The sequence below is a fragment of the Melitaea cinxia genome, chromosome 14, assembly GCF_905220565.1.
Source record: "Melitaea cinxia chromosome 14, ilMelCinx1.1, whole genome shotgun sequence".
NCBI lineage: Eukaryota > Metazoa > Arthropoda > Insecta > Lepidoptera > Nymphalidae > Melitaea > Melitaea cinxia.
Window position 1 is genome coordinate 12,750,370 of NC_059407.1, and position 63,301 is coordinate 12,813,670.

General features: G+C 33.3%; 6 protein-coding genes across 6 annotated transcripts; 2 read left to right on the top strand and 4 right to left on the bottom strand.

Annotated features, from left to right (window-relative positions):
- Positions 1-14,122: 14,122 nt before the first annotated feature.
- LOC123659975 (sphingosine kinase 2-like) lies at positions 14,123-15,240 on the bottom strand. Its single transcript, XM_045595127.1, has one exon. It carries the CDS (start codon positions 15,237-15,239, stop codon positions 14,361-14,363), a length of 879 nt encoding a protein of 292 aa, XP_045451083.1. The 5' UTR covers position 15,240; the 3' UTR covers positions 14,123-14,360.
- A 2,254-nt stretch (positions 15,241-17,494) lies between these two features.
- On the top strand, positions 17,495-18,851 carry LOC123659974 (tRNA (cytosine(38)-C(5))-methyltransferase). Its single transcript, XM_045595126.1, has 3 exons — positions 17,495-17,728; positions 17,815-18,293; positions 18,368-18,851. Exons 1-3 carry the CDS (start codon positions 17,668-17,670, stop codon positions 18,824-18,826), a joined length of 999 nt encoding a protein of 332 aa, XP_045451082.1. The 5' UTR covers positions 17,495-17,667; the 3' UTR covers positions 18,827-18,851.
- On the bottom strand, positions 18,668-20,838 carry LOC123659978 (protein JTB). Its single transcript, XM_045595131.1, has 4 exons — positions 20,574-20,838; positions 20,218-20,372; positions 19,320-19,413; positions 18,668-19,170 (listed from the first exon to the last, which is right to left on the bottom strand). The coding sequence occupies exons 1-4, from the start codon at positions 20,627-20,629 to the stop codon at positions 19,005-19,007; spliced, it is 471 nt and encodes a 156-aa protein (XP_045451087.1). The 5' UTR covers positions 20,630-20,838; the 3' UTR covers positions 18,668-19,004.
- Positions 20,839-21,057: 219 nt separating this feature from the next.
- Positions 21,058-26,307, bottom strand: LOC123659416. Its single transcript, XM_045594632.1, has 8 exons — positions 26,259-26,307; positions 25,193-25,393; positions 24,640-24,726; positions 24,246-24,413; positions 23,649-23,708; positions 22,598-23,335; positions 21,530-22,199; positions 21,058-21,178 (listed from the first exon to the last, which is right to left on the bottom strand). Exons 1-8 carry the CDS (start codon positions 26,305-26,307, stop codon positions 21,058-21,060), a joined length of 2,094 nt encoding a protein of 697 aa, XP_045450588.1.
- Positions 26,308-29,148: 2,841 nt separating this feature from the next.
- LOC123659417 (maternal protein tudor-like) lies at positions 29,149-46,286 on the top strand. The gene is made up of 12 exons (XM_045594633.1): positions 29,149-31,035; positions 31,576-31,779; positions 32,947-33,116; positions 35,283-35,363; positions 37,630-37,737; positions 38,777-38,926; positions 39,825-40,798; positions 40,875-41,023; positions 41,108-41,269; positions 41,725-41,891; positions 41,972-42,207; positions 42,546-46,286. Exons 1-12 carry the CDS (start codon positions 29,149-29,151, stop codon positions 45,656-45,658), a joined length of 7,401 nt encoding a protein of 2,466 aa, XP_045450589.1. The 3' UTR covers positions 45,659-46,286.
- Positions 46,287-46,842: 556 nt separating this feature from the next.
- LOC123659418 (condensin complex subunit 2) lies at positions 46,843-54,357 on the bottom strand. The gene is made up of 12 exons (XM_045594634.1): positions 54,226-54,357; positions 53,841-54,002; positions 53,340-53,540; positions 52,796-52,955; positions 52,320-52,428; positions 51,860-52,033; positions 51,592-51,716; positions 50,756-50,965; positions 48,459-48,696; positions 48,115-48,289; positions 47,784-47,894; positions 46,843-47,452 (listed from the first exon to the last, which is right to left on the bottom strand). Exons 1-12 carry the CDS (start codon positions 54,355-54,357, stop codon positions 47,147-47,149), a joined length of 2,103 nt encoding a protein of 700 aa, XP_045450590.1. The 3' UTR covers positions 46,843-47,146.
- Positions 54,358-63,301: the final 8,944 nt, after the last annotated feature.

Here is a 63,301-nt window from a genome sequence, read left to right on the forward strand (position 1 = left end):
ATTTTCTTCTGCTTTTTGTCGGAATGAAATGGCATAATAAAGCCGTTATTGGTGGTCTAACGGCTTCAATTCTTGCACAAGCTGAACCTTATACGGGAACATGTACAATGTGGCCAAAATCCTCTGAACGGACCTCCACGATAGCCCCAGTTGTGCTGAACGTTTTTTGTTGATGTTTCTGGACTGTTCCGCACACTAACGACAACACGTTGGATATTTTCTTCCGTGTGGACCGTACATGGTCTTCCGATACATGGAAGGTGGCTTACTGTACCATGTTGTCGAAAATTTTCAACCAGGTGGTTTATGGTTGGTGCTGAAGATCTAGTACGCACGTTAAATAAATCACGATAAGCACAACGCATCAAAACAATTGATCGTTGATTTTAAAAATAAAATTCAACAAGTTTTCTTTCATCATCACAGCCTATATAGTCCACTGCTGGACATAGGCCTCCACAAGTTTACGCCAAAAATAACGTGAACTCATGTGCATGGGCAAAACACATGAGTTCAAGTTTTCTTTACTAAAATAAAAATAAAAAATAGAAATTAATTTAAAAAGTTATTAAACACCCAAACCCTAACGGTAGTTTTGCGTCACCCGGTATAATAATTATCACTTTACAAAATCACATAAAAGTATTTATACGTGAGTTGATTTGAAATTGAACAAATTTACCGACCTTCAATCATGTTGACGTTGTTTCAAAACGTCGTATATATAATTTTAATAACCAATTAATTTACAAAAGCAACAATATTTTTTTTGTTGTGGATACCGGTAGAGCAAGCAATTATCTATAAAATGATATACAATTTATGTGGAGTAATTGTGAGGATTTTTCTCTAAAATGGGTGGCAAACATCTTAACCATAACGTATAGATGATTTTTTTTTTCACCTTTTACTTGTATTGTATTGTGGTTAATTGATAATTCATACAAAATTGGTTAGACTTCTTAAGTTATTAATAGCCTTGAGACTCTGATCCGTAATACCTAAAATTAAACACATTAATTCTCAGTATTAGTATATAATATGTAGAATTATTTTACCGTGGAATGAATAGCGTTCAAACTCAATTATTATAACTGTGTTTATTCTCAAACAAAAAAACAGACTCCAACTAATATGTATTTAAACAATGTCAAGTAAAAATGCATTACGATGAATAACCCAAAAGTACTCGTCAGATTTCGCTCAAAATAATTTAAATTGGTGGTAGAAATAAAACTAGTTATTTGACCCAAATGGCTAAGCAGCAGATTTCGAAAGAAGAAAGAATCATCAAAATCGGTGCATTCAGTAAAAAACATCAGGTAACAAACGTGAAAAAAAGAACCAAAAATACAATCGAATTAGCCAAATGGATAAGCAGCAGATTTCGAAAGAAGAAAGAATCATCAAAATCGCTGCATTCAGTAAAAAACATCAGGTAACAAACGTGAAAAAAGGAACCAAAAATACAATAGAATTAAGAACCTCGTCCTTTTTTGAAGGAGGGAAAAAGAGCTCCACGAGCTACGCGTCCCTCTGAAACCGTGAGCAAACAGGTACTCAACTTCATCGATGCCATGGCATAAAATACACATCACCAAATACAAGTGATGTTTCAATTACTGAAAATTTTATTAGATATATATTTATTTACTATTATTATTCACCTATCATTAATATTATCATTCTTTTTATCATTAATTTTCATATCATATCATTTTTTCATTCATATCATATCATTTTTTTAAATGTGTTTATTGTTTAAAATGTAGTTGTGGTGTACAATAAAGTATAAATAAAAAAAAAAATAAATAATATTGACTATATATCCTAGCTATGAACCTGTTAATAATTCGTAGTGATTTCCTGATAAAAACGTTGATATGATAATCAGTAAAGTGATTCAAACAAACGGACTTTTTATATAATTCAGGTATATAGAGTATTTATATTATCGTGTATTCTAATCATCAAAAGCCCGTTTACAAATAGGAAACAGTTTTACAATATTCGATATCCTTACATATAATCAAATTGTAACAGGTAATCCATCAATTATAACAGGTTTTAAAATATATTTGTCTGTCTGTACATCGTGATATAATACAAATAAGGGCCGATAAAACCGCACTAGTTGCTTATATTAGTTTCATACACGGGTTTTATGATCAAAAGGTCAGTTACACATTCTCTGACTAATCGTAAGAACGAATTCTTGAACATCATTAGATATGAGTTTAAAATTTGGGACGAAGGTAGATTATGAAATGGAGACTGCCTCCATAAAAGGATGGAGTGAGAGGTCAAAGTTTGCAGTTAGTATGTAGTTTGTAGTTATGTATGTGTATACTATATACATATATATATATATATATATATATATATAATTTTAATGAACGCCTCTATGTCCATTTTTTATACTCAATTCAACCGTGTGTGTATATATATATATATATATATATTACTCAAGTTTAAAATTCGCGACTAATTATTTTACCTCTACCCTACAATTTTTATCTAAGCGGGCAGTCTAACTTATTTATGAATTTTTTTTTTCGTTTTCATGAAATTTAAGAAGATAATAAAACAAACAAAAAATCTAAAGATATATCATGCGTAAAAACAATGAAAGCCTAGCTTAATTTATATCACTGACTAGTAATAAGAAAAAAGAAGAAGCAGAAGAAATATACTTCATTGTGCATTAAAGTTAAAGTACATACTTACATAGGTATCTTAAATAATAATTGTGTTTGCTCGCAAACGAAAAAAAAAACCGACTTCAATTACATCGACAAGTAATACAACGTAGATCGACGAAAAAATAGTCAAGTAACTACGCGTTATCAAAGATTACTCAAAAAGTAGTGATCAGATCTCAATAAAATTTAAATGGGACCAAATGCCACACACCACCTTTCGATCAAAAGAAAATTTGTCAAAAACGCTCCACCCAGTCAAAAATTCTGAAGTAACATACATAAAAAAAAAATACAGTCGAATTGAGAACCTCCGCCTTTTTTTGGAAGTCGGTTAGTTATAAAAACTTTCATAGTCGTGTGAATAAAACAACAAAGCAATGTTTTGTGCATGTTGCGGGAGAGAATCATTACATAGTATAAAACAAAGTCGATTCCCGCTGTCTGTATACTTAGGTCTTGAAAACTACGCAACGATTTTGATGCGGTTTTCTTTAGTAAATAGAATGATTCCAGAGGAAGGTTTATATGTATTATACACGCATAATATAGAGGGACACTGATAGTTTTAGAGGTTTCTAATGTGGTGTCGTAAATAAACACATTTTTTTGCACTTACATTGCAAATATTCATTTTATATTTGATATTTAGTGTCAGCATTGCACCTGTGTGGCTACGGCAGTTAAAAAGCCGACTGATGGCGGGATAATCACCCCACTGCTGGCTTTGAAATACACAGATCGAAGACGGGCAGCAGCGTCTTCGGTGCGCCAAAGGCAGCCCTGCAGGCACCAACCCGCCTGCCCAGCGTGGTGACTATGGGCAATGTCCAGCAGTGGACTGCGATAGGCTGAAGTGATGATGATGATAACCTGTGCGAAGCCGGGGCGGGTCGCTAGTGTAACATATTTTTAGTGACAGGAAACATTGAGTAATTAATATATACAAACTAGCTAACCCGGCAAACATTGTCTTACCGCTAACGCTAATTAAAAACAGGGGTAGGTGGTAGAGGGGTGAAATTTTAGGTTCGTATGTATTTTTCAATGCCAAATCATAATAAAATAAATATGAAAAAAATTGTCAAAAAAAATAAAAAAATATGTATTTAGGGGTGGGTTATCATTTAGGAGTAAGAAAAATAGATTTCGGCCGATTCTCAGACATACCCGATATGTACACAAAATTTCATAAAGATCGGTCCATCTGTTTCGGAGGAGTTTGGTAACAAACACCGCGACTCGAGAATTTTCTATATTGAGATGTATTTAACAATGATATAATACTCGTAACCAATCAATACATTACATATAATAAAACAACACATAATAAAAATGTAGCGGGTCGCTGTCTGTACGTGGAAGATATATGAGAAAAAATACTATCGGGACCTTTATTATGCAATGCAATAGCACCCAAAACAATGATTGTTAGAATTTTTGTCTGTGTGTCTGTGCGTTTGTGCACGCTACTCTCAGAAACGGCTTATCCGATTTAAATGTCGTTTTCACAAATATATTGTGGTAAACTTCACTTAACATTTAGTGTTTGTTTCATGTCAATCGGTTCATAAATAAAAAAAATGATTTAGCATTAAGAAAAACACTGTATACTCATTTTAAAAAAATACAAATATGCAAATATCCTTTTTTGTAAAGACACTCCTCGCTATTGATAAAAACTATACATTTCTTGTCTGGAGATCTCCTTAAAATATTTAAGCATTTCATTTTATCATCTAGCCATAGTACCTAATATACAAATACGCGAACGCTTATTATACGAAGATACAGTGGAGGCCACTTAATAGGGTTCTATTAAGACTCTTTAGGTAAGACACTCAAATAAATAATTAGACACAAGCTACCATAATTGTACATCGTATCGGATCGGACTATCATCCATGATTCATGAATAGAAAGAAACATCATCATCATCATCATCATCATTACAGCCTGTACAGTCCACTGCTGGACATAGGCCTCCACAAGTTTACGCCAAAAATAACGTGAACTCATGTGTTTTGCCCATAGTCACCACGCTGGGCAGGCGGGTTGGTGACCGAGAAAGAAACATATGTTCGAATTACACATTTAGAACAAGAAAGAATAAATAAGATACATATTTAAAAATAAAGTAAATATGTACTTAAAAAGAAATAATATAAGATAATAGAAAAAAAATGTGTAAATGTTACTAAATCGTCATGACATATGGAGAAATAATAATAGGAAAAATAAACATTCTACTGTTGAGTAAGAACCCTTAATCTATATTGTATGAAGGTTGCAGGTTAACCCGTCACTCTAATCCACTCCGGATTAATTGATAATTTCCATACTAAAAGTTACAATTGCTATCAGGCGTTTATGATAACAACCGGATACGCCATCTATACGTGCTTTTCGAGATATAGAGCGGAATCCTACGAAAACAAGCACCTAGACTTTCTTTAGTCATACTTTAGTGATTATCTTTACAAACAAATAAAATTGGAGTGTCTGTTTGTAATATTAGAATTACCGCTTTCAGCGTAATGTATGTATACCAAAATATTTTTACACGGTACATATACCAAAATATATTTTTTACAATTTTTGTTTGTCTGTCTGTTTGTTTGTTCTGGCTAAGCTCTGAAACGGCTAGACTGATTTTGACGGGACTTTCACTAGCAGATAGCTGTTATAATAAGGAGTAACTTGGGCTACATTTATTTTAGAAATTTCTTTTTTTTTTATAACGCTACGAAAAATAACTTTTTCTGTTAAATCCCATGCCGACGAAGTCGCGAACGCAGCTAGTTTTATTTATATTTAATTGGGATATAAAACGATATATCTCTCACTAATTAATTATCTCAAAAAGAAAACAATTTTGAACTAAATTCTACATACTGAAATCCAACGATTACCTATGCACCTTCTCTCTTTCTTCTCTCTTCACGCCAACCCTACTTTAACATGAATGACTCTTCCAATGACTGACTGATCAAATGACTCTTTATCAATGCCAATTTAATAATTAGCAAGTCAAAAAGTCTATAAATGTAATAATTGTTTGCTCGCAAACGAAAAAAAAACCGACTTCAATTACATCGACGAGTAATACAACGTAGTTCGACGAAAAAATAGTCAAGTAACCATTACAAAAAAGTGATACATACATAAAAAGATATAAAATTTATAAGTATTTGTGTAACAGTATATTCAAGTAAAACCGGTTAAGTATCAGCAGCAATATCAGCCCGCACAAACTTTCGTACCATGGTTCAATGCCATCATTATCCTGAGTCCTCAACTTTCAAAAAAAGTACAAAAATATAAGCTGAATAGAAATAACACTAACTCAATTATGCTTATACATATATTAATCTACTAGCTATACCCTTGCAAATAATTCGCACTAAATAGGTATATATATGATATAGGAATTGTCACTTCACAAAATTACAAAAAAGTATGGTAGTTGAATTGAAATTCAACAAAAAATTTACTGACCGTCAATCATGTTGACGTTCTTTCAAAATTAAAGCCATCATATATATAATTTTTATAATTTATTAATTTACAAAAAAAATATTATTTTTAGTTGTTGATGCCGGTAGAGCAAGTAATTATCTATATTTATATATAATTTATGTTTAGTAATTGTGAGTTTTTTTTCTTAAAAGGGAGGGAAACATCTTAACTTTAGCGTATTAATATATATGATTTGTTTAAAGATCTTATTATTAGAACAAAGGTAGGCACTTTTACAAAAGTATACGTACTTTTCTTGTGGTAACCACAAAACAAGTTCCACGTTGCGTTGACTTTGAACTCAGAGCAACACGGTAACATTTGTTATACATTTACGCGATACTTATTATTTTTAACCGACTTCCAAAAAAGGTTCTCAATTCGACTGTATTTTTTTTTTTAATGTATGTTACATCAGAACTTTTGACCGGGTAGACCGATTTCGACAAATTTTGTTTTAATCGAAAGGTGGTGTGTGCCAATTGGTCCCATTTAAATTTATTTGAGATCTAAGAACTACTTTTCGAGTTATATCTAATAATGCGTTTTTACTTGACGCTTTTTTCGTCGACCTACGTTGTATTATACCGCATAACTTTCTACTGGATGTACCGATTTTGATAATTCTTTTTTTGTTGGAAAGGGGAAATCCCTAGTTTAGTACCGTGATAAGGAAACCAGGATCTGATGATGGGATCCCAGAGAAATCGAGGGAAACTCTCGAAAATCCGTAATAACTTTTTACTGGGTGTACCGATTTTGATAATTTTTAATTTAATCGAAAGCTGATGTTTATCATGTGGTCGCATATAAATTTTATCGAGATCTATTCACTACTTTTTGAGTAATCTTTGATAACGCGTAGTTGCTTGACTATTTTTTCGTCGATCTACGTTGTATTACTTGTCGATGTAATTGAAGTCGGTTTTTTTTTTCGTTTGCGAGCTAACACAATTATAGTACACGTGTTATACTCGACCCACAAAGCCTACTTATCAAACAATCTCAAATTATTCAAACATGGCGTTAAATTATTTACATTACGAGATGAAATGTTGCAAACATCAAATGAAGACGATTTTTTTTAAACAAGTAGGTATAATTCTATTTTATTTATAAATCGTATCAAATTTCAAGTTTTCCAACTTTTAAAACTCCTTTCATTTTCCCTTTTTAGCGCGTATTATATAGAAATCAATTACATAAATTAAAAACTTAATAAATCGTACTCAATATGTGTAACTTCAAAATGCGTATAACTTTACAAATAATTGTGTTTGCTGGCAAACGAAAAAAAAAACTGACTTCAATTACATCGACAAGTAATACAACGTAGGTAGACAAAAAATAGTCAAGTAAATACGCATTATCAAAGATTACTCCAAAAGTTGTAATCAGATCTCGATGAAATTTAAATGTGACCACATGATAAACATCGGCCTTCGATTAAATTAAAAATCATCAAAATCGATACATTTTATCGACTTCGATACATAAAAGCGGATTTTCGAGGGTTTCCCTCGATTTCTCTGGAATCCCATCATCAGATCCTGGTTTCCTTATCATAGTACCACACTTAGGATTTCTCCTTTCCAACAAAAAAAATCTATCAAAATCGTTTCATAAACGACGAAGTAATCCCCGAACATACATTACATATAGACGGTCGAACACACACAGAGAAAAAAGGAAATTGATAAACGAATAAATATAAAAAAAAAATATTATGATGACAAGTACAGTGCCTTGGTTAACCTCTTGAATGATTCCAATGTTTGAGCTCCTCGTCGACAGTGAAAGATTTAGAGTAAAAGGATGAACAATGATATGGAATCTTTAGGATGAGGTTATTATCAAAGCGGAGAGATCTTTCGTGAATATCACCAAGAAATTCGAACCGATTTTTTTGATAGGAAGGTGTTAGAGGATTAAATAGGATTGAGTATAACAGAGACAGAATATGAGTATTCCTGCGAAGACGGATAGGTAACCTTGAGCTGTTAGCGAATTTCTGAAACATGGTCATATTTACGTCAATCAACAGTATTAAAATCAACAGTATTAAAGGCATTACTGAAGTCTAGTAGTGTTAATACCGTAACAAATTGATTGTCCATATCTGATATCGTTCGTTATTTTTATTAAAGCAGTAGCCGTACTATGACCACGGCGGGAACCAGACTTAAAAGGATTAAGAAGGTTGTGTCTAGAAAGGAGTCATTTGTTATATACATATTAAGACTATTTGTTAAACTATGAATTTAAAATTTTCAAAATTTGTCGACTTTGAAAGGCCCTCCATTAAAAAAAAAATACACTATCAAGTGCCATTAAAAGTTTGCGCATTTAATCAGGATTGTAAAATGGCACAATACTTGTTAATTTCATACTTTAAAAATAACGAGTAAAAAATTAAAAAGATCAAGTAACCCAATTTTTGCTAACCCATTTTACTCAGTTCAAATTCTAAAAACTTGGGGCAGTTGTGTCATTATTTTTGACTTTGGTTCTAGAAATGTTATTTAAGGTTACGGTTCCAAAGTTTAAATGAACAAAAATAATAAAAATTAACCACAATAACCGAAAAATGGTTACAGTTTGACCAAATTTCTAGGTTTCTCTTAAATGCCCATAATTTTCAAACTGCATGGGATAGATTTTTTTTCTGATTTTTCCCATGATGGTTACAATTAAACCTGTCACCCCGTTTCGGCTTGGCGTTGAGTTCTGGGACACCCTGTATATATTTTTTTTAATACCATAAAAACACAAAATGTTCTTATCAACCACAATTTGTAGTTGTTTTACAAAAAGAATATAAAATATGATCAATGTAACACTGACGTTGAGTTCTGGGACACCTGTATATATTTTTTAAAACCATAAAAAAACAAAATGTTCTTATCAACCACAATTTGTAGTTGTTTTACAAAAAGAATATAAAATATGATCAATGTAACACTGACGTTGAGTTCTGGGACACCTGTATATATTTTTTAAAACCATAAAAAAACAAAATGTTCTTATCAACCACAATTTGTACAGTTGTTTTACAAAAAGAATATAAAATATGATCAATGTAACACTGTCTGCTGTCTGTCGCGCTTTCACGCCAAAACTACTGAACTGATTTAAATAAAATTTGGTCCACAGATAGCCTAGAGCCTGAGAAAGGACATAGACTACTTTTTATTTCGAAAAAAGGGGTGCAAGGAGTAGAAAGGTGGGGATGAAAGTTTGTATGGAAATATGTAAAGTTTATGTGAATGTTTTATAAGTTTGTGAGAAGAGACAAAAGATTAGAGCTACTTTGATATCTAAAATAAACCAAAAGATATATCCAAAAAATTCTGTCCAAAGTCACTATTCCACACGGATGATGTCGCGGGCACTGCTAGTTGTCTATAAGTGTAAAAAGCTGAAAACTTGAAAAGTGTAGTAAAAAGTAAGTCTAAACAAACACGTTTGTTTGCTTGGATGTAATCTTCTCAGGATCAACTAGTCCAATTGAAATAATTTTTAAATTAGATTGCCTGTATTTTGAACTTATATGCTACAAAACATATTGCTATGGCACTTACAAATAGACCTGCAGGCTTACTCTTGAAACTCAATCCTATTTGAAATTTAGGATTGGGATCGAGAACTTGTCAATCGGTACTCTTGAACACTACACTAGCGCACGATTTGACTCAATTACTGTGGAATTTTATGTAACTAATAGAAATTGGGATTTCTCGATCTTAAGCATTTTTTGCACTCTTGACAATATTTTGACGTTGACTATCGACTTGGAAATCGTGTTTGGGATCGAATTTACTCGTTTCAATAAAGTTAACTTTTTAGTGTTCGATTGTGTATCTTAAAATTTTTATTTATTAAGATAATGGCGCGACTGGCGCTTATTTATGTATATTTTTATATTATCAACAATATCACAATCACAGTATTTTGTTAAAATAGAACTAAATACTTAACAATTAGCTTTTTATCCTCTTGTAACCTAAGGTAGCAATTTTTAAATATAAATCACAGTATTTATGTTTCTAATATTTAAATAAAAATCACAGTATTTAAATCTCTAATATCTTTTGTTTTAACAATTAATATTGTTACGTTTAATAAACTTTTGTATTCACTAATTTAAGCTTAGCACTGGTAAAATTGCAGAAATTATTACAGAAGTAAATAAAGAAAGAAGATAAGTTAATTATAAATATAAATTAAGAAAATACGTAATCGAGATAATTTGGAATTTAGAAGTCTCAAAATGGCGCCAGTCGTGAGCTTTTTTTTAACAACAACACACATTATGCCAGAATGTATAACATATCTTGCGTTTTTATGCTTAAAAAAATCAGTTTTAGGTTTAATTTAACGAATTACAATATAATAGATAATAATTTATTATTGGAGACAAATTATAATTTAAAAACATAAAATTTTATGAGTTAAATTTTATTTTCTTATTATTTTTTATTATAATGGCTACATCGGAAACCGATCGTCAATTCGATTCCAATTTCAATTCAATTGAAAGCTCGATTTGGTCAAGAGTACCAAAATATTACAGATTGGAACTGGAACTGTATTGAATTCGTGTTTTTGTGAGATTGGGATTGAAGTCAAGAGTAAGCCTACAGAAATGCAATTTTTTTATATGATTTCATATCAGTAAAAAGATGTAGTCTGTGCATATAAAAATCAAAATAGTCACGTGTTTTTGTCATTGAAGTTTGTGAAATTCATGGTTCAAGAGCATGAACTTTTACTAGCACATGGTTTTGTAAGAAAACCTTCCAGACTAATTGTCTAGAGTTCAACATTAAGGATAACAATCAATTGCAAATATTAAATTAAATATTTGACATTTTTAATACTTTATTTATCTTGTTCTTTTTTTAAATTTCTTCTTCATATTTAACCCATATGTGCTCACCGCCCCATTTTTAAAACGGCAGGTTATTTATTTTCTGTGTCAAACTAAAACTGTGGTTTGATTATTGAATGGTACTGTCCGCTTTGTTTACATTTTGACATTATGAAAAAAAAAAACGAAAAGTTGTTGGCGCCATTTTTTCTGTTTTTTGGAAGAATAGTAAGTGCAAGTGTGGTGTTCACGATGACGAGAATAAAAAGTAAGTTTATTTTTTATTTATTTATAAGTAAAACCGTGTAAAGCAGTTTTTTAATATGTATTATTTTATATTTGATTACTTTTGTGATAAAAATCGATTCTTTCGGTTAAGATTTAGTTTTTTAGAGGCATTATTTATAGCGCCCCATTATTGGGGCGCTGGGCACGTACTTGCATGTTGAATTCAAACTTCATGGTATATGTGTTATATTTTATTTACATTGTTTATAGCAACTTCCAGTTATATTGGTACTTTATATGTTATACTTTTATATTTATTATGTTGTTTTAGGTTGAGTTTAGCAGAAATTATCGACTTATTGGAGACGGAAGATGAGGACACTATCTACACATAGCCCAGCAACCAAATGTTGACGAGAGACTGCGATAGTGACGAAGTGCGAATGCGCTTGTAGGTAATATCAATCACCTGACAGGCAATCAACTACGAGCCGAGGCGCTGCTTGTAAGTGTGCGCAAATCGGGTTCACTTTTACAAAGATAAGTTATAGAAGTGGACTCGATTGATGACGACAAGATATCCCTATCGGGAGATACATCCACTTCTGCGCCAAAAAGAGGTAGCACAGGTAACACTAATCCCGATCTAGGTGTTGGAGGATCTGTCATTACGAACTTGGCGGCCAAATTGCCTACAGATTTTCGAGTTCATGTTTACATAGACAATTTCTTTACATCGTTTAGATTGCTTATCGCTTTGAAGAATTTTGGTCACCAGGGGACATGAACAATACGGGCCAAAGGGTCGAAAATGCGCTGCTGGAGTCAATCGACGACATAAAGAAAAAACAGCGTGGGAGCTATGATCAACACGCCTGATGTTTCATCAAATCATTGATGAAACATCAGGCGTGTCCCTAGTACGATACAACGTCAGTAATGTCGTTACCGTAGCTTCGACCTGTGAAGGTGTTTCTCCAGTTGGCGGATCCAAGCGATGGTCAAGTGCTGAAAAAAAAAACCCTCGATTCAACAGCCCTTTTGTGTTCAAATGTATAATCAATATATGGGCGGAGTAGATCGCCTAGATCAAAATATAGGCTGCTACCGCAATAGCATAAATAAAAAAAAATGGTATTATTCTAATGTGTGGATGTATGTAGATGTTCTTAGATGTAATAAAAATTTATTTACAACCTCTATAACCGTTATTTTATTAATATTACCCTTTAAAATAAATGCTATTGAAAAAATTAAGGAGTGGTTATAGACGTGATCTGCCGTGCTCAGCGCCCCAAAATTGGGGCGGTGAAAATGTCCAAAACGGCATATTTTTTTTATTTAATTTTTAGAATACCTTTATTTTTATGCTTATTGGACTTAGAATAAAACGAAAAAATATCAGTTTTTACGAAAAAAAAAAGTTGAGCACATATGGGTTAAGAAACATTATTTTTATCAAAAAAATTGCATCTAAAATGATTTTAAATTACTTACCAGTTATGATACTAGCTCATTAATGTATTAATTGTAATTAAACTTACATTTTGAAACAAATTATTTCATTTGTTGCTATTTATACATTGTTTACCAATATTGTATTCCTTTATTATAAATAAAATGAAAATTATTTCATAAAAGATTCAAAATAACATAACAACATTTTTTTCAAACTTAAAAGCATTTCAATAGTCATTTCGAAACTTTAAAAGTATGTAAAGTAGTAAGTGTATAATTATAACATATATATATATATATGTGTGTTTGTGTGTTTTTTTTTTATGTATGTTTGGGGATAACTTTGTCGTTTATGAACTGATTTTTGATAATTCTTCCTTAGTGTGGTACCATGATAAAGAAACCAGGATCTGATGATGGGATCCCAGAGAAATCGAGGGAAACTCAGAAATCTGCATAACTTTTTACTGGGTGTAAAGATTTTAATAATTTTTAATTTAATCAAAAGCCGATGTTTATGATGCGGTCACATTTAAATTTCATCAAGATCTGATAACAACTTTTGGAGTAATCCTTTTTTTTTATGTCACTAGGTCGGCAAACAGGCTTACGGCTCACCTGATGGTAAGTGATTACCGTAGCTTATAGACACCTGCAACACCAGAAGCATCGCAAGCGTGTTGCCAACCCAATCCCCAATCCCCCCAGGAGCTCTGGTCACCTTACTCACCAACAGGAACACAATACTGCATGAAAACAGTATTATTTTGCTGTGATCTTCTGTAAGGTCAGGGTACTACACCAGTCGGGCTGCTCCATATTTTGAGCAGGAAATTCCTGCTGTGCCCTACCTCAGTTCATCAAATCTTTGATAATGCGTTTTTACTTGACTAATTTTTCGTCTACCTACGTTGTATTACTTGTCGATATAACTAAAGTAAGTTTCGTTTGCCTGCAAAGACAATATTGTATTTTGATTTTTGAATTTAATTCAGTATGATCTATAAAATATTTGTGTGATTATGTGAATAAAGAAATTACTCGTTAAGAAAAAGAACAGATAAATATTTTGTCAACAAATATTGATAACAATGACAAAATATTATAAATTGTTTAAGAATTCAATGTTTTTGTCAATATATTATTATAATTATTTATATAGAATTTTATAATTGTATTGTTCATAAAGTATCATTTCATTTATGTTCATTCATATTTTTTATTAATTCTATATTTTTTTTTAATAATATAAATATTTAATTTTATTGCTTATGTTTTTGTTTTAGTAATTGCGGTCCATTTATTTAAAACATTGTACATTTAAATAAATTTAAAGTATCAATAACCATTAAACTAATTTTTTTTTATTTTTTTTTACATTTTCTATACATGCATTCTTCTAAAGAATTAAGGATAATATTGAATATCAATAACTCAACCGATAATCTATGAGATTAATGATATCTGAGATACATAAAACACAATTAAACGAAAGTATATTTGTACTATTCAACCATTAATCGGATTTGATAAAATTTATCAATTTACCCTACACTAGAAAGTAATTCTTACAAGAATAAAATAACTTACTTGTAATGATGACAGATGGTCCGTGCTAGGCCATTGCCAGAACCACACGGCAGGATAGCCAGAGGAACTTCTGAGAGTGCTTGATGCCAATCTAGGCGTTCGAACATTCCATTCAATATTTCAAATAACACCCCATCTCCTCCCACTGCCACTATCCCTCGCCACGCGTAAACATTTCGCGTGCGAACAAATTCACGAGCATACTGTGCGTATTTCGTAACATGTAGATCGTAAGGTGTATCTGCCTCTTGTAAAATAGGTGCCGCTTTAGTTTGAAAAAGTTCTCTTGCCTTTCCCGGACCGGATTTCGGATTCAATAGTATTAACAATTTCTTATCGTTGTAAGGTAACGTGTAGCTAATCGGCTGATCCGCTAATAAACATTTTATTGTCGTTCGCCACTTTTGCGCCTCTCTGTTATTATCTTCATATTTATCGTAGGATCGAAAACGTAATGTTATTGTTGTTCTCTCTCGTTTCAGACTACGGCGGCTGCGCTTTAAATTGTAAGCGTATATGTAAAGATACGCACTGATATCGTTTTCATCAAGGTCACCACTGTTTTCATCAACTACCTTTAGCTGTTGGTGACCAACAAAAGAACTGCAAATACAAGATCTGGCTCCAACACGACGTCTTTTACTTCTCATACATTTACTGCCGATGATATCCCGCAAAAGTATGGTTTGCTCTTTAGAACTGTCGTCAGTTTCTTTTATTAATGACAGTCCCTTCGATGTGAGTCGGACACGAAACACAGACTTCTTTTTAGAAAGAATGTAAAACGTTTCTTCAAGATAAATATGCTCCTTCGTGTCGGCATTATCATCACTTTTAACGTTATACACGTCTTTACTTAGCTTTGGTTCCGCCATAACTGTCAAAATCAAGGCCATTACACTATTCTTATTTTTCAATTTGAAATGCAACTGACAGTGGAAACAAATGTTTACAAGAATTACAACCATCAACCATATAACTTATAACATGCATATAATTTTGTAAAAAAAACTTTTTTTAAAATTTATTGAGAGCTGGTTCTTCGCTTATTGAAAAAAAGCTTCCCTACAAGATTGTCAGATAAATTTTAATTTGTATATCATAAAGTCATAAACTGTGCAGTTATACACAAAATTAAGGCAATTTGTTCAAATTACACTATAGTAAAAACTTGTATTAACTGAATTATATTATATATATACCTTTAATTTAATACATTTAATTTGTTTGAGCACAAAAAAAAATTAAGAGGTTCATTTAATTAAAATTTTATGTGATCAATATGCTGTGTGGTTACGGCAGTAAATAATATAGCCAACCCCTCTCTTCCCGTGGGTGTCGTAAGAGGTGACTAAGGGATAACACAGTTCCACTACCACCTTGGAACTTAAAAAGCCGACTGAGGGCGGGATAACCATCCGACGCTGATTTTGAAATACGGAGGCTGAAGACGGGCAGCAGCGTCTTCGGTGCGACAAAGTCAGCCCTGCGGTCACTAGCCCGCTTGCCCAGCATGGTGACTATGGGCAACAAACATGAGTTCACACCATTTTTGGCTTGAACTTGTGGAGGCCTATGTTCAGCAGTGGACTACAATAGGCTGAAGTGACTGACTGACTGACTATGATCATTATCACCTGACCTTTAAAATGCACCAAATATATGAAAATACACTATATTTACGTAAAAATATGTAGCGTCACCTATCTCGCGATATACAAAAACTAGAGAAAACTGACGTATCTTACATCGCGCTATCAAAGTTATCAGTGATTGAGTATTGATACAAGAACCCCACAACAACCGTTGGGACGGTAGCCCGCCAAACACAACACCCGTCTGGTCGGAGGATCCTCCCTTTTCAGTGGTGGATGAGGAACTTAACACCCTGTCCATCACACCTACCAAAAATAGGTATTTGTTTGTTAGGTGTAGTAATTGATGTGTTACATAATGCAAAACTTAGAAAGTCTACAAATTAAGATTTGCTAAATGCAGCTTTTACTTAACAAAAATACTGTTTCTTTATCGGAATGGCAATAAAACCTTGATTGGATTTCAATACAGATTTAGAATTACTTTGATTTTTGATTATATCGTCAATTTTAAAATAAGTACATATTTGTTAACACAAAAAGCTTATACATTTAATAGGGTTATACTTAAGAAAGCCGACGACATAATAAAGAGGTGTTATCTAACAAGACTTTTAGCATAAGAATAGTAAATCAACACAATCATTTACATATACGTACGTAATACATATTCGTTAATTATATGACGGCAGAATGACGGCAGATAATTAATCGTTTGGTCTTGTGGTGCGTGTCATCTAGGTACCTAATCACTAACAGTCGCGCTTTTAAGTCCAGCTCGGGAATAGGAATGGATATTTATATTTGTACAAAATACAAATGTTTGCTTACGGTCGTTAATTCCTGATACCGATCATACTCAAAGTAGTTATTCGCAGTTGAGCAGCGAGGTAGATTACCCTCCGACCCACGAAATAGAAAAAACTAGTTTTTCTTATTCCATGTTCTAAGTTCCGACCCTTCCTGTTCATAGAGAAAAGGCCTATGTTGATATATTCAGCAGCGTGATATTATCATTCAATTAGACCGGTGAATTTTCAAGAAAAGACACCATGCATAAGACAAAAATAATTTAGACAAGTGTATATAATTCAGTCTTAATATGCTTCGTAACAGAATTAAGTATTAACCTATATATTATATATATTTTTTTTGTGATCGCAGGGGAACCCATTTACGGGTCATATCGAGGACGCCCGGGTAGGCAGTCCTAGACCGTATGTCGGTTTCAGCACTTGGGGGTACAATACCGACCAAAGCCCTGCGGAAACCTTTAGCCGCTTTAATTGAAGGGTCCCGGATCTGCAGGCGTATATTACATAGGCCTATGTCCAGCATTGGACTGCGATAGGCTGAACTGAAGAAATTATACAAATCTAAAGCTTTAGATTTCTGTTCATCATTAGCGCCATCGATTTTGTCAACGTTGCCGTTTCATCAAAACGTTGCCGTTTCATCCGTAAAAATTTTACCCTCATGAGCCTAGTCTCATTAAAAAAAAAAAGTGTGACGTCTCATGTCACGTCGACAGTCTTGGCATTTTGAAATTTTGTTTGACACTGAATTGATAATCAACAAGTAGATATAACAAAGTTAATTATGAAAAAAGAACTTTTTTCAAATGAATGACAAACAAATGTACTATATCATAATCATAATAAGATAGCTACTTATTATTATTTTAAATTACATTGTCAGTTTTAGTAAAATGTCTCACAGAATCTTAGAACTTTACAGCGGTATTGGTGGCATGCATTGCGCGTGGAATGGTAATGACATGACGATATTACACCTATGAAGTGAATGTAAAACTTACTTATCCCTCTCTAATATAATAGCTTTTTGTCTATTTTAGGGTCTGGATTGAATGGTCAAATCATTTTAGCTGTGGATATAAACAATGTCGCCAATGATGTCTATAAATGTAACTTCCCCAATACTCTTTTATCAAATCGAAATATACAGTCCTTGACACCAGAGTATATCAAAGAACTTAATGTGAATACAATTCTAATGTCGCCACCTTGTCAACCTTTTTCACGAAATGGAAAGTATTTAGATGAAACTGATACAAGAACTAGTTCATTTTTATACTTAATTACATTGTTACAACATTTAGAGAAAATAGAGTATATTTTAATGGAAAATGTAAAAGGTTTTGAATGCTCTACAGTAAGAAATTTGTATATAAATAAATTAAAAGAATGTAATTACAATTATCAAGAATTTCTCTTATGTCCGTCCAGCTTTGGTATGCCTAATTCGAGACTAAGATATTATTGTATAGCAAGACGAAAAACTTCTGAATGGCACTTCAAAAGAAAAGAGGAAGTTGTAAGTTTTCACTTATTTTACTCTTTTTCACTAAAATTATATACTTAATTTAATGTATATTTCTTATTGTTTAGATAACTAGTCTTCCAAATGATTATAGAGATTGTATGGCCTTAGAAGATATTATTGAAAAGAATGTCCCAGAAAAATATTTAGTCAGTGATAAATTGTTGAAGAGAGCAAATATAATGGACATTTGTTATAAGGATTCCACACGATCCTGCTGCTTTACTAAGGCATATACACATTATGTTGAAGGGACTGGCTCTGTTTATACTGATGCTTCACCCCAGGAAGTTGAAGATTGTTTAAGACTAGCAAATACATTTGATTATAAAAGTAATGAATTTGTAGAGAAAATAAAGCAATTAAAATTGAGATTTTTCACTCCAAATGAAGTTCTCTCTTTAATGATGTTCCCAAAAAATTATAAATTTCCTGAAAATATTACAACAAAACAGTGTTACAGGTTATTGGGGAACAGTGTCAATGTTAAAGTTATTACAGAACTATTAAAGATACTCTTTGAATGATTGAAAAATATATTTTTAAAACTGATTTTTTTTTTCATTTTGTCTGATTTGTCTTATCTGTGGCTATTTAATGATTATATCAAAATATTTTATTCATACACCTAATTTTAATAACAAATAAATAACATTTATATAATTACTACATAAAATTCATCTTGATTAGCATTAATATTATTATTTAAATAGATCCATTGCTCAGGACTTGACGAGCTCTTATCTTTGCTCTGTGATTAAGAACCCTTGTCCTAAGCATTACAGCCAATGATGATACCATTCCAATCACAAATGACCAAATAGTAAATTTCCAATATGCTCTTTCTTCTAAATATGCTACTCGATCACAGCTGAAAATAAAATTATGATTAAATTTCACATTAAAATAAAAAAAATATATTAGTAATAATTATTTTAGTTGTATATAAAGTAAAAAAAAAAGCTTTTTCTATATTCAATCTCAAAATAATAAGTACATATATTTTAAATATTAAACCACCTTCTTGTTACGGTTTCGCCATTTTCACATTTTAGAATTTCTTTAAAACTAGTGTGTATGCATACACCTATACTTTTACTTCGTATTTCAAAATCTGCAATAAACAAAAAATAGATTATGAATTGATTACTATTTTTTTTTAATATACATTTTATTATTTTTAGGATAGTTGTGGGAAATAATTTTTCTGTATTCTATGAATTTATCACCTTAAAAATATAGAATCTAATTGCTGCAGTGCTGCCAATGTAATATTGACATAGTACTATTATTACTCTTGAATTATTACATTTCAAGAACAGCCAAGAAAATTGTGAAACCCACATAACTACACATATATATGTTCTGACAAGAAGACTTAAACGGAGTAATCATAACTGCTTTTGAACAAGTTACTCTCTGACAATCAAATAGCAAATAAGAAAAACTGAAAATATCTGACTCACTGGGTCTTCTCATCCACTTATCATAAAATATTTTGACATCGCTTAGTCGCACAGCTTTAGACAACGAATTTAACTTTTACAACCCATTATTCATAATTTACATTTAAAAACAGATGTGTTTTTTTCTAATGTTATACATTATATTTTCAAAATATTTTTTACACTTTATGCATGATATATCTGAATCAACGTAACAATTGACAATACATCTAGAATTTTAATACTCAACTATGTTAACTCAAAATTAAAATTTAATTAGGAGATTGTATTTTTATTTTTTAGCATCAACTCTACTCAATTTATCTGTTTAGATAAATTACATTATTTAATGAAAAGGCTAACCATTTAATGGTAAAATAACTAAATAATTAATTTCATTAGATAAATTTTATCTAAATGACATATTGCATGCAGTTGACTTCATACAGCATACAGTTACAAAAAAAAATTACCTGAACAAGGATGACATTCACTAATAATAGAATAAGGTTGATGCATCCAGCATGTTGAATTATTTTCTGTAGGAAAAGTCTTATTTTTCATTCTTTGGCTGCCTGAGAGAGTGTCTGCCAATTGTGATTCTAATATAAGAACCACAATGGTTAATCTAAAATATTACAATTATTGTTATTTAAAATTTTTATACATTATTTATATTTATAGTGTTTACATTAAGATTCATTCTTCCAATGATTCATAAAATGTAAATTTTTGTATTTTAACTATCCATTTATAGTTTTAGTCAATAGTTAATGTTTTATTGATGTGTGTTATTTGAAATATAATGAAATATAGTTGAAACACATACACTCCTAACAAAACTGTTCCTAACAGCATACATCGTTTTGAACAGGTTTCAATCATTTTCGACTTATTCGTTGTACTATTCCATCATAAATTACAATAGGAAATTATATTTTAATTTAAATGTTTCAAGGAATAAATTTAATTAATATTATTTTTCAATTTACAACATAATTTGTAACTCCAAGTAATAAAGTATTGTAAACAGTTTTGTTTAATTTTTAGATTGTTTTAATCAAAGACTATAGAAGTTTTAATGGACTGATAGTGATCATAGATAATACACTAATATATGGGTATAGATAAGCCACTCTAACAAATCAGTGGGAGTCAAATGAAATTAAGTATTCTGTGCTGCCTAAGAGATGGCGCTATCAAAAGTTACTATAGTTACACTAGAGGGCGCTTACGATTTTGTTGGTACTTTACCTACCAAAATACTATTTATAGGTATTAGTAGGTAACAAAAAAACTACAAGATTAAATAGTTATTGCTTTATTTTTTTTAATTTTTTCAAATAATAACTCCTAGCCTGTGCTTTTACCACATCACTTTCGTCAAAAGTAACAATTTTTCCTTTTATTAATTGGTTTACACCTTTACACCAACTATGAACGACAATATTAATTGCAGTTTTAATTATACACTTAATTAACTGAGACTTATGTGTATCGCAAGAAATCATGTTAAAATCTACATCGATATTTAAAAAGTAAATAATTTTCTCTTCCAATTGTTTCTCGTTTGGAGAGTCTCTTAAGCATAATAATATTACATTATACATTTTTCTAGTTAATGCAATAAAATCATTGTTTGCATATATTAATGATTTTTTCGTGTAATCACGATAATACGTATATGTAGCAGGGTCTCTTTCGGGATTAATGAATATATTTCTGCAAATATTACAAGATTTAAATATCTTTTGGCATTTATTAATTATATACCCTGCAACATACCGTTTTGATTCATTATAAAGAACATTATGCTCATCGTCGCCAACTGTAATTAGAAGAGATAAATTATCTATAAAGCTATCGATATGAAAATTACTGTTTTTCTCTTGCATAGCACTGTCTTTAGGATCATTTAAAAGGTGACATAATGACTGCAAGCATTTATTATCGTCTGCTTCACAGTTCGCGTTAACTGAATGAGGTGAGACTAAGTTATTGACTAATAGTGTTTTATATGCGTTTACAAATTGAGCACAGGTAGGATTTGTATTTCGGACACCGTTACTTCTAATACCACAAAAGAAATTTTCTAAGGGGTCTTGATTAAACTGTCTAGTTATTAAATTACATATTTGGTGTTCCTTTTTTAACAATTCCCACATTTCTAAAAACGTCTCAATGTTGGAAATCCAGTTTATAATAGATGGCACTTTTTCAAATTTGATGGATTCTATGCCATCCCTTTTTTTAATAACATTTTTAAATTGAATACTTTTTAGTAAGGGTATAACTTCCAACCAAAAATTTTTGTGAGGGGAATTGTTTTTAAGACACCCTGCTAGTTCTTTTGAGGTACCTGAATAAGAGTGTCCATTAAAAGAATCAAACAATTTGTCAAATGTCAATAAGAAAAATGAGGTATCTTCACACTCGGAGGGTAATATATTGTGCCCTGGAAAGAAAATAAAAACATTAGTTAAATAACATTAATAACCAGTCAGTCCGTAATCAAAGTATGCAATGAATATTGTAAACGTCTAATTTGTTTGGACATTTGAATTTTTAACTACTTATATGTATAACACCATTGAAATATATATATAACAAAATTGGCGAAAAACACAAAGATATTCGCAAGGCAAAATATTAAAATTCTCTGTATGAAAATACAAGAGACTAAATTGGAATGGACAAATATATTGAAGTCAGCCATGCAACATTAGCTATTACTTATCTGCGTCATTTGAGTAGTGGCATACATAACCTGTGTTGTATTAAAATGACACAGATGGAGTTCTAAGTAACAGTTTTAAATAACCATTGTTTAAAAATTACTTGTTTACTACTCACTTGCCAAAAAACCTATTGCTGATGACACTCTCTGGCTGAATACTTGAGCAGCATACTTTACTTTCATTTTTGGTATTTTTTTTTCAATTACATGGTAATCTGTCAATTTATTGACCAGTCTTATTTCATCTTTACCAACATCCACATTGTATAGCATGACAATATGTGCCCACTTTGCCACTTTTTCGACACCATTTTTTATGTAATAGGCATCCTTTTTTAATAAATTATTTCGCACCCCTTTTAAAAGGTGTGGAGTATCAAAAAGAGGAAAAATTTTTTTACCATCAATCTCAAAGGCAAAAGAGATATAATCATTTCCTTTCCTTAAATATTCTCCCCTTGTATCATCTCTGAGGCTTTTTATTACACTAACATTTGTTTGTGACTGGTCACATATTGTAGCTATTATTTTTAGACCCGTTTTATGAATTTCTCTGATTATAAGCTTTATTAAATATTTCAGATCATCTTTTTTTGTGCAACTTTGGCAAAATGTGAAGCATATTGGCTGTTTAAACTTTGCTTTGATACTTTTTAGCATAAACACTAACGCATGATCTGCGATTTTCGAAGTGTTTTTATAGCCAAAGTCTTCAAACCCAATGATATGACCTTTATTAAAATACAGCCCTGGTTCTATTGCCACCTCATCAAAGATCAGTGTGCACAATCTTTTTTCTTTGGGTAATCTACAGACAGTCTTCTTTAAGTGTTTAAAAATGTCTTCATTTATCCCTGGTTTTAACGGTATTTGGCTTAATAGTTTTTGTAAGCGCCTCTTTGAAGGCAGCACAAACAATTTTTCTAAAAAACTATATGCTTTTGTGCTCTGTTTAAATATGGAGAGTGCCATTATTTTTTCATCGGTAGTATACCTTCTTCCTCTTGGTTTATTTTTATGTTTTAATTGTAGTTTTGTAAAAATCTGCATTGATTTCGGCAACTTATCGATTGTATTTAATAAATATTTTTGAATTTGAAAGATTCTTGGCGCATTCAATTTTTTTTTTCTGTGCATTACACTTCGAACTTAGACTTTTTAGCCTACTTTCGAGTTTATAAACTTTTCTTCTAAGTTTTTTGGTATTGTTAGCACTAATAGTTTTATCTGAAAAAAAAAAAAACGATTTAAGTATTTATAGGCCATAGTAAAGTCCGTGTAGTGATGGAATGAATACAATATGTTAACATACTATACCATCCTGAGGGGGTCGTACAAGGCGACTAAGATATATTTTTATCTCATTGATTTATAAAATAACCGAAGATACACACTCAGCATCTCAAAACTGACCGCAAAAAGAGCGCAAAATTTTAAATTGTGCACTCATTTCAGTCAAATAGTATCGAGTCGCTTGTGTCAAATGCATGCATCAAACACGACACACTTTTGTACACTCCTTTGTAAATACAAATTTAATTTATGCATACAAGGTTGAATATCTCAAAAAATATGTCTATATATCATTAATTTTTCAAACTTCTTATGATTATTTGAAGACAGTTTTGAGTTAACTTTTTTTAGAGACTGTGCATCTTGGGTTTTTTATCAATCAATGCTGTATCTTCTAGTTTTAAAAGCTCCTATACTCTTCTTATGATGAAACTACAACTTGAAAAATAATATTCCTAATAAAAATATAACAGTTTTTCTTACCTGCATCCATAGTATGTTGAGATGTTGATGGAATTTCTAAATTGTCTGGTACATGCGAAGTTACATCCATATCTTGTGATAAAGAAGGCAATGTTTCTTTAATAAAATTTATGAGCAGGTCACTCTGTAGTAATGGTTGAGTAATTTCTTGTGTAGCTAAAATTTAAATAGCAATAATGAGTGTGTTGCCGAGGTTTACACTAGAGGTAATTACAGCACTGAGACATATAATGGCATTGTGCCTTTGTTTTAGGTCCATGAGGATGTGATTTTCTTTAATTAGTCATATGCATCTCACCATTTTTACAACCAAGAAAGTTGCTTAGAAAAATAAAATAAAAAGAAGCAACATAATATATGTATAATAAACATAACTACTAACCGGACGTACGTGGTGTATCAATAATTGAAGATTCTGTTAATAATGAGTCATCTACAAGTAATGGTTGGTTAAACGCCTGGTGTGCAACTGAAATACCAAATAATATAATTTAAATCAAATTAATACGAAAACATAATATGAATATTTAAGTAACAGAAACTAAAGTAATTCTAAGTAACTTATATCCTTCTCAGCATCATCCTTGCTCTAACACACAGAAATCGACCTACTAACTAGGCCCACTAGTTAATAGAACCCATGTAACTGATATAACACATTGAATCTGTTACTAGTACAGCATATTTTTTAGGGTATTTGTATATTACTGTATTGTGTACCCGTTGGTGAGTAAGGTGACCAGCGCTCCTGGGGGGATTGGGGATTGGGTCGGCAACGCGCTTGCGATGCTTCTGGTGTTGCAAGCGTCTATAAGCTACGGTAATCTCTTACCATCAGGTGAGTCGTACGCTTGTTTGTCGACCTAGTGGTATAAAAAAAAAGAGGTTTGCATGTTTGTCGAGTCATTTTGATATAAAAATAAGTTTCCACTTACCTGTGATTAAAGTTGGAAACGCGTTTCGTGTTAATTTCCCACTAGGCGTGTGATAACACCTCTCAAAATGTTTGTTACATAATCTTAAACTATTGTAAATATAGAGTGGATCTCTTTCTTGCATTTCTGGGTCCAAAACACTCGTCCATAATTTAAATCTTTCTTCATTTTGGACAGGATTTGGGAACCGATGCAAAACGTCTGAAATTACAAATAATTATATATAGAATTATCAAACAAATGAAAACATTCGGCTAAGATCTAGATTAGGTAAACCCGAATTAGAAAAACCGAATTATGGGGTTTTTTTGGGTGTGGAGGGTGGAGGGTGTAGGGGAATCTATACAAGGTAACACTGTCATACCTCAAAACCCCATGGTTATGGAGATATCCATGGTTAAAGTTTGAGGTTAGAAGAAGAATTTAAAGCTATTATAATACCTTTGAGCTCGTACTGTTTGCATTGTGTGACAAATCGACACTTTTAAACAAAATAACGCGTCAGACATAATATTCTAATAAAATTAGTAACATTGCGTGCTAGAATATAGGTTTAGAAATTCGAAAAATACCCAAAACCGAAACCGAACCGGAGCACCCCACTGTCCACGTGGTCTTGGTCTGTCCTACCCCTAGTGTTTTTTTTTTGTGCCGCGGAGGCGCGGAGGGAGGGCAGCCCTCGCCCGCCGTGTGAAAGCGCGCGAACGAATGCGTAGAGGAGCGGCTGAGCCTCCGCTGCGGAACGGAGCATGAGTGAGCGTGCTTTCGCACGCAAGGGCGGAAGGGCTGCACTTCCCGCAGCGCCGGAGCCAAGCGTTCCTCTAACTTTCGAAATTCTTCTTCTAACCTCAAAACTTTAACCATGGATATCTCCATAACCATGGGGTTCCGAGGTGTGATAGTGGTACCAAGGGTAGCGTTCCCCACCCTCTCCCCCCCATCCCCCCACGGTCCCGAAATTCGGTTTTACCTAATCTAAAGCTTTACCCATTCTCTGAAAGAACATGAATAAGATTATTGTTTAGACGTTCTGGCTACTGGTTGTTTATATAAATAAATTGCTTACCGTCAGCATCACATCCAAAATAACACTTCCAACGCTTGTTAGACGCCATTCTGTGGTGCAAATAATTTTGTAGTTTCAAAGTCCCGTAAGAAAAAGCCAGGTCACACAAATTAAGAAGATCCAAATCCAGTAAAGAAAAGCCAAGGTCAATTAGAGTAAGTCAAACAAGTCCAGAAAACACGCCGAAGTCACGAAAAATAAAATTAAGCACAATAAACACAACCGGTATCAACACACAAACTTTCGAAAAGGAGTGAAAATCATAGATAATGTGAAAACTAAAAACCAGTTGCAGGGACCCTCGATGCCATAGACAATCTCAAAAGTGGTGCTAGTTAAATAATAAACCGGCTTTTTCTTAAACATTACTGCCAAATTAATTAAAAGTTCCTATTAAAAATATTTATCGATTTATAATAGTTAAAATTATAAAACCTTATAGTTATCACCATATACAGCGCCATCTACAGCATAAAGTGTTCAAAAATCGTGCTGAAAGCTGTAGCTGTCTAATAGATGGCAGTATAGTCAATGAAAATTACGGTACTTGTTACTTTCATACCCCTGGATAGTGATGATGATGAATCCATGGGATTAATCACTTTTGAGTTTGACAAACTAATCAACTATATATAGCACAGAGCATAGTAATACTTTTGATATATACGGACAAGAAAAAAATATCTATACTTTGTGTTATCGAGTACATTACCATTCGATTCCGATATTTTGTACTCGATACTTTTACTAAATGAGTAACTTTTTGGTAGGTATCATATCGAAAATTTTATATGGGTACTATTACCTTTTTTTTGATTGCCTGAAATTTGTATAATAATTTGAAGTGACCTTCCTCAGTGTTTATACGATAATTTGAAACGACGACCTTTTTTTGGAAGTCGATCTCGTGATCACGTGGCCAATAAAGAAAATCTGTGGCAGTGTGGCTTGACTTATTGGGCGTGTAATAAATCGAATAAAAATACTCAAGACTTGGCCTAAAGGTCTAGATACCAGGCCATAAACTCCAAAAAAAACTTATTGGGTGTGTTCCACTAAATACCCGCGCTTGGATTGGAGTAAAACGTTAATTTAATATGGATTCGCGCAGTGGAGCGCACTGATTATACTGACTGACTACTGATATAGGAGATAAAACAAAATTTTCTAAAAATGATTGATTCGGATTTTTACGTCTCCCTCACCCATTATGTTATTTCGGTGATAAATTTTAGACCACCAAACAATAAATAAACGAATCAATGACACTTGAATACCAATCTAATCTAGGTTGTTTTTAGAGTTCATGGTAATACAAATACCTAATAAAAATATTCTCTCCAAATTCTCTCTTTAATTTGTTTTCAACTTTTCAGTAATAAAAATAATATTACTAAATGCGTACTCGTGCAGTATGATATCGCGGCATCGCAATATTCGTAAGAAAACATACTTATACATTACATATTGCGTAAAGCGCATTTTCTTCACTTTTACGTATTTTGAACCAGACTTGTGTTTAAATTATTCTAAATTTAATTTGATTTAATAGGTAAAGTGTAGAACTTCAAGTGAACAGAAAGCCTAGTGCGAGTTTTATTCACAGAAACATGAGAGAAACGCGTTTATAGTGAAAATTATTTTGCATGGGAATTTAAACACTGCAGCCTAGACGATAAAGTAGAAGATAATAGTATACGGTACAATCGATACAGAGTCATCTAGCGGCAAACGCAAGTACTAGGTTGAAATGCCGAATTTCCCATACAAAATTAAAGTTAAAATTTACGCCCGTTATTGCGAGACGGATTAAACAAAACTCGCACTAGGCACTCTGTTGACGGAATCGATTAAATTTGAAATGGATTTACTATTTTGAAAATTTTAACATCGCAATCATTATGCATCGATTAGGTATAATGAAAAGGCAACAAATAGGTGTCGAAAATTATTTATTGACAATAATCTTTAAATAACATTTTAACGATACATAAACACAAAAATAGTTTATGGATTATAATTATTAAACATAAAAAAATATGTAAAACATGTTTAAACAAAATTTAAACAACAACAAATATCTTTTATTTTTAGAATGAAATTCCAAATTAAACTTAATAATCAACGGTATTTGCGTGAACTAGCCATCGTATGAATTAACTGTGTTTTCAAAATTTCGACTCCTCACCTTACTCATTCTCTAACTCGCTGTTCAATAATGAAATAAGTACTTCCACCTCATCCTCAAAGAATCATCCTCATAGAGGTGAGAATTAATCGTCCTCGTCGAGTCTTCGTGAGTCGCGTCAATAATGTCAATGTGAGGACGCGTAAACGAGTGAGGTGGTTCAATATTCAAATTCGAGTAACTCTTTCAATTTACGATCACGAGTACCTCAAATGAGACACCTCATGAGTGAGGAACTCATCTCTATTATGTAGTAATGAACGGTAACTGTTTAGATAAGTAATGTTTAAGTTAGTACCAGATAAAAACCACCAGTATAGTGGCTCCAAAATAACGATATTCAGGATGTATTCAGGGTATCGTCATTCCGCAAACAACGTTATATCAGTCGAAACAAATTAACGTTGCTGAATTTTTAACGATATTCTTAGTCCTAGGTTAGTCTACAGATAAAATCGAGACATCACTAATCGGTAATCGCTGTCATAAGAAATATGTAAAAAATTATAAAAGTACCTATTGCAATTAATGCGCCATGTTTGCTAAAAACGTAAACGGAGTAGAAAGTGAATATTTTTAGAGATATAAGGTCTTATAGTTCGACGTTCTAAACGTGCTTTATTTTCTCACAAGAATTATGTACATAAGTATTTTTTTTTCTTGTAAATTGTAATAAAATTTTATTAAACAAAGGTGAAAGCCATGGCTCTGCCTACAGAAGCTCAAAGATCTTTCCGGCTATATGTGACCCATGTGGATGGTGAGGGTCATTTTCTGAAGATAAGTGGTCAGTTAGATCAACAATCTTCTTTAATGGTCGAAAGTTTATTTGAATCTGCCCGTGAAAATTTAGAAAAGGGCATCGGAGCGGTACCCCCGGCAGCTATTCAAGAAGGTGTTATTTGTGCCGCCAAATATAAAGATGGAACCTATTACAGAGCTAAAATTATAAACATAACGAATCTCGCTAACGGCATAGTAGGGGTACACTTCATTGATTACGGTAATAAAGACATTATTTCATTAAGTACTATACGCTTCTTAGATAGCTATGATCCTATGTTTTTACAACTACGCGGCCAAGCCACGGATTACTACCTATCTCGTATAATGCATCCGTCTGGAAGGTGGGAAGAACCTATGCTTCTAAAACTACAAAGTTTACTCTGCTATGCTGAATATCCTGCGTCTGTTGAAGCTCAAACGAGGACCTTACCTATCATAGCGATTCAGTTTAAAGGAAACGATCTGTCAATACACTTAGCTTCTAATAGATTTGGTGTTGCACTGCCAGTGACTAAGCAAGAGGTTTTACTGTTGCAAATGGCTGACAATCAGCTGGGAACGAGCTGGTCGCCAACTTTGTTGACTGATGCACCACCTTTCACTGAACATGTACCATTTCTAATTAATCAGAACTTTCCTAATCCTGCATCCGCTATGCGTTTCAATCAAAATGTGCCTATACCATTTAACGGTGCTCCTGTTCCTCCTGGAGCTGGCCAAAGACTGCTCATCAACAAAGCATCTAGAAATATGGTTAATCTCCGAGCGCCAGTACGTCAGCCACAACATGCTCCATCCTCGGTACCTTCAGCAGCTCCAATGGCTCCACCATCAGCTATAACAAACAAACCGCCATCTCCTAAGAAGTCTATAACTTACAAAAGTAGATTGCTTGAGGTGAATTCACAGCACAAAGTTTTTGTATCATTTGCTGAGGAGGGTCCTGAATTATTTGCAGTCCAATTAGTGTCAGATGCAACTAAATTACAAGACATGATGGATGATATAAATAGAAGGCCGCATAGTAGCCTTGCAGAGCCACCTATGATTGGAACTGTCTGTCTCGGTAGGATGTCTGGAGACCGCATAATTTGTAGAGCAATTGTCATGAATTTATCTGGATCGCAATGTAAATTGTTCTTTGTAGACTTTGGTGATACAGAAATGGTGTCATACTATGATATATTTGATATTCCTGAAGAGTTTGTGAAGCCTAATGTCTTTGCTATGCGGTTTTGTTTGTCCGGTGTTAAGAAGTTGGAGAAAAGTCCGCATTTGAATGAAGCGTTCAAACAGCTGGTTAGTGGTAAAGTTTTGACCCTAAGAGTAGTATCCCCAGAAGGTCCTCCACTGATACAATATGGAGAACTATTCTTGGATAACAAAAGTGTTTTAGATATTTTAATGGCAAATATGAAAGACAAGTTGCAATTTAAATGGATGGAAATGCTGCCTCTGGGCAGTAGACAGTCAGTGTTAGTTTCATATGTAGATAGTTGTATAAAATTCTATGTGCAATTGTCGGATAACATTGACGATCTAAAGTCTGTAATGGGTGCTGTTAAGACTCATTGTGAAAACACATCATCGCCTGGAGAACTGCCAGTTGGTGCTGTATGCTGCGCCAGATTCCCTGATGATGACAACTGGTACAGGGCAATGGTCATGGTATCTAGAGGGAACAAAGTTGTAGTTGCTTATGTTGATTATGGTAACGAGCAAGAAGTAGATGTTACTGACTTGAGGACAATAACTCCAGACTTGATAAGACTGCCGGCTCAAGCCATGAAATGTGCACTTAAAGTAAGTTTATTTTTACATTAGAAACAAACATTTATGAGTAATAAATAATATAATTATACATTATATTATTTATACATTAGAAACATACATTTATAAGTACTAATAATATAATAGTAAAAGGTACTATAATAAAAGAAAATTGGATAATGTCAATTAAAAATTGTATATCACATATGTTATTTAAAGAAAAATATTAAGCATATATATCGATGGCTCCTAAGTATAGTGAGTCAACTCTACTTTTAATAAACAAACTTTATTTTTTTCTTCCATAGGTAGATAGGAAATCAAGTAAATGTTATTAATATCTTAAAAAATTAAGTTATCAAAAGTTGTTAGTTGACTCAGTATACTTAGGAGCCATCGATATATTGTTGATTGTAATTAGGGTATAATGGGTCTGACACTTTCAGTCTTGGTGAAAAAAAAATCCACAATTTCATTATAAAAATTAAAAAAAAGATTATTTTAGAGTTAATTTTGACATTAAAAAACATAAATAGGTAACTAAAGTGTGTTAATATCGGTCTAATTCAACAGGGGTTTGAAAATAAACCAATAGAGACGAAGACATCAAACCAACTAGAAATGTTAGCATTAGAGAAAACTCTAATGGCACACATAGTTGGTGTATTATCCAGTGATACGATGCTTGTTACCTTGATAGATGACACAGTCACACCCCCCCTTGATGTGGCTAAAAAGATGAATCAACTTTCTCAACCAAGGAGTAATACTATTGAGGTAATATTTATTTTATACAAGTGCTATCCTTTCTTCATCATCCTCATTTTTCATATTTTCTTAACTTTTCATTCCGTAAGATCTTTCTACAAATTATTAGAAAGAATTTTAAAATCAATTTTTAATTCAAAACCATAGAAAACCATTAAACAGATTGAATGAAATTGAAACGGATTGTGATTAATAATATTTCTATTTTAATACATAGTACTTACCTATTAATCATTTGTCCAAGAGATATTGTATTTAAAATGAAATGAATTATCTATATTTTAACAATATTGTTTTAATCTCATAATTTTAAAAAACTAAGATATATTTGTATTTAATAATCTATTTTTTTTTTTTTTGTAAACTATAACACAAATATTAAAAATGCTGACACATTTTTTTGTAAGTAGTATTATGTTTACAGCACAGTATAGTTAAGATAATTTACAAAATCTTGTCAAAAACATATTATATCTAAAGCGTCAAGTACTTTCGTATTTAGATAAAATAAATCTAATCAAACAAAAGTGGCCGTTTCTTGAAAATTTTCAGTGATTTTGTTACATACTAGACATGTCTTGTGATTTATTAAAAGAAACTCGTGTGAGTGATGTTAATGGTTACTAAACTACATTGTAGTATGGTGTTATATTGCCTATATTACGTTTAAATATTAATTGCATTTTAACAGTCAAAGAATGATTGTAATTAGTAAGTCCAGTAGTTTCAGGCTTGTCCGTTACAAACAGGGGAACTTTATATTTTATAACATAAGATTATTAGTATGGGTCATATAGTATGGGTGTGTTTCACCAGATTGTGGATTACGCTATTTGACGGATGATAGTATAATAAACAAACCCTAAAGTTGCAGTTTATAAATTTTAGAGAAACGGGTCCTACTGGCCTATTGTACCTCCCGCTTTCAAAGTCTATTTGTATCGTCATCTGTCAAATAGGGTTGTCCACAACGGGTGAAACAGGTCTGAAATGCGAATGTTTGTTTGTTTAATTCACTCACAAAAAAAAACATAGGCCAAACGGCATTATGACATACATATATATAATGATATATTAAACAGGATTTTTATGGCATTTATTTCTATCTATTGAGGATTAATTTTTCTATAATCAATTTTAAAATCATGCATTGTTGTATGAAAATGTGTCAATCAGGCCAAAGTAACAACACCGCTGCGTAAAGACGCGCCGGAAACTATAAGTTCACCTGAAGGAAGCATTCAAGACGATAAGAAAAAGAACTTCAGGCGTGAAAAGAGTTTCAAAGAAGAGAAAAGAAAAGACGGAGAGGATTTCGGACCTAGAGGGGGCAGCTTCCGCGGCCGGTAAGTCATTATTTTTGTACGTCATTGTAATCTCTTTAGCCCGATAAAATAACGAAATTATTCAAGTAGGACTCAGAAAGAAATATCTGACTCAAAATTTGGAGCAGTCCAATTGGGGAAGTACCTCGACCTTACAGGAGATCACAGCTAAATAATACTGCTTTTATGTAGTGTTGTGCCGTTGAGGAGTAAGGTGACCAGAGCTCCTGTGGATAGGAGGTAGGGTTGGCAACGCGCTTGCGATGCTTTTGGTGTTGCAGGCATATATAAGGTCCAGTAACTACCAGGTGGACCGGACACTTCTTTTTCGACCTAAGTATATAAAAAAGTTGTGCCTTCAAGAATTTAAATGACTAATGACGCATGTTTCTGTACTGTACAGTAGAAAGTGTTCAGGATTTCAAGTACAATTAATTATAATATCTTAAACTTTTATATAAAATTTTTATATTTGATTTTTTTTTTTTTTTTACGTAAGCAAACATAAAAATGTGAAAGTAATCTTATATTTCAAGTAAATAATTACTTATGGATCTCATTGGTTTAAATTTTAATTCCAAAAAAAAGAACAATTTTCTCTTACTCTAGTTTTGGTCATAATTAATGGCCTTATAGTTTCTGGAAATACGGTCGATGATGGGTTTTTTAATTTTTTCAGACGAATATCGACTATTTTCGTGTTCGTATTTATTGATTCCTAAGTTATTATTCTTATAGAAAACGTTTTATGTCTTAAAGTTTGGTTCCTATATACAGAAAACGATATGTTTTACTCATAAACTGTTCGATTTCGAGCAAGAAATGAAAAAATTGATTGAGACTGAAATGTATAAATTTAAATTATATTCGTGTCTGAAAAATAATTGCTATGCATTCTTTTCACTTAAATCGTACATATTAATCAAACACTATTTGTTGTAAACAAACTAATTTTATACATGCCTTTGCGTATTTTGAAATTCTTCCGTGTTATGAAATTGATCATATATTATGCCTATGTAAAATAAATTATAACTTAAATGTTTGTTATATATGAACAAATCGATATTTGCTTATGTAAAAAAAAAATAATCAAAACAACTTTACGTTTTTACGGCTACGGCATAGCTAAAAGGAGGGTTATAATTTTAGCAGTCTACGTATATGTTCATCTGTTCCCTCATATTTCCCAAACTACTTTTGTCATATTTAGACAAATAAGGTATCATTAGAAGCGTGTTAATTGTCCGCTGGTTATAAGCTATATGATGTCAATATTATATTGAATGTGGTGACCCTAGAGGAGATTAAGTTACGTACTATTTTTTTTTATCGTAGTCGAGTTTCAATTTATAACTTTCTTTATCTTTGTATAGTCTTCGTTTACAAATCTAAATTTAACTATAACTATGTAAATTATCGATATACTTAAAACATATTTTGATGTTAATGCAAAGTGTTTGTAAACAACTTTGTTCTGTTGTCTCCATGTTCCTATAAGAAGCGGCGAAAAATAACATAAAAACAGGGTAGGTTTAACACGATGTGTATTTGTTTATTGTAATAAAAATGCGACGCATGGTATTTAGTCGCACTTAAACCCCAAGCGTGGATCTGCGTAACTTTAGAGAGTCGTGATTATTTAAAAGTAATCTTCAGATAAAAATACAATTGAAGCTGACTGTAATTAATCAAAAGAAGAAAGTCACTGAAAAAATATTATGATATTTTCGTATTATTTGTAAGTAATTTGAATAGATAATAATTTTGTGAATTTTTATAAAATGAAACATTATGCTTTCACATTAAAAAATTAAACTGTTTCGCATAGCGGTATACGCTAATTAGCATTAAAAATTAATGACGTAACACATATTAAATCGTTAAAAGGAGTTATTCGTTCCGAATTTTAACTGAGTTTCGGTTAACTTTTTGTTAAATTGTAACAAAAAAAAAAAAATTATAATGGATTCTCGAGTCATGGTAACTGTGGCCTTCGTATGCGGTCTTTGAACTTGGTGCAAGAAATATTTAGTTTGAGCGAGATTTCGTACAAACAACATGTACAGATATTGGTATAGGTAAATTATCGTTATATATATGTACTATTTGTATTACATATTATATTATAATTAGTAAGTGTTTATGTAATATATTACGTGTTTGAAGTGATTATTTCTATGTTAGAGATCAAAAGGAGGGCTTCGAACGATCGGGTCCGGGACGACATAGTGAAAAGTATGGGACGAAAACCGATAGAGGGGATCGGTAAGAAATTAAATGTTTCTGTTATTTTTATTATTTTATTTTTAGAATAAGTTATTTATTTATTTTTTATTGAGGTTATCTTAAGTGATTGTATTGTATTTGAGTAATAATCATATTCGTAGTTATCGTAAAGTGTAGTTTTAATTAATGTATTGCGTGCTAAATATATTTTGTAGAAAAATACTCGTTAGTTCCAAGATTTGTTACTAAATTACATATACAAAAATTACATATATTTATAAAAATGAAGATATCACGCGGCTTTACCAATCAAATAAGTACAATGAACGAAATGAAATCATATATTTTGTGTGTCAAAATAATTCAATAAGTTTGGATAATAAGCTCATTAGTATACAAGACTGTACTCCTTACTTTGTACCGTTAATAATACTTTTTAATTTTATTATGATTCCAACAGTCATGTCTAAGCAATAAAGATATGATACGTTAATATGAACGACTTTCCTAGTCTTGGTTTTATTAGAAAATAGACTTGTCTCGTAGTTTTACTTCTGTTGAAATTTACCCCTTGTTCGTCTACTATAAACCCTTTTACAGAGATTGCTGATAAAAACTATCTAGCACATAACTGTGATGTATTGTTTTTTCGCCGTCAATCTCCGTTATCAGATATTTCATTTCACATTCTGAGTCCAAAAAAAATGAATAATCCCGATGGTAAATCGTATCAGAACCTTATGTGCAAGATAAACTTAAGCAACGTATGAACCAGGTCGTATTAGCATTGGCATTGTGTTGAAAAACCAATATTTTCGGATGATGTAATTTCTAAGACTATAATTATTATCAAATATATTCAGTACTTTTCTAAATTGTCAATTACATATAAATAAATAAATACTGCTTATTATAATCCAGTGCGGACAAAACATACTTTAACTCGCTTTAAAGATAAATGATAAAATTTGCTAATATATGTATGTATTGTTTTGTTTTTAATGTATGTGAAACATATATAGTTTTTACCACGCAATAAAATTTGAAACAATAGTATATATACTTATAGTAATACATATAATTATTTAATGGAATTATAAAAATATTACCTAAAATCTGTAGTCTTGAATCTAAAGCAACGTTAATTAACGGCCAATAACAAATAACACAGACGTATGTTGAATTATTGTGTTTGATCGCAAACGAAAACAAAAATCGATTTGAATTACATCGACAAGTAATACAACGTAGTTAGAAACAATAGTCAAGTAATTATTAGACAAGTGGTCGCCCAGTGGTTAAAATTCGACCATAATTAATTTAAATTATAATTTTGAACATTATTAAGGTTCTGTTATCAAACACTACTATAATAATGTATTTTTTATCCATAATTTTAAAAGCATTCTGCACTCCTCTATATAAACTATAAGTGTGCGAAATTTCATACCCCTCCGTCCGCGCAATTTTTGTGAAAAGGGGTACAGAGTTGTTGCTTTACGTATTTATTATTACGTATTTATTTAGATAACTCTAAAAGTACCAGTCAGACCACGGTCGAATTTAAGTAGAACTCAGAGCAAATCATACCTATAGATTCTAAAGCTTACCTAGAGCTAAAGATTTGAAGTTTTTAGCATTAACATGTTCGTCGCCTATTGCAATTCGCTTGTATTTTTCATGGGTCATACACATAATTGTGTTCGCCGGCAAACGAAACAAAAACTGACTTCAATTCCATCGACAGGTACAACGTAGGTAGACGAAAAAATAGTTAAGTAAATACGCATTATCAAATATTACTCCAAAAGTTATAATCAGATCTCGATGAAATTTAAGTGTGACCACATGATAAATATCAATAATCAATAATTTAAAAAAAGGGCTAGGGTTTTATTTCGCGTAGGACGTGGTAACACCTACAGAACCCCCCATTTGTAGGAACGAGTAGTAGTCTTAAAGTTCTATATATTCTTTACAACGCTGCACACCAGTGTGTTTCCTGAAATACGCTTTAATTCAGGGGTGTAGGATATTTTATTATAGAACATTTTTTCAGTCGCGGTTTCGTCCATGCAGATTATGTTTCTGGCAATTCCGAAATATAACCTCGGTGATAACGATGCATTCTCCTGGTGAAAGAATTTTTAAAATCGGTCTAGTAGTTTTTTAGTTTATCCGATACAAACTTTCAAAAATGCAAATCTTTCGAGTTTATTATAATAGTGTAGATATATAATTATATTATTATTAAATAATATAGCTGTAGCACGTTAGCATATATATAAAAATCGTGTTAACTTAGACGCGGTCCGCCTAGACCTCGCGATAACAACCCTACGACTACCAATGATGACGAAAGGGAGGAGATCTCGCCTCCGCAACGACCAAATAGAGAAAATCCTAGAGAAAGGTAAGAAAATATAGATTCAATTTAATTTACATAGGAAAATAGTTTTAAATCGTATAATCGTAAAGCAAATTTTGTATATTTAAGACATTAAACAATACGCGTAAGAGTAAATAGAGTTTATTTAGAAAAGTCAGTTGAACACATTTTATAAATAATTGAATTCATCGTAATAATTTTTCGTATGTATATTTCCCTTGATTATTTTATGAAATTATGAAACAGCTGATCTAAAAAAAATCAGCCAAAAGTTTTTATTCTTTTTTCCCTCATTTCATGGGCGGCAGCGGCTGAATCTGGCCCTGAGTACGACAGTCATTTTGTTGTCATGTGTCATAGATACAACATACTTTAAACCCGTATGAAATACAAGTCTTTAAATAAAAAGTCATTGAAATAACATGTTTCAACAATACGAACTAGCTAGATTTATAAATATCAGTTCGGTTTCGAAACGGCGTAGTAATTTACTTTTCCTTTTAATTTTCCAACTGAACGCATCGCTGTTTATGAGTTAGCAAAAAATATATTATAGAGAATATCGGCTAAATTCATTTGATTGCACTTTTATACAAGCATGAATATTATTAAAACTATTATTAGTCAAAAAAAAAAAAAAAAACGAATAGGGTTGTGCTTTATGACTCGTGTCGTTTCTTTAACGTTTACGGTAAATTATCTCATCTATCTAAATATTTTTATTTTCTATATTCTTACTAACTTTTAAATATATCACAATTGTGAATATTTACAAAATTAAAAATGTTATGTATTTTTACAACTAAGATTACGGTTAGACGTTAAAATTTGTTTGACAATTTGTGATAAAATACTTTGTACAAAAGTATAAACATTAATTATTTCTTATTAGTTTAGCACTAAATAATGTTGTTTTAAAGTTCAAAACAAGGGATTAACGTTTTCATACTACATTTATCTAGTTAAATAAGCTCATTTATCGAAAATGTACAGCAAAATTTATCTATATATGAATAAAACGATATATCGATATAAGATTATTGTACAAGTAATATATCAACAGAAGAAAACCTAGGACGGATCAAGATAAAAGAGGCGCTTGGAAGAAGGAAGGAAGTGGAGTCGGGAAACGATTGAGGCAAGCGGCCGAAGCTGCGTCTTTAGATGCGCAAGCGCATGCTCAAAGAGGATCAATACAGGATCGATTGAAACGGTATTGAGTGTGTCGCTTTGATCCACACAAATAACGCTTCGTAATGTGTACAGCACTGCGACACATATTACACATCGTAAATATTTCAATCTAATGCGTTGAAGAAATTTACTGAAAATCGAAAATCGCTTTGTCATGTCTTACATTGCACTCGAATTAACTCCTATTGATGTCAATTAATAAATGTCTATATAGATTGAATTGTTTTTTGTAACGAATGTTACGAGAACGGAGAAATAACAGTTTGAATTAATCACGTTTCCTCGCCCCATTTGCTTGCCGTCACGCTTGATCACGCGACTGTTTGTTACGTTTGGTTATTTTTCATTGTATGCTCCAACATATCTTTAACTATATACAAAGCGTTTTTTATTAAATAATTATTTAAAATTTCGTTTTAAATGTATTAAATTTCTACTTTCATTGAATCGGTGTTGTGACGCAATAGTTTTTTTTTAATTTTTGTTTAAATTAGATTTCTAGCTTCAATTTAAAAACATGCTTTGTATGTAGTTGGCTTACGTTTAATAGCGCCGATATTGCTAGTTTTTTTTTCGTTTCAGCACGATATTCATTATAATTCGTTTTCACTTATCAGCCGTGTAAAGGCTTGGTGTGGTATTTGTTGTTTGTCTTCTAGTTTATAATCGATTTCTAGCTCTCTTTTGTTAAGTATTTTATCTACTTTATGCATAAAATATTAAAGAAATAATTTATAGTAATAGCAGCACATAACTATATATATTGCACTGATATAATATGCACTGAATAGCTATTTCAAGAAAATAAAAAATAATACCGCAACGAGCTATCTCTTTTTAATACAATACACTTTCTCTGTACAATTTTATCTTGGCATAATTTTTAAAAATATTTATGAGAACCGTTTGTCTTACAGGGATAACAGATATACACAAGATGAGGACAGCAGGGGTGATGATCGCGGTAATAGAGGCTTTAGACCAGACAGGAGGGACAACCGCGGTGATAGACGTGACAATTGGGGTGACAAGAAAGACAATTGGAATCAAAAGCGAGAGTTTAGAGATAATAGAGCAGATAGGGGTGACAGACAGGACAAAGGCAGAAGTAACTTCAGCCCTCGCGATAGAGCCGAAAGATCAGACCGTTCTTTCGCATCTGATAGCGATAAGAGATCAGAGAGAAGTTACAGATCTCAAGAAAGCGGATTTAACCGCAACAGTAGAACACCCCCACAAAAGTCTCGAGGCAAATTCACACAAGTTCAATGCAAAGAACTGTCAGACCCTCTACCTCCAGAGACACCATTCACTGAGCCGTCAGTGGAAATAGGATCGCAGCAAGAAGTATCCGTTACTTGGATAATATCCCCAGAAAATTTCTACACTCAAATATTATCACTGCAACCTAAATTTTTAGAAATGATGCATAAAATTCCGGAATTGTATAAAGGGGTCCGGTCGTACTCTGGAAACGTACCGATCGGTGCGTCAGTTTTAGCACGCTATCCAGCGGATGGCGTTCTCTACCGAGCTACTATAGTTTCCGTCCAACCTTTCTCTAAATTCATAGTTCGCTACGTAGATTTCGGTAATAAGCAACTCGTGGACGCAAAAGATATTTGGCAAATGGAAAGAGAGTTGATGGAACTTCCAAAAATGGCTGTACATTGTTCCTTGTCCGGTGTTGTGCCGAAAACTGGCGAGTGGAAGGCTGACCCAGAAATAGATCTTTGCTTCAATGCGCCTCGGTATCAATGTGTGTTCCAAGAATGTGTGGAAGATCAATATAAAGTGTCTTTATGGAACAATGGAGTAAGTGTAGCGGATCTGCTGGTTGAAAAGGAATTAGCTGTTATGTCCGAAAGTCAAACGGCTGTCACCTTGAAAGGTTAAATTGTTACATTTTAGTAAAATTTTCTTGTTTGTTATGTTAAATTATATAACATCATTAAATTCGGTTTCAGATGAAGCAATCGATCTAACAATAATAGTTGGACAGCAAATAATGTGCAGGGTAACACACGTGGAATCGTTTGAGAAGTTCTTTGTCCAGCTGGATTTGGATAAAGCTGATTTAGTTGAGAATGCTATCAACAGTTACGATGTGGAAAAGGTAATGCAAGTAATGACTCATAGTATTTAATTTTGGTAAAGTTTATCCTTTTAATTATTGTTAATTTCATCTCTTTATATGCAGTTAACACCTCTACCTGCCGATAGTCTAATGGAAGGAATTCACTGTACAGTGAAACACAACGACAAAGTATATCGCACAATACTCAACGACGTTTCTGATACTAATAACATTGAAGCAGTTTTACCAGACTATGGAAACACTATCACTACAACATTAGATAAGGTATCAGAATCAATAAAATATACTTAAAAATAGGGGGCGTTCAAGTATTACGTAACGTAATTTTGGGGGTGGAGGGGGGGGGGTCTTATAAGACGTTACGATGCGTTACATGGGCGGGAGGGGGTTACGAACAATGTGTTACGTAACATTTTTATTTATTCCAATTACAAAACTAGGGTATTAAAATCTCCCCAGTGGCAACTCTTTTCGTTTATACCCCTTTTTGTATATATATTTATATTTACCGCAAACGCGATTTTTTTTAACGACTATGGAAAATGGTCAGGTGGGTGTTACGTAACGTTTACGTGGAGGGCAGTAAAACGTTACGGCGCGTTACATGGGGGGAGGGAGGGGTCAAAATCTTCAAAATTTGCGTTACGTAATGCGCCCCCATATTAATATAATTGAGAAAGTATTAACAGATCTGCTAAATTTTCTGATATTTCTTTCAGTTAATGATTTTGCCGACAGAATTGAGCGTCTACTATTATCAATCGTTGCAATGTTCTTTCAACAATTATACGGAAGAATCGAAGACTCTACTGTCCCTAGATGACTTAAAGAAAAGACTGACTGGAAATAAATTTATAATATATGTGAATTATGTTGAAGGAATTACGTGAGTAATATTATAGAAGTGGTGTCCTTATGAATAAAAGTTATGAAACATAAAAATAATAATTAACTCTTATTTTTTAGATTGGTTTCAACATTGTATGAAGGAGTAACTGGTCAAAAGATAGCGATATTTGAGCCAGATGAAGGATCTTATGATGAAGTAGTACCGCTTTGTACAAGAGCTGTATTTAATTACAACTTCGGCAACGCTTATATTTCGCATATAGAAAATCTGAATGAATTCTACTTGCAAAAGTCATCCGATGGTGATAAGATCGCACAGCTCTTAGAACATTTATACCAGTTCTATGAAGAGGGTAATTAAATTGTATTAAACGGAAAATTAATAGCTAGAGCTTAGTATTCAGTGCTGGATGATATAATTTTGTGAACTTAGTGACGCTTTATTTCATGAAAAATATTATCAATTTTATATTATTATTAAAATACAGTTTATAATTTTGATTCTTCTCTGCAGAATCTATATTCCGAATCGGTAGTAGCTTCACTTTCAAAAATAATAATCACTTAAATTTAATATTGTAAAATGACGATTCGAAAGTGTTTTTCAAGCCTATTTCAATAAAGCTATTTTAGATTTTTGTACTTTTATGTTTAGTTTTTGCAGATATTTATATTTTTCTTTCTTTAATAGGAACTCCAGAAGCTCTAACAGAATTTGAGGCTGACGGATTGTGCGTGGCTAAATCATCGGATGGTAATTGGTACAGAGCTACAATACTCAGCTCAACTGAAAATAGTGTTAAAGTGCAGTTTCCCGACTATGGCAACTCTGAAATCGTACCTAAAGAAGCACTTAAAAAGCTTGATCCTAAATTCTATGAACCGTGCTATTTAGCATTAGTCGCCAGTTTGGGACTTGTATCCCTACAAAAAGATACTGTAAGCAAACTAATGGAATGGACTACTGAAAAAGAGCTTCAAGTTACCTTGGCGTTCGGAAATGATGGCTGGCTTGCTAACTTACACTTAGATGGTGTAGATCTTTCTATGAAATTGATAAATGAGAAACTAGCTACTACTCAAATAATTTCTGAAGTAATTTCCGAAGAACCAAAATCCGACGCTCCTATAGAAGAACCTATTTCTTTGCCAGAAGGTTGTACGCAAGTATACATCAGTCACATAGACACTCCTGGACATTTTTGGTTACAAATGTTAGATAAAGTCCAAAAAATAGACGATATCCAAGCAGAATTACAGAGTAATGCTGACAGTTACACAGATATTGAAAATCGTGAAATGGGAACGTTATGTGTCGCTAAATATTTAGCAGACGACCAGTGGTATCGGGCAGAGATTCTGGATTCAGATTCTGACATAACAACTATTCGTTTTATTGACTACGGAAACACTGACGTTTTAGATAATCAACCCGGATTGCTAAAAGTAATGCCAGATCACCTAAAAGAAATCGAGCGATATGCAATTAAGTCTAGTGTAAATGCAATCCCGACTGGAACGGGACAGTGGTCTGAACCGGCCTCTGACTACTTTACACAACTTGTTGGTGATTTATCATCGCCAGTAGATGCATTAATCGTTCTAAAGGATGTAACAACTTACGTAGATATTTTCGTGAATGGTCAAAATGTAACCGACAAATTAGTTTCTGAAGGACACGCTACTAGATCAGAAGAAACAGAATGCGGCGACTTACCTTCTTGTTTCGCTAGCCATGTTAATTCTCCTTCCGAATTCTGGATCCAACTTGAAACCGCTGCGCCCGAACTACAATCAATGGAGGCAGCGATGGTCGATGCAGAAAGTTTCCCGGAACTTACTGAAAAAGAGGAAGGTGTATTATGTGCGGCTAAATATCCCGAGGATGGCGCCTGGTATAGGGCACAGGTAATTGTCGACGGTTCTGAAGGAACGGAAGTATTGTTCATGGATTACGGAAACGCGTCAATTGCTAACGAGTTACGAAGTCTTCCAGACGAATTGAAGCTTAAGCCAGCTCTTTCTAGGAAGTGTGCTCTACAAAAACCACGTGACATCAAATCTTGGTCACGTAAATCTGAAATTAAATTTAACGAGTTAGCAGCAGAAGGGGCTACTATATTTAATGTTCAATTTATTGCTTCAGGGGATATCTCAATAGTTGAGCTTTATCTTGACGGTAAATCTGTTACTGAAGAGTTAGTTGGGCTTTGCGAAGAACATCCAACCTCCGAAAGACCGACACCAGTTGGACAGGACTTGCATAGTAGTGGCAAAATTTGTTACGTTAATTCCTTGGAAGAATTTTATGTTCATTTAGATGACTCTATAGCTAGTCTTGACAAAGTCACAGATAAGCTAAGCGAATGTAGTGAATTTGAACCGATCTCGGAACTAAAAGTTGGCTCTATATGTGCTGCTTTCTGGAGTGAAGATGAACAATGGTACAGATGTAGAATCTTAGAGTTTTGCGATGTAGGATATCACGTGCAATTTATAGACTATGGAAATAAAGCTAAATGTGAGGAATTCAGACAATTACCTGAAGATATTGCGATGATCGAACCGTTAGCTAAATGTTGTCGGTTAGCTGGATTTGCCGACGATGTCTCAAACGAATCTGCGAAATCAAAACTTGAAGATTTAGTTGCTGAACTTGTCACATTCCAAATAGAATTTTTAGATAGCATTAAAGATCCATCCCTAGTAAGACTGCTTTTAAATGGTACAGATTTGAGTTCTGTTATAAAAACGGACACTCCAGATTTTGTCGACCAAACGGATCCAATTGCCGAAAAAGAAAAAACAACCAATGAATATGATAATGAGAATCCTTCGGAAGAGTTAAATTCATCACAGCAAGACTCAAACGCAAGTATAAGTAGTTATAATACGGTGATAATGGGATTAGACGTGGAAAAAGATGATTCAAATAAAAGTAATACATATTTAGAAGAGGAAAAAGATAATGCAAATAAAAGTATTACACCTTTAGAAGGGGAAAAAGATAATGTGAATGAAAGTATTACATCTTTAGAAGGAGAAAAAGATATTTCAAATAAAAGTAATACATCTTTAGAAGGAGAAAAAGATATTTCAAATAAAAGTAATACATCTTTAGAAGGGGAAAAAGATATTTCAAATAAAAGTAATACATCTTTAGAAGGGGAAAAAAATAATGCCAATAAAAGTATTACATCTTTAGAAGGGGAAAAAGATAATGTGAATGAAAGTATTACATCTTTAGAAGGAGAAAAAGATATTTCAAATAAAAGTATTACATCTTTAGAAGAGGAAAAAGATAATTCAAATAAAAGTATTACATCTTTAGAAGGGGAAAAAGATAATTCAAATAAAAGCATTACATCTTTAGAAGAGGAAAAAGATAATTCAAATAAAAGCATTACATCTTTAGAAGGGGAAAAAGATAATTCAAATAAAAGCATTACATCTTTAGAAGGAGAAAAAGATATTTCAAATAAAAGTAATACATCTTTAGAAGAGGAAAAAGATAATTCAAATAAAAGTAATACATCAATAGAAGAAGAAAAGAACAATTTAAATAAAAGTAATACCTCTAATGAATCAAATCAAGATAAAGTAATTACACCTGAACAAAATGTTGACAACCTAGAAATTTCTAATGGACAATCAATCGCTCCAGTGAAAGAAGAAACTAAAGAACAATTGAATAATGATAAGGACGATAGCAGTCCAGAGCATGTTGAATCTGTTAAAGAAAAAGTATCGCTAGACAAAAAATTTGTCTCACAGGGTGACGAAAAACCCGTTGAAGTTGTATAATTATTTTTTAACACAAGCACCAATCGCATATAAATTGACACAACACATTGTTTCGTATAATGTTAATTCTGAGATATATATTTCATATTTATACTCTTAGAAAAACAAACTTGTCAAATAGGTATTGCGATTTGATGATGATCGCAATATAAAATGAGTTGTGTTAATAACTTGGGCAGTTGTTTGACCTTTTGAAATTTTTTAGTACTTAAAGTAAGGTTTTGTGTTATTTTTTTTATAGTTTCTGTTAATTGACTTTGTGTGTCACTTGTATAAGTATTAAAGATATTACCGTAAAAATGTTATTGATTTACATTTTTTTTTTGTATCCTTAATAAGAAAAAAGATAAGTAAAAGGTTAATTTTGTGCTTTATTCTTTAATTAAATCTTTTAGTATACTTTAAAAATACTCATTTTAATTATGTGATTGTTTTCATTGTGAAAATGGTATACTAGTAAGACATACTATTCTAAATGTATAAAATTCATTTTTATAATGTTTATCTTTTAATTTCGAAGCATTATTAACTTTTTTTTAGCTTCAATAACTTGAATGTAAAAAGAATTTGAAATATATGTTACTCTATAAAACATAAAATTGTTTAAAAAATAAAGTTATAAAAACTATAGCTTGCTAAAATTTATTTCCTTAAATTGAAATCACCCATAGGATATAACATTAAAGATTAATTCCCACTGCTAGTTCACTCTCCCTACATATTACAATATATAATATCTTCTTAAAATGTTTCAATAATTAATTATTTAATTTTAGGTTTATATGAGAATGATTTACCTAATTAAGAATTGGGAAAGGCAAAGAACTATAACCCATACAGCCTAGTCCTAATTTATTTTTTGTATATGTTTTTTGATCAAGCATATTTTTTACATCTAAAATAAATTTGAATGAAAATCTCTTAGAAATATCATCTGAAAGCTCTTATTTGAAACATATAGTCAAATTACACATTTCGGATATCTAGCTTATAAGTCTGACGGTGAAGAAAAAGTAATTATAATTATGAAGAAATACTAGTCAAATCTCTAAATAGTACACAACATTGACTAACAAGTCTTTTCACGATACAAACCTGCAAACAATTATTTATTTTCTATAAAATATGAAACCTGGTATAAAACATGTAAGTAACCGGTTTTATTTCAAATGAAACTCTTGTCATCATAATTATCATTCTTTATTTTTCTTTATATTATTCAATATGGATAATAAACGATACACAACAAATAAAAAGGTCTGTACAATATTACGACGGAATTAACTTCATAGTTACATGTAGAAATAAACAAAAGTACCGAAATTATATTTACAAAATGTACGTCCAACTGGTTCTGAATACAAAAAAAAAGTTAATATGGCAACTGCATAACAAAGTCCGAGACAAATGCTTATATAAAAAGTCGATGCTTTTATTATAAAATTATTTGTTTTCTCGTATATACGAGTTAAAAACATACGTTAGACATTAGTTTTTAATAAGGCCTAATATGCCGATATCTTTTAAATCATCTTTCTTTTCTAATATAAGGCCTTTTTCGTTAGCCAAATGTAGAACCGATAGTAAAGCTAGTGGCACACTTAACGATTCCCTCATGCCTGTTGATAACTTTTGTGGTAGTCTTGCATAAATTGAAAAGAATGTAGTTTCTGAGACATCTTCTTTATCGCCTTCTGGAGTTTTTTCTGTCAACATTTTCCACGTGCAGTGCTTGAGTTGTTTCATGTCGACCTTTTTTGCACGCATTGCGTACGGTATAAAAATCTTCGCAACCTGTACAAATTCCATTATTATTTATTTGAAACATGATTAATTTTTAAATGATACTTTTAAAAATAAATTTCAAATATAATGCAGTAAAACGTAATAAACTAAATGTATGTTTGTATCATCCATCTATTCTAGGGCAAAGTGAATTATTCTACAAACCAGATCCAGAATAAGTTAATTGTTTTTAAAAATTAAAATTTTATCTGCCAATTAATAACTTTTATTGTTAATTCAGATTTCGTCGATGCGTGTAGGATGGACTAGTACTGCTTAAAATTTAGTTTAGATTCTAAAAAATTGTTTCAATAACTGCAATTTTTAATTAAAAATTTACCTTAGTCGGTGGTTCTATCATATCCCCGATTTCCCCTGTTTCTGTTGCTTTAACTTGGTCATGCAATTCTCCAGCAGCAGTGGCGTCTTCATTGCCCCATTCATCACCGTCCTAATTAAAATTGAAACGTTAAATATCTTAAAATTGTACTCATCAAAAAAAAACACAATTAACTTTATCCCTAATTTTACAGAATTGAAACTTTTAATTATAAGAATCAATTGTTGCGTGTATTATTATGCTTTGAATAATAATCTTGGAATCTCAATCAATTTTGCTGTTTATTTTTTAGTGCATAAAAAAATAAACGTAGATATAAAAACATAAATACCGGGACATTATTAGGGCAATAGGAGGCATCGTTCTCATTGTTGTAATCATACTCCTTTGTCTCCTCAACAGTAACTGGCTCCGCGCTACTCTTAGCCAGCTCTGTATCTTTTTCTCTCATCATCAATACGTTTTGACGGAGAAATAGTTTACGAAAATGTGATTCGTCAAGACCTCTGAAATTTTATTAAAAATTTAAGATATTATTTTTATACGTCCGGTAAGGTTTATAAATAATAATCAATTAGTGTGTCATTTTAAATGCTAAATTAAAGTGGACAAGTAAGTAGTACGATAAGGCTAGTAGAACACGTCATATAAAAAGGTGAAATTATGTATTTTTACCTGTCAATAGGTGTTTTGAAATTAGTTTCATTCCAAGTATGTCCAGTGGCTAGAGTTTTCCTGCTGATCATAATTTTCGTTGGTTGTGTTGGTTCATAGTCTGGAACATTGGTTGTACGGGCGTCAAACGCAAGTCCGGCTCCTAAGAAGTCCAACTGTCGCTTCGTCCGTGGAGGCTTCTTGCTTTCGATGGTTAGCCGGCCTGCTGTTGACTGCGTTCTTTCGGACATTTTTGATGCTAAAAGGAAAGGTATTTATCATAATTTATTTACTATATACGCTACGCTTCAGCCTGTAATATTCCCCAGCTATAGGCCTATTTCCCAATTAGGAGAAAGCGCTGGGCCGCATGTCGCATGTCACACGTCACATGTCGGCGAGGCGTACGTACCTCTGTTGTTCTTGAGGCGCCAGTGCGCGGGCCCGGCCCAGGCGGACACGACGGCGGCGCTGTAGGAGTACTCGAGGCGCGAGTGGTGCGGCGCGCTGGGCCGCATGTCGCATGTCACACGTCACATGTCGGCGAGGCGTACGTACCTCTGTTGTTCTTGAGGCGCCAGTGCGCGGGCCCGGCCCAGGCGGACACGACGGCGGCGCTGTAGGAGTACTCGAGGCGCGAGTGGTGCGGCGCGCTGGGCCGCATGTCGCATGTCACACGTCACATGTCGGCGAGGCGTACGTACCTCTGTTGTTCTTGAGGCGCCAGTGCGCGGGCCCGGCCCAGGCGGACACGACGGCGGCGCTGTAGGAGTACTCGAGGCGCGAGTGGTGCGGCGCGCTGGGCCGCATGTCGCATGTCACACGTCACATGTCGGCGAGGCGTACGTACCTCTGTTGTTCTTGAGGCGCCAGTGCGCGGGCCCGGCCCAGGCGGACACGACGGCGGCGCTGTAGGAGTACTCGAGGCGCGAGTGGTGCGGCGCGCTGGGCCGCATGTCGCATGTCACACGTCCACATGTCGGCGAGGCGTACGTACCTCTGTTGTTCTTGAGGCGCCAGTGCGCGGGCCCGGCCCAGGCGGACACGACGGCGGCGCTGTAGGAGTACTCGAGGCGCGAGTGGTGCGGCGCGCTGGGCCGCATGTCGCATGTCACACGTCACATGTCGGCGAGGCGTACGTACCTCTGTTGTTCTTGAGGCGCCAGTGCGCGGGCCCGGCCCAGGCGGACACGACGGCGGCGCTGTAGGAGTACTCGAGGCGCGAGTGGTGCGGCGCGCTGGGCCGCATGTCGCATGTCACACGTCCACATGTCGGCGAGGCGTACGTACCTCTGTTGTTCTTGAGGCGCCAGTGCGCGGGCCCGGCCCAGGCGGACACGACGGCGGCGCTGTAGGAGTACTCGAGGCGCGAGTGGTGCGGCGCGCTGGGCCGCATGTCGCATGTCACACGTCCACATGTCGGCGAGGCGTACGTACCTCTGTTGTTCTTGAGGCGCCAGTGCGCGGGCCCGGCCCAGGCGGACACGACGGCGGCGCTGTAGGAGTACTCGAGGCGCGAGTGGTGCGGCGCGCTGGGCCGCATGTCGCATGTCACACGTCACATGTCGGCGAGGCGTACGTACCTCTGTTGTTCTTGAGGCGCCAGTGCGCGGGCCCGGCCCAGGCGGACACGACGGCGGCGCTGTAGGAGTACTCGAGGCGCGAGTGGTGCGGCGCGCTGGGCCGCATGTCGCATGTCACACGTCCACATGTCGGCGAGGCGTACGTACCTCTGTTGTTCTTGAGGCGCCAGTGCGCGGGCCCGGCCCAGGCGGACACGACGGCGGCGCTGTAGGAGTACTCGAGGCGCGAGTGGTGCGGCGCGCTGGGCCGCATGTCGCATGTCACACGTCCACATGTCGGCGAGGCGTACGTACCTCTGTTGTTCTTGAGGCGCCAGTGCGCGGGCCCGGCCCAGGCGGACACGACGGCGGCGCTGTAGGAGTACTCGAGGCGCGAGTGGTGCGGCGCGCTGGGCCGCATGTCGCATGTCACACGTCCACATGTCGGCGAGGCGTACGTACCTCTGTTGTTCTTGAGGCGCCAGTGCGCGGGCCCGGCCCAGGCGGACACGACGGCGGCGCTGTAGGAGTACTCGAGGCGCGAGTGGTGCGGCGCGCTGGGCCGCATGTCGCATGTCACACGTCCACATGTCGGCGAGGCGTACGTACCTCTGTTGTTCTTGAGGCGCCAGTGCGCGGGCCCGGCCCAGGCGGACACGACGGCGGCGCTGTAGGAGTACTCGAGGCGCGAGTGGTGCGGCGCGCTGGGCCGCATGTCGCATGTCACACGTCCACATGTCGGCGAGGCGTACGTACCTCTGTTGTTCTTGAGGCGCCAGTGCGCGGGCCCGGCCCAGGCGGACACGACGGCGGCGCTGTAGGAGTACTCGAGGCGCGAGTGGTGCGGCGCGCTGGGCCGCATGTCCGCGAGGCGCGCGAGGGGCGCGGGCGCGATGCGCGCCACGAAGGCGGCGACGGCCACGTCAGCCTCCTCCTCACTCTCGATGCCCCCGAGAGGCTCATCATCTGTAAAACATGAATTTCTTTACTGCTATGTCGCTTCGCTCGCTTCAACTTATTGCAGTCCACTGATGCACTGTATTTATAAGTCAGTAAATGGATAACTGTCTATTTTCTGGCTTATAATCCCGATATCCGTGAGTTTACATAGTTCCAAGTTCGTAGTGTAACTTAGTTATCCTATAGTCGCCTCTTATGACACCCACGAAAAGACAGAAGGTAGCTATACTCTATTCTACCGTGGCTACACAGAATATTCTGCCACAATCACTTTTTCTTTACTGATACTGCTTATATATGTTGTATATAACGATTGCTATCAGGTGTACATGATAATAACCGGGACCGACGGCTTAACGTGCTCTCCGAGGCACGGTGGGGAGACCCACAAGGACTGCACAAACACCCAGACCACGGCAAACACCTGTATGACCAATACAAATGTTTGTCATGTGCCCCCGCACGAACCCGATCGAACCCGCAACCGCCAGCGCAACAGGTACAATCCATGGCTATAACCGTTGCGCCAACGCGGCGTCAAAATGTATGTAGCTAACATCTTTTTTTTGGTTATAAAAAATTATAATTAAGTAATATAATGTTTGTTTAAACTTTATTTTCATACAATTTACCTTGCAGGTCATTAAAGGCGTCATCTTGTGGAATAGGCTCAACTTCAGCATTAACATCAAATGCAAGAGCTTGTTGAGACAAATTCAATCTGTTTTCTTCTACCCAATTTGTAATACGATTGTCCCTGACATAGAAAAAAAAAATGTGAATTAATTTAAAACTCAATGATATTATTATCAAGGTAATTTCAAGACATTCTAAGAATTTTCAAAAAAATATGCCATTTGGTCATTTTAAGTATAAATTCATTTTTCCCTCTATACTTACGTATCTTCAGTCTCTGGATCCCAATTGCTGATGGAGAAACCAGCGAAGGGCTCACAAAGTTGATCATTCTCACTAAAAGCTGGAAGTAACTTTTTTGCTATTGTTACTCGCTCATTCAAGTCTATATTCTCTGGGATGTTCTCTTTTATAGGCTCTAAAAACATATCATCTGTCCTGAAAGAAAACGATATTTATTTGTCAGTAAATTGTTTTTCAGATATAAAAAAAAAATAAAGCATCTTAAAAAAACATGTATATATATATATATATATATATATATATATATATATATATATATATATATATATATATATATATATAATTGCTTATATATATATATAATATATAATATATATCTAATTTTTTTTCTAGTTTGCAACACTTCAAAAAATGATTTAAAATATTACGTAAGATTTGATTACTCATATGTATGAGTATATTGTTTACTTATGAAACCTACCTTAATATTAAGGCTAATGTTTTATCATGTATTGGCAATGTTGCATTGAAAGCTCTGTTTGATGATGTCACATCACCCTGTGTTGCCGCAAGTCGTTCAAAGAATGGATCTAAAACACACAGAGAAGGTGGCAGTCTTTTTTTGTAATAAGGACATCATATTTCTACAGTACATACTCAAATTTTAATAAGAAATTATTGATAATAAATAGCTGCTATCAATTTTGTGGCATTTAATAAGTAGGGTGGGCACAACAGGTAACATCCCACCTGGCGAAGTAGTGTCGACAACCAACTTACAATCTGGTGTTGCAAATATAGCCTATAGGCTGCATTGACCGCTTAACATCAGGAGAGTTATTTGCATGTATGCCAGCCACCCTAGTCATATAAAAAAGGCAACAAAAGGTAGCAACTCTCTTATCACCCTTTTAATGTTTGAAAACAATGCAAACAAAGCAAAACATGCTTACATACCAACATAATCATTAGCATCAAAATCTCCATTGAACACTTCAGGGTTTGCTGCTACAGCCCCTTTGGATCTTTTCTTTTTCTTCTTAGGTGCAGCGGTTTCTGCATCTGTAGGGTTTTCATCTTGAGTGCCATTCTCATCATCCTTTTTACCCCTTTTTGTCTATAAATCGTTTGAAGTAATATTACATATTTGAATTAAATCATATCATATCAATCTTAATCAATAAATCATATTGAACTTTACCAGTACTATACAATTATACTTTTTGTATTATGTTGTAAAATGCTAATCTGAGGATATAAAAATCTAGCTTAATTTTTTTGTCTGTGTTATCAAACATTTACTGAGGATAATTATAAAAAACTAATAAGTACCATAATTGGTACAAGAATCTCATTATAATTTATTGTTTGTGGTTTGGCGATGTGTGGGGTCATAAAAATTTCATAAATATTTTGTTATCTTATTGATGTATTTATCATTAATATGTGTTTATCTACTAAATAGATAGAAAATGTAATATAATGTGATGTAAAATATTACCTGCGCCGCTTTACTTAATCCACCTGCCATTTTAAGAACATCATAATGTACAGCGTCTACACGGAATGAGTAAATTCTCGCCGAAGCATCTACCACTGTAGATGCTGTCTGAAGATTATCCATACGTGCATCATGTCTACGTAACATAGACGTCATGAAGTCAATCAGTTGTAAATTCCATGCATTATCTTTGTTGATTTTCTGCAAAAAAATACAAATTAGGACTTAAGAACTTTTTTACTTAAGAACTGCTTTCACTGGCTATTAATTAGCTAAATCATTGAGTTATTAGTTTTTTGCTTGTCATTGAAGTTCTAATATTTTATATAAGCATAGTAGAGGCCAAATGGCATTGATTGATTAATGATTAATACTTAAGTAGCAAAAATATAATTATTAAAAATCTAACACAAATTAAAGAAGGACTAGGAAGCATTTTAAGCTTCAAGTGATGTAATTTATGATTTATTTGATTTCATTTATTTATCAGTAAAAACTTACATTTTCCGCATAAAGTTTTAAGCATCCCTGAAAATGTTCTTTCTGTGGAGAAGACGACATAGTATCTCTACTCTGACGTGGGGACGCTTGAGGAGTTGAAGTAGCCACCGCTCGCTCTGAAGCCACCAGTGATGACCTCTCAGCGTCATCATCATTACGTTCCTTAAAATAATTGTATATTTGTGATAATGATACAATTTTTGTCTAATTAGATTGCTGCTAATACAAACTAGTTAACGTATAATATTATGGACGTGAAAATAACTAGAGTAACAATAAAGAAAACGGAGAATATTGCTTGTTGACGGTGTATTTGACACACTATATGAGGCTATTTGTTACTACTTTATGCTTCGAGTTTTCTTGTTCACACTTTATAAGTTACCTCATTTCTGATATTCGCAACACGAGTTTGTGAAACCAAACTTCTTCTTCGTATTGAACTATTGCTACTCCCGCCAACGCTTAATCTCGACAAACCGGAAGGTTTCGATGTTATTGGACTCTCCACTAACATTGCACATAAGTAAACGGCACTTTAAATTAAAGAAATTAACACGAAATATTGTACACTACTTTATATATTTAGGAAAACCAAAGGAAAACTATTTGTGTAATCGTTTAATGTTTATAAAATCAAAACTTAACGGACGTCGGACATCGACAGTTAGTCGACAGTAGACAGCTCCAATAGCACAGATTATATAATAATATGTTTGAAAACCATTCCAAAATAAGGAAATTAGAAAAGAAAAATGTTTTATGTTATATAGCTTAATACATTTTAATTTATTATACCTAATATTCTTTAAAATATTTAGTTACACAATATTTAAAAGCTTACAACTTTTAAAATAATAATAAAAGAACATAGGTACATGATCTATAGAATACATATCGATACCTAACAGCCAAACAGGATAACCGCCACTTTTCAAACTTTACAGGAGAGTGATTTAAAGTTAAAAAAAAAAAAACAAAAAAAAACATAAAAATTTAAGTACATCTCCCGAAAGGCTGAGATTGTATTTTTGTAGCATTTAGCACGCTATCTATTAAATGACGTTGTTATTTTTATTTAATTAAGCCTATAAATACTAGTTGCTGTCGGTTATCCCCAAATGATCTTCATTTTACAAACAGCAAAAATATCATAAAATGAAATACACAAATTATTCGCCTCCAGCAAAAATAATGTAACTTCACCTCATTTTTCATTAAAGTAAAGAAAAATAGCACAAGTGTGTTTTTTTTTACATAAAAATGTTAAAATATTGTATAACCAGCTATCTAATGAAAATTGACTGAATGGAAAATTGGATCAAGTTAATTTTTTTAAGGAAATATTAATTATGGTTATTAGACTCTATTATCCATTTCGATGTAATACTCTTTTAAAATTATATTCGGAGCAGAAACATTTCAGGTTCACTCGAGAGATTTAAAAAATAAAAAAATATTATTTGATTAATCAGTCTTTAATTTACTTAAAAATTATAATCAGTCTTTAATTTGCTTAAAAATAATAATCAGTCTTTAATTTACATAAAAATAATAATCAGTCTTTAATTTACTTAATAATTAATAATAATCAGATATCGAAGGTGTTGATGTATTATATATTATTATTCTACATCAACATCTTCGATATCTGATTTAGGGAGTGTATCCTTAACATTATTGGAACTAATCACGCTGTTGTATTCACTGTGAAAAAAATGGGGAATAACCTTATCTTGACACAGTTTAAGTAAATCATCGTGTTAATCATTTATAACATGCTGGTGGAGTCATTTTGGTTTTTCGTTGTACTTCGATACTGTAAGATTCAGCATCATCATTCATTGAGTTTTTTACAAAAATCAAATCATCCTTCTTCTTTCGGAATGTGACAATACGCATCTTACTTATTCTTTCCTATTAAATTTCCCTTGAAGTATTTGTCGCTAATTGAATCCCATTTATTAAAGTCTTTAAACTGCAAAAGCTCGACATTGTATGGTTCTGGATCTTGTCTTGCTGTTGTAAATATTGTTTACAATTGTGAAGGTGCATAAATAATGGTATTTTTTAAGTTTTTTTCTATGACAGCATGAACAGAATCAATAGGCATGTACGTATGGCCGGTTAGCAAGAAGTTTAGCTGTATAGTTTGAACATTAATGCACGTTTGCAAAGTTGTATGTAACATTGCCATGATTATGTTATTTCTATTAAATTAGAGAACAATATGGCTAGTAGTAACCCTCTTAAAATGTTTTCATTGGATACGTGGATTTCTAGAATAAATACGCAAATTTGTATTAGATGTAATCTTCTTAGTGTAATTAAGTCGAAAAAGTCTTATGAAGTAAACACGATTAAATGTAATGTTCTAGAAGAGATAAATGTATTATATAAAGATTTTATTAGAATTTTCACTGATGGATCGAAATGTGATAACGGGTACGGGGCTGCATTTTATGTTCCAATAACAAATTTTAAAGAAAAAATAAAAATAAAAACGGATTATTTGTCTACGATGTCAATAGAACTGATTGCTATTTCAGAAGCTCTAACTTATGTTCAGAACTTGGACTTTCAAAATGTTGTTTTATTGACAGACAGTAGAAGTGCATTGCAACATCTTAAAGGGTGTAGTTTAGGGAAAAGAGGTTTACCTATAGCCTATAATATAATAAGCAAATTGTACCAATTTCAATATATCAATGTCAATGTAATTTTACAATGGGTGCCGTCCCATATCGGCATCAGTGGAAATGAGGAGGCTGACCGATTAGCTAAGGAAGGGATAAAGTCAGGAAAAGAAATTAATATACTACCAGATCATTCAGAAGTTCTAGTTAAATACAAAAAAGATATTTATGGTATTTGGAAAGAACATTTCGATGAAATATCCAAAATTAAAGGAATTTGGTATCGCACGATTCAAAGTCAGCCTCCTCCCGTGCCCTGGTTTAACCATTACAAAATAAATAGATCTTATATTACAATAGCTCATCGTCTTAGGTCGGGACATATTCCATCAAAAAGTTTTGGATTCCTTATGAAAAAAATTGGCTCTCCTAATTGTGATACATGAGGAACTAAAGAAGATTTATATCACTTGTTGATGGAATGTATCAAATTGCAGACTCAGAGACAAGTATTGTTTAGAAACTTAAAACTTTGTTCGTTCGATGTTGGGGCAGTGCAAAGTATTCTAGCGGATCCCTTATCAGAATCTGCTAGAATGATTTTTGATTTTTATAAATTATCCTTTGTTTGATTTATGTAACTAGATTTTAGTAATTGAGGTATTTTTGTTTAAGTTTTTTGTGCGTGTTCCGATTATTTTGTAAAAGTTATAATGGGACTGGCATGTCCTTGTAGGACAAAAGTCCCTAAAATCAATAAAAGAAAAAAAAAAATTGTTCGAAAATAAAGTGTGAAAGTTGGTGAACGGAGCATATGAGTGCACTTCCCGCAGCACCGGAGTTAAGGTGGAGTCAGACGCGGAGCTCTAAGGTATTGTTATACCTCTGAATCACGTAAAGTTAACCCCAAAACTTCAAACACGATATCTTCGAAACCACCGGGTTTACGCGAAACGCACACTACGGGGGGCTAAAAAACCCACTCTCCTCACCACCCTTTACCCCCCCATCCCCATTTCACCCCATAAATTGGAGGCCACTTAACTAATGAATGACCAAGGATTTTATTAAAGATAATTCCATTGCGATAAAAACGACTCTCTATTTAAGTATTTGTCAAATGTCAAAATAGGCATTTTAGTTTGTGACGAACTGACGACTATAATTGTATAATATAAATCATTGATGATTAACGGTCAGAAAATAGTTTATATACTATAGGAAAGTGACAACTGAATATCTGACAACTATGACTATGAGTTTGCTATGAGTTTCCTATATATACAAAGTAGGTAGGTACTCTTTGGCTATGAGTCACTATTTTCTAAACACAAATGTACGTTTGTATTAGGTATATTTATATATTTTGTAATTTCTATGAAATTACACAAACCCAAATAAGCCCATTGGAGTTTGGACTGTTAAGACGTCTCTATTATCAATTTTAAAAAATGGATACTTCACCTATTCGTAAGAATAAAAGTGGATCAATAATTCATAGCGGAGAAAGACGAGTGATTTACAATGTTTTTAAGTACTTTAACCAGTGTAGTGATCAAAACAGAACTATGGAGTGTATAGTAGTGAGAACGGCTAGCGCATGTGGTGTTTCCGAAAATACTGTCTATAAAATTATTAGAGAACAAAAGAAAAAGAATACTCTAAAATCGCCTCCAAGAAAAAGAGTTCGACAATCTAGGATTGACAATATTAATGTCGTAGATAATAGTGCTAAAAAAAAACAAGTGCCTTTAGTAAATTTAAAAAACGAATACCCGTCATTGGAAGAGGAAAAAGACAATTTAAACCAAAGTACTACATCAATAAAAGAAGAAAAAAGTAATCTGAATGAAAGTACTACATGTATTCAATCGTTTCAAGATAAAGTAATTAAAGTTGAAAAAAATGTTGACAATCTAGAAAGTTTTTATGGGAAAATCGCTTCTGTGAAAGACGAACCTAAAGAACTATTGAATTACATTAAGGAAGAGATCATTGAAGAGCATACTGAACCTATTAACCCTTTCTAACCTGAATTAATAATACATATTAAATAGAGTGTTTCTGTTAATTTTTCTAATACTTAGACTATTGAATTGATCCTAATGAAGAAAATGTATATTGATATTATTATTATTATTTAATTTAACCTTTACATGGAGTAGAACTTCAGTGTAGTTTGAGATAGTGTGCCTTATAAAAAAAAAATTATAAAAAAATTTAAATTTACAAATGTTATTTTTGTTTTAAGCAGATAATGTATTGATACTAAAATCATATTTAACTACCCTTGTTATGGTTTTGAATTTGTTTACTTGACACCACCGACATCATCCACCAATATCATCTTCAGGGACTTTGTATGGTTATTTATGAAATTTTTGTCAATGGTAAGTTAGATAAAATATTTAAATGTGTGACTTTTTATACTAAGTATACATAGTATATGTTGTTTATCAAATAACATTGTAAACATCATTTTACTCTTGAATAAAAATAACCATCATTGCGATTATGCTAAGTTATGAAACTTGGTTTAAGTGTTAATTTTGAAAATAATCAATATATTAAACTTAGTTTTGACTCTTAGTTGGATGACTCCGACAACAACTTCAAATGCTAGATTTTATTTACCTGAACATTCAAAATTTCACACAGAGTTAGAATCAATATTGTATATATATTGTTTACATGTTTGTGTTATTATTTATATAGTTTTAGAATCAAAACCATAAAAGTGTTGTATTACTCTATTCCATATGGCTATTACATCATTAATTTGTTTGTAGAAAAAAAATCATTTAACTATTTATTGTTACACCAAGATCTTTTATTTCTGATAACTGATTTATTGTGAGCATAATTAAGTCCTATTGATCCTATGCTATGACTATTCGATATATTGTATGAAGATAATTACTTTTGAGAATTGAATAGGTATGAATGAGTTTTTGCATTTAGCTCTGTAACATAAATTTTTCACTAGTATGTCTGCAATATCATCTTTTAATTGCTGCCTGTCTGTCTAAATGCTTGAAGACAAAAGTCTTCTAGCAATGTGTTCTGTCTGTGTTAATATATGGCTCTGAGATGTGGACACTGATGAAGAGACTGGTCCAGAAGTTTAAAGTCGCTCAACGTGCAATGGAACGGTTTCTCTCAAAGTTAGAATTAAAAATGAGACTGAGATGAATGTAAGATTGCCGGTGTAGGCTGGATGAGGATCGCGGGAAACTGGGATGTCTGGTGCGAACTTGGGGAGGCCTATGTCCTGCAGTGGACTGCAATAGGCTGAAGTGAATGAGTGTGTATCTGAAGAAACAATACTTAATAATTTCAAAAATAACCTCCCAGAAGATCACAGCAATTGCAGCAAAATAATACTGATTTCAAGCAGTGTTGTATTCCAATTGGCGAGTAAGGTGACCAGCCGGCCTAGCATGCATACAACGAGATATCTCTTGACGAGAGAGAGAGATAATGTCTACATCGAGTATTTTCTCGATTACCCTAACATGCGCACTACGAGAGACAAAATTCTCTTCCGAAGACTTCGCCTTGTCGAGTAGAGAAACATTATCAACCATAATCACAACTGAATATCATTCTTATTTCTTATGTTGTAAAGTTGAATTTACAAGGTTATTGACCAATCGTTCCAAACCGGGATGAGCCAACGTTTGTATAATTTCAAACGAGTGACACATGTTTTATTTAACAATGTTCTCGGCCTTTTGGCTAAGATAAAAAGTGTATATCTAATTTAAAAAATCTAATATGGAAAATAAAACGACGTAAGTAAATGAATTTAATTATATATGTAAAACAATATGCTCGTGTTGTGCTTTATATCTTGTCGCACATTAGATAATTGTAATTCTATCACGCATTGTTTTTTTTTTTAATTTTTAAAATTTTTTGAATTTTTGAATTTTTTTTTTTTTGATTATTGATTTTACTTTTATTCTATTTAATTTTATTTTTACTTATTGATTTTTTTAATATAATTTTGTTTTGTTTTTTATTCTGAATGTTGTCTTGTCTTGTTGTACTAACCCAATATGGACTTATACTTTGGTCTGAAATAAAGTATTATTATTATTATTATTTAGAATAAGAAGCAACAGGGCGCAAATACGTTTTTTGTGTCATTATATGGCACACTTCACTCGACTTTTCGCATTTCCCGCTCTTCGTATACCGAAATTATACAATTATAATAGGGAAACGCCATGGTATACAAAAAATAGGCACCCGGTTTTATTTATTTTTTATTTATCGTCTTTCTCGTCGATAATATTGAAAACGAGAAGTTTCTCTTCCTAAAACGACAAAATTCGACAAAATTACGATGTCATGTTAGCTTCCGTAGAGATAAATATCACAGATCACAAAAATTTTATGATTATCTCTTCTATTGACGTAACGAGAAGAGTATCGCGTGCACGCATGTTAGCTACTGTAGACATAGAGAGATAATACGAGAAAAGGGGTAGACAAAATTTTGTCGTGGCGCGCATGCTAGGCCTGCAGAGCTCCTGGGGGCGGGGGAGATTGTGTATAGGGACAGCAACACGCTTGCGATGCTTCTGGTGTTGCAGACGTCTATAAGCTTCGGTAATCGCTTACAATCAGATGAGCCGTACGCTAAAACGCTTGTTTGCCGACTTCGTTATATACCTATTTTAAAAAAATACACGATAGTTAAAACTACGTTTCGTGCCGTTTTTTTTATTGTATTACACAAAAGAATACGACGATTAAATAAATTTTATTTATGCGTGATTATGGTTATTTAAACTTCTACTAATACTGTTTATTTTATCTCGAACTAATGATTTAAAAATAACGATTTCTGAACGTATGTCCCGTTCAAAAACCCTAAGTAATTCGCATACCTACTATAAGTTGCGCGTAAAACTTCTATTTTTCGAAGAAATTGCGCGTTTAAAATTTTACAACTTAAAATTAGGTTATCGTTGATTAAATTCACTTTTTAATAAGGCTACCAAGGCTAAGTTTAGAATAATATAACCTTTAATTTCATATACAGTTTAAATAAACAACTAATGAGAGGGTACTACTACGAACTAGAGGGTATGCATTACTTATCTCTTTAGCTTAAACCTGTAAATATTACTATACTCTGTGGCTTAAACCTACCAATTCCGTAGTCGCGCAGAGTAGAAAATAAGCAACCTACGTTTTTGCAATTCATTGAGGTATATTGATATATTCTCTCCGTTAATGTTGTTTTTTATAAAAAAGTCGGATCGGGAACAGTCTGTGACTCGGATTTTTTCGGGTGTTGAAATTATGAAGAAAAATTATGTGGTGTCATGGGACACCAGGTAGGAACGAAGTTCCTTCGGATAGTACAGAAGCAACACAATTTGAAAAAAAAAATATTATCAGATTATGTTTTTTTATAAATGGGAAATGAGCCACTGTGTACCGGTACTGGTCTACTGCGACTCGACCCTTTAATACACACTGTACACAATATTATACTTATCTATGATACACATTGGCTCTAACAGTAGATACACAGTGACTCGGTAATTTTATATTAAATTAAAATTATTATTTATATTCAGTTATGTGTATTTATTTAAGTCAAAATCGTCTTTTAAGCCTAATATTCACCAACATTAGTCACATTAAAAGTTATAATAGTGACTGCACTTTCTGTAGATATGAAATGTAAAGAAGAAACAGGTAAATGAATGTTATTTTAAAAGGTATAATCGTAGGTATTTTTGGTGCTATATAGCGTTCACGCAGACGACGTCGCGTGTAGCAGCTAGTTAATATATATGATGATGATTTATCATATAACTGTCACGTCAAGACATTTTTTGTTTTATGTTTTGAAACTATTAAACGAAATATAATTTAAACCCAAAAGTAAATAAAAAATGTAGAAAAAGAATGCGTTGAAGAAATAAAGGTTCACTGCTCATTCCCCGTAGGTGGTAGCGTGATAATATGTTGCCTATATGTTGACCCGACTTCTTAATAATATTCGTGCCAAATTTGAAGTAAATCCATGCAGTGCTTTTTGAGTTTATCCCGGACATACATACAGACAAACAGACAAAAATTCTAAAAACCATATTTTTTGCTTCGGTATTGCAGATCACACCCCAAGTATTCTTTTAAAAAAATATTCAATGTACAGTTTTGACTTTCCTACCATTTTATTATATGTATAGATTATTTGCTGCTTTACTTTGCCTCGTCTATAATTAACTGACTTAAAAAAGGAGGAGGTTACTCACTTCGACCGTATATTTATATATTTTATGTATGGACGGGGATAATTTGGTCGTTTATGAACCGATTTTGATAATTCTTTTTTGTTGGAAAAGAGATATCCTAAGTGTGGTACTCTAATAAAGAAACCAGGATCTGATGATAGGATCCCAGAGAAATCGAGAGTAACCCTCGAAAATTCTTAATAACTTTTTACTAGCTGCACCGATTTTGATGATTTTTAAATTAATCGAAAGCCGATGCTTATCATGTGGTCACATTTAAATTTCATCGAGATCTGATTACAACTTTTGGAGTAATCTTTGATAATGCGTATTTACTATATTATTTTTTCGTCTACCTACGTTGTATTACTTGTCGATGTAATTGAAATCGTTTTTTTTTTTTTGGTTTGCCAGCAAATACAATTATCTTCAGAGTAAGTTTAACTTATTTCATCTCCGTTTGGACATATATCATAATAAATGGCCATACATATTTATATGACACTATCTATCATTAAATAATATAACAATCATTCTAATATTCGTTTATGGCACTGATAATAAG

Coding starts and splice junctions, on each gene's coding strand:
- LOC123659975 (XM_045595127.1), bottom strand. CDS start 15,239: ATGGCGGAACCAAAGCTAAGTAAAGACGTGTATAACGTTAAAAGTGAT.
- LOC123659974 (XM_045595126.1), top strand. CDS start 17,668: ATGTCTCACAGAATCTTAGAACTTTACAGCGGTATTGGTGGCATGCAT. Junction 17,729..17,814: donor CATGCATTGCGCGTGGAATG/GTAATGACATGA, acceptor TGTCTATTTTAG/GGTCTGGATTGAATGGTCAA. Junction 18,294..18,367: donor TCAAAAGAAAAGAGGAAGTT/GTAAGTTTTCAC, acceptor CTTATTGTTTAG/ATAACTAGTCTTCCAAATGA.
- LOC123659978 (XM_045595131.1), bottom strand. CDS start 20,629: ATGATTGAAACCTGTTCAAAACGATGTATGCTGTTAGGAACAGTTTTG. Junction 20,373..20,573: donor GGAACAGTTTTGTTAGGAGT/GTATGTGTTTCA, acceptor GTAATATTTTAG/ATTAACCATTGTGGTTCTTA. Junction 19,414..20,217: donor TGAATGTCATCCTTGTTCAG/GTAATTTTTTTT, acceptor TGTTTATTGCAG/ATTTTGAAATACGAAGTAAA.
- LOC123659416 (XM_045594632.1), bottom strand. CDS start 26,307: ATGGCGTCTAACAAGCGTTGGAAGTGTTATTTTGGATGTGATGCTGAC. Junction 25,394..26,258: donor TTTTGGATGTGATGCTGACG/GTAAGCAATTTA, acceptor TTGTAATTTCAG/ACGTTTTGCATCGGTTCCCA. Junction 24,727..25,192: donor GTTTCCAACTTTAATCACAG/GTAAGTGGAAAC, acceptor TTGGTATTTCAG/TTGCACACCAGGCGTTTAAC.
- LOC123659417 (XM_045594633.1), top strand. CDS start 29,149: ATGGCTCTGCCTACAGAAGCTCAAAGATCTTTCCGGCTATATGTGACC. Junction 40,799..40,874: donor AACGGCTGTCACCTTGAAAG/GTTAAATTGTTA, acceptor ATTCGGTTTCAG/ATGAAGCAATCGATCTAACA. Junction 41,270..41,724: donor TCACTACAACATTAGATAAG/GTATCAGAATCA, acceptor TATTTCTTTCAG/TTAATGATTTTGCCGACAGA.
- LOC123659418 (XM_045594634.1), bottom strand. CDS start 54,357: ATGTTAGTGGAGAGTCCAATAACATCGAAACCTTCCGGTTTGTCGAGA. Junction 53,541..53,840: donor TAAAACTTTATGCGGAAAAT/GTAAGTTTTTAC, acceptor ATTTTTTTGCAG/AAAATCAACAAAGATAATGC. Junction 50,966..51,591: donor CGCCTTTAATGACCTGCAAG/GTAAATTGTATG, acceptor CATGTTTTACAG/ATGATGAGCCTCTCGGGGGC.